General features: G+C 35.5%; 3 protein-coding genes and 1 long non-coding RNA gene across 5 annotated transcripts in view; 2 read left to right on the top strand and 2 right to left on the bottom strand.

The window, feature by feature from the left end:
• LOC120083427 (putative transcription factor KAN4) overlaps window positions 1-5,708 on the top strand; it is a 6,024-nt gene extending 316 nt beyond the window's left edge. The window contains exons 1-6 of one of the 2 annotated variants that reach the window (XM_039039187.2): window positions 1-764; window positions 1,140-1,216; window positions 1,995-2,040; window positions 2,991-3,147; window positions 4,315-4,378; window positions 5,218-5,708. The exon at window positions 1-764 is cut by the window's left edge and continues 316 nt beyond it. In XM_039039187.2, coding sequence (XP_038895115.2) covers window positions 164-764; window positions 1,140-1,216; window positions 1,995-2,040; window positions 2,991-3,147; window positions 4,315-4,378; window positions 5,218-5,319 — 1,047 coding nt within the window. In that variant the 5' untranslated portion in view covers window positions 1-163 and the 3' untranslated portion in view covers window positions 5,320-5,708. The remainder of the gene's footprint in view (window positions 765-1,139; window positions 1,217-1,994; window positions 2,041-2,990; window positions 3,148-4,314; window positions 4,379-5,217) is intronic. The other variant, XM_039039188.2, reaches the window with a different exon arrangement.
• Window positions 5,709-17,843: 12,135 nt separating this feature from the next.
• LOC120083495 (alpha/beta-Hydrolases superfamily protein) lies at window positions 17,844-21,687 on the top strand. The gene is made up of 7 exons (XM_039039271.2): window positions 17,844-18,745; window positions 18,841-18,879; window positions 18,973-19,043; window positions 20,256-20,320; window positions 20,412-20,501; window positions 20,584-20,676; window positions 20,927-21,687. The coding sequence occupies exons 1-7, from the start codon at window positions 18,261-18,263 to the stop codon at window positions 21,326-21,328; spliced, it is 1,245 nt and encodes a 414-aa protein (XP_038895199.1). The 5' UTR covers window positions 17,844-18,260; the 3' UTR covers window positions 21,329-21,687.
• Window positions 21,688-21,828: 141 nt separating this feature from the next.
• LOC150034592 (uncharacterized) lies at window positions 21,829-22,705 on the bottom strand. Its single transcript, XR_016531043.1, has 3 exons — window positions 22,363-22,705; window positions 22,061-22,234; window positions 21,829-21,974 (listed from the first exon to the last, which is right to left on the bottom strand). It is a non-coding gene; the product is annotated as an uncharacterized LOC150034592 (long non-coding RNA).
• A 2,253-nt stretch (window positions 22,706-24,958) lies between these two features.
• On the bottom strand, window positions 24,959-25,623 carry LOC150034591 (secreted RxLR effector protein 161-like). The gene is made up of 3 exons (XM_090316787.1): window positions 25,526-25,623; window positions 25,312-25,462; window positions 24,959-25,075 (listed from the first exon to the last, which is right to left on the bottom strand). Exons 1-3 carry the CDS (start codon window positions 25,621-25,623, stop codon window positions 24,959-24,961), a joined length of 366 nt encoding a protein of 121 aa, XP_090172913.1.
• Between the last annotated feature and the right edge of the window lie 46,466 nt (window positions 25,624-72,089).

Here is a 72,089-nt window from a genome sequence, read left to right as displayed (position 1 = left end):
CAAAACCCACTTCAAAAAGCCTCACCTTTTAAAGCCCCCTTCACTCCCTCTTTGCTATTTTCCAGAAATTCCACTTCTTTCATACATAAAAATTAGATCTTTTTTTGCTTCTCTTCTTGAAATATTGTAAATACCCTCCCCACCAAAAAAAAGGAAAAAAAAAATGTTGAAGAAAGACATTATTGCTCCTGATCTTTCTCTTCAAATTAGCCCTCCAAAAACAAATCAATCTCCTTCATTTGATATTTGGCAACAAACTCAAGTACAGCAAGTCGACACCGAGCTTTCTCTGTCGAATAATTCGACGTCCGCGGTTGATGTTTCGGCGGATCGGTTCCGACCCATTAGAGGGATCCCAGTTTACAACAATGGGTTGTTTTCTTCTTCAAGGTATTTTAACCGAAACCAACTGACATCGTTATCGTCGTCGCCACCACCGTGTTTGAGTTTTAGGGCATTTCAACAAGAAGAAGAGGAGGCAGTGGGGAGGTATAATGGGATAAGAGTGGAGGGTTTGAGACACCAACAGCAAAATATTATTACTCATCAAAATCAGAATCATCAGTTTGTTTTTCAAAATCAACAAAGCCTTCATTTTGGGTTTTCAGATTTCTCTTGTAATTATAATAATAATAATAATAGATCGAGATTGTTGATGCCAAGGATTCAAAGTCGAAGAAATGCTAGGGCTCCAAGGATGCGTTGGACTTCTTCTCTTCATGCTCGTTTCATTCGTGCTGTTGAACTTCTTGGTGGCCATGACAGTACTTTCTCTATCTCTTAATCTCTTTTACTTCTCTCTCCGGCCTACCCTCTCGGTTTCCGTCGATAATTAAATCACCACTAAACTCAAAAGTTTGAAGTTATATTTGATGGCGAGTCAAAACCCAATAATTTAGGTTAGTGTGTGTTTGAAAAGTAGTTCTAAGGAGTGATTACTTATATTAATTGAAGAGTAAATAGCTTTTGATATTAAACAGAGATTCCTGTTATTATTATTTTTTTTCTGGTTGAGTTTAACAATCCACAATAGCAGAGCGAGGAATCAAACATTAATGTCTTATTTACTTGACTATGTTCGAATTGACAGGTTGAATTAGAAATCGAAGAAATTGATTTATTATTTTTTATATGATTAGGGGCGACTCCAAAATCCGTGCTGGAGCTAATGGATGTCAAAGATCTCACTCTAGCTCATGTGAAGAGTCATTTACAGGTAATCATAAAGAAAACCCATGATTTATTTTTGAATTTTAATGGAAACCCATTTGATATCTCTTCTTCATCCCTGCAAAAAGCTTCTATTTTTATGGTTTTTTTAATTTTTTTTTTAAAAAAAAAGAAAGAAAAGAAACTCTCCTCTCTCTCTCTCTCTTTAGAAGGAAAAAGAGTTTCAAGTAGAGAGGAATCCCTGTGGCACAGTTACCAAAGAAGAGAGAAATGAATGAAAATGAAAATGAATGTATGAATGATTCAGAAGGTGAAGAAAGTCTGAATGTAGTTACAAAACAGGACAATTTTTCTCCTTTTAGAGTGAAGAGAGAAAAGAAGAGAGAGAAATAATTGGGCATCATTTCACAATAATAGAGAACCATTTCCCCCAAATTTTTTTTACTTTCCAAACCAAACAAAAAACAATATTATTCATTAACCCTCTTTCCTTTTTCTTCTTTTTTCATACTAACAAAATCCTCATTTTTCAAAATCTCTAATTTTATCATTTTACAACTCCATAATTACCAAATCATTTCATTTCAGTTTTATTTCCAAATGGGTCACTCAAAGTTTTGATCTTTTTTATGTATTTGTTTTGTTAATAGTAAAAATGTTCTTAAAGTCCATTTTATTAGGACACAAAACTGTACATGTTTTTCTTTTTTTGTTCTAACTTTCATGTCAGCTGTATTATCAATGTCATTTTTCAAAAAAAAAAAAAAAAACTATGTATATATCTTTTAATCTGTGGGAAAAAATTTTTTGGTCTTCTTTTTCAGATGTATCGTACTGTTAAAAACACCGACAAACAAACAGCTTCTTCAGGTATGAAATTCGAATTCCTTAAAATCTCAAAAGAAAAAAAAAATCACCCGTTTTAATAAGAAGAATAAAGAAGAAATTGTTCATGTGTGTTTTTTTATTAAAAATTCTTCACCCACTTTAAATTTAATTTATGCCTTGTGTCTTGCATGGAAATTTATTTGATTTCACATGCATACATGATAAATATAGTACATACCAACATCATCAAACAACATAATGCAAAACATCTTCCTAGCCTTCAAAAACCTAGGAGAAATGTTTTTGGTTTGAAAGGCAATTACACTTTCTTTGCTCGAGTCAACCATCAATCGTTCATGCGACACCTGTCTTCATTTTTATCTCGACAAAAGTCAACTCGAAAAAGAAAAGAAAAATCAAACGTTATAGACAATATCAAGTCTCACCTCTAATGAATCACATTTTCATGAAAACATTTACAAGAAATTGTTCTAACAAAGAAAATTAGGGTTTCAAAAGTATAACGACGGCAAGATCGAAAATCGAGCCTCCAACTTCGAGGGAGAGAGAACATACCAATTACTATTGATTGATAATTAGAATGTTCCTATTTAAATTTGATGGGTATTTTTGTAAGGACTTCAAAAGAGAGGGAAATTATCTTTGTATCGGTGGAAATTAAGATTGTCCAACACCTTTTTGTGATAATACATCTACTTTTGACTCGGGACGACCTAGTTAAGATATCCTGATCTACCTTCGATTCTTCTATCCTCTAGTATCTTTGTTTCGAAATCAATAAATTAAGATAAACAGAAAAAAAAAATACACAGTAAAGAATCAATACACAAACTTACATAGTTCATTAATAGATTCAAGACATTTCCAACAATCTTGTCGAAAAAAGAAAAGGGAAAACTGTGACTTTTTTTAGGGCCTCAATTTTTTGTTTAGTATTTGAATTTATGTGAATATAATGTAATATGAATCAGAAGGGTCTGGGGAAGAAGATTTCTTGCCTGCTACACCAACCCCACATCATGAAGCAAACTGTTTGCTCAATCATAGAAGAGGGTTTAGTAATGCATCTTTGGAGCTTGATGTTAATGGATCAACACCTTCCATTAATAACCACTGTAACTCTTCAAGGTAATTAATTATTTTTTCTTCTCTCTCTCCACATTAATTTCTTGGTCTCTTATGTCTCTTGGTTTGGTACTACATGTTTTTTTCTTCTTCTTCTTCTTTTAATTAGACTGGTAAAAAAAAAAAAAAAAAAAAAAAAGAAGAAAAAATAGAAATATCAAATTTTGGATATAAATCTTTTCAAAGAACTAAGCTAAGCTTTGTTGTGACAGCTTTACTTTCCCTCCCATTTCCTTTTTTCTTACCACTTTTCTTTTGAATAACCCCCTCTATTTATATTGACTCAATATTGATGTTCATTATGTTTGTGATTTCTAAAGAGTTGTTTTATATCCCCATTTGTGTTTGATTGGTGTATAAGTTAGTGGGTAGCATGAAGTAGTAGGTTTCTTAGCTTGATATTGTATTATATAGGTTTAATTGTAGTCTTAACTCAACCTTATAGTTCAGTAGATAATGCACCAATAATTACCATTTCAAAAATCGATAGTTTCAAGTCACTCTAACTGATTCAATAAAATTTATCAGTCCTTTCAATATTTCTTGTTTTGGGGTTTATTTGTGTTTAAGATACAAATCTCTAGATTTTTTTTTTTTTTGATAATATGTGGAGTGGAGTGGAGAATCGAACATTTGATTCAAAGTCGATAGTATAAGTTTATACCAGTTAAAATTTCACTTATGTACTAGAAAACTCAGAAGAAAAACATTTCCTTACCATGTTTTTTTTTTTAAAAAAAAAAAATTGTTATAACCAAAGAAAAGAAAAGATAAGGGAAAAAAAACTAAGAATTACCAGCTTTACACAATGATGGTAATGTAAGTGGCATGCAAGAACTGCAGTCTTTTGCTAGGCCATTTTTCTTTTAAAATTAGTGATATAATCAGCTTTTGTATATAGTCTCACATGCTAGCATTACCCAAAAAGAAAAGTATATGTTATGAAATTTGGATTTAATTTACTGCATACTTATGTTCAATAGTTTATAATTATTGTATTCAAATGTTTCAGTATCATTGTTTATTATAAAATATATAATATTTAATCTTTTTTGTTTTGTTCTCTCTCTGTTTATTAATTACCTAATTATTTCTAATAGAGAAAATTGTAACATAAAAAAAAATGATTATGATTATGATTATGATTATATGTTAATTTGTGTGTTTCAGAAGAGCATGGGAGCAAGGCTCTCCAAGAAGTGCAAATATGTTTGGATCAGAAAATCAATCAGAGGTAAGAAGCCTTTTCACTAATTTAATTTGCTATATATAAAATATAGTATGTTCTTTTAATAACTAAGCAATTTTAGAAACTCAATGTAAATTTTCATTATCAATAAGAAGATTTCAACCTACCCCAATTACTAAAAAAAACCTTTTTTTTTTTTTTTCATAAAATCAAAGTTTTTATTTACTTACTTTGCATTTAGAGCATATATTTTTGGTAAAATATAATTATTATTAGCAAAAATTTCAAAATTAAAAGTGGTATTCTTTTCTTTTCTTCTATTATTATTTGTAGTTATGATTATTAGAATTTGATATTTTTTTTTCTAAACTTGGTAAATCAATTATAATCATTTTTTAAAACTAAAAAAAAACCATGAAAATGATTTAATTTTTAATTTTATGTTTTTAAATATAAGCTTTTTTTTTTATTGAAATATCATTCGTATAACACTTTTATTTTTTAAAAAAGAAAATTTGAAAATATTTGTATATTTTAAAAAGATAAATTCTTGAAAACTACCATTAATTAACGTTGACAATATAATATATATATTTTTAAGTAATTTACTACCCCTAAACATGAACAAATTTTCAAAATATACATAAAATAAGAAACAAAACCATAATCAGAACAAACCCTGAATAAAAAATTTTAAAGTTGACTAACAAAACATATATCACATCTTTTAATTGTTCTTTTTAAAATTTACTCATGTTACAAGACATATTGTAATATCATACTAAAATATCATATATCACAAACTAAAACGAACTCACAACTCGAACAATTCACAATACAAAAGATATAACCCATCTTTTATTATTATTATTTTTTTTTTTCAGGAATGCTATGAGTTAGGTCATCCAAATAGTTTGATGGGGTTGAATCTAAACTTGAACAATCCAAGCAAGGAGTTATCTATGAAACAAAATTGGCACAACTAAATTCAACCTAAAAAAAACTCATTTAATTTCTTTCAATATATAGAACTTAGCTAATGGAAATATATATAAAAAAATATATATATAAGTTAAATATAAAATGATGTCAATTAATATATATTATGTATAGTTGTTGAAGATGCATATTAATCTATATTTCTTTCCTTACACCTTTTTTTTCCCTTTTCTAAAGTTGTTTCTCTTGTGATTGATGTTTAGTCACTGCATCAAGGTGTTTGAAAAAGGGAAAAAGAGGTAGAATAATTTTGGTAGTGGATTATGTGGAATATAAGGAATTGGATTCTCTTATTTGTATTTACATAAACTTTTTGTTTGTTCTTGGTGATTTTATTTTATTTTTATTGAATCAAAGGCTACTATTTTTCTTTTTATTTATTTGATGTTTGATATTAAATTGTATAGAAGTTATTCATATTGGATTCTGATTTATAGGGAAAGATTTATTTTTGAGAGATGGTCGGGTATAAATTTAACTTTATTTAGTCCCCTTTTGAATAAAAGGAGGTGAAATTACTTTTATCAAACTTTTTTTTTGTTTTTATTAAAGTAAAGTAGAAGCAATGGGGTTTAGGAATTAGGTCCTAATTTAATTGAATTGTACTACACTATTAGAAGATTCATATTAATAATTTAAAATAGTTTCTAAATCTCCAATCTTTTACCTTAAATCATCATTTTATTGCATTTAATTTTTGTCCATTTCTTTTGATTTTATTGCATTTTTATAATTTTAATGGTTACATATTGATAATAATTCATTAAAGCTAATCATTGGATTTGTGCTAAAAGAATTACAACGGGGGATTGATTTTTTTTATTGATATTTATTATCTTAAAGTCTTGGGTTGGGTGAAAAATAATATATTAATTTCTGTGTAATTAATTTTTACAAATAAATTCAAAGAAATTTTCAAAAATAGAAAAATAAGGGAAACTATTTATCTAAAATAGAAAAATTTTAATCTTCTTTGATAGAAGTCTATCAACGTTAATAGAAATTAGTAGAAATCTAATAGTATCTATCACTATTCTTTTTTGTTATTTCTGTAAAGAGTTTGATATTTATAATTCAACATACAATTATTAAAAAAAAAAAAAGACAGCAACAATTAAGATATGTAACTACGAAAAAACATATTTAGAGTTAAACAAAATTTCTTTTAAATATAATCCAACTAAAATAAATTGGTATTTATAATACTTTAAAGAAATGGTAAAATGCAAAATACAAAAAATTTATTTTAAATAGGAGCTTACACTCAAAAGTATTCCAAACACAGTCGGACATATGAGTGTTTATTATAAGTATTAATGAAACATGATTCTGTTTAGAAAAAGAAAATTTAAACATCCCTAACTTTTTGTTTTTTAAGAGACAAATAAAAAAATAAATAAATAAAATAATGTGAATTGTTACATTTGGCGTTGCATTAGCTGTGTTAGAAAGTCATTTGAAAAATATATTTAAATTCGCTAAAATCTTAATTTCATGTTGATCTATCCTTTTTAGATTATCCTAAAATTTGATAAAATTTTTAATTAATATTTAGTTTTAAATTTTATATTTTAAAAAGAAGATTTATTTTATACATCTATCTATTTCCAAATCAAATCTATTTTCTATTTTTCATGAGTTAAATGCATCATTTATAAAATAAAGTATATTATATTCATTTTTCTTAAAATAGAGCTATTTTCCTTAATATTTAAAAATTAATCTATAATAAACCAAATTTAACGTACTAAACAATTATTTGAAATTTTAAATTACAAAAAATATTTTTTTAAAAAAGTTGATTATAAGTCTATTTTAGTTATTATATCTAAAATGAAATATTTTTGTATTTATTTACCAAAGACTCTAACCTACTTTTTCAAGTTTAAGCTGAAATTTATCAAACATTATTTTACTTATTTTCACAGTTGATTTTTCTAAAAGCACAACTGTCAATAATTATTTTAAAAACTACAACAATTCCAAGAAAGCTTTTGATTCCTATCCCTTTAAATTCTAAACTAACAATGGTATATATTGATGTTTTTTTTAGTACCCCATCTTAAAGCCATCAATGCATAATTTACATATGAGAAATGCTAAAATCAATTAAATAACAATTATGATTGTACCTTCCAAAATTTCTATCACATTTATGGGGATATATCATTTTCCTAGTTGTTTCTTGGTATACTATCTCCCTAAACGGTAAGGTTTTATCAACCGAATCTGATTGAAGGATGATGAAGGTATTACAGATATATCAACCTAATTAAGATATACTAATGCATCTACTGACATTTTTGCTCTCTATTTATTATTAAAAAAGAAATCCAATAAATAATAATGATTTTTTTATTAATACAAGTAATTTTTCAATCAAAGAAGCATACGTTGAGATCAAATAAAAATTAACGATTTTTTCTACTTATACGAGCGATTAATCGTGTTCATTTATATTAGGAGACCCCAAAGGATTGCAATAAAAGGAATGAAATATTGTTCGTCACGTGGTTGAGTAGGTTAGCCAATGTTGTAGGTGTGTTGTCTCTTTTCACAAGTATCTATCAGTTTTTTCTGAATGCTTTTCAACAAAATCTACTTTTTATGTGAAACTATTCTAATGTGAAACCATGACTTTAGTTCTTCATTTTTTGTTCTCACTTCTTTATTTGTAAATTCCATATCTTGTTTAGATTTTGCACTCTGAAAAAGGCTTCAACCATTTTTCAACATTCACAAAATAAAGTTGTAAGACAATTTTATACATTTCGTATCAATGCATCACTATATCTTTTCTTTTTGAAAATTTGAACAGTATTCCAAATACATGAATTGTTGACGTTTGGAAAATATTATTCATATTTGAAAATTGTTGACGTTTGGAAAATATTATTCATATCTTAACTTCTTTCATATATATAAGTATAATATATAAAAAGTTGTAAATATAGCCATTAGATCTAAAGTATTAACAAATACAATAACGTTTATATCTAAATTCTCTAAGTCTATTAGTGATAGATCATATCGTTAAAAGAAGTCTATTAGTGATATACCATATCGCTAATAAGAGTCTATCACCGATAGATTTTGCTATATTTACAATTTTTTAAAAATGTTACTATAATGAAATAGATTAAACCTTTTTAAATATGTTTAAAGTAATGCTCAAGTTTTTAACTACTTGATTAAATTGGCAAGTGGAATATGAATGTAAACATTTTTTTTAAAACATATAGTAGAACTAGGAAGGGCCCTTTTTTTTTAGTAGGTTGATTATTAATATATTTAGTTTTTTATTTTCCAAAAAGAAAATTCTTGTGATGTAATGTTACACCACATATATGCATTTATTTTCCTTTTAATATTAAAGGGGAATTTTTTTCAAAAAAAAAAAAAAAAAAAAAAAGAATTAAAGAAGTGGGGGCAATAAAAGAGAAAATAACCTGCACTAGGCATTGGCGAGAACAACTTCATTTATTTTTCTGACAGCCTTTATTAAATGTTATAGAATAAAACCTCAAGTTTAATTACTCATTTGCCCTTCCCTTTATTAAATGTCACAAACCGAGTATTACAAACCAGATAAATATATATCATGACCACATGAAGTTACGGTATTGTCCTTCATTTTTTGCTAAGCATGCGTGACTTTTGAGTTCTTATGATTGAGTCACCGAAAAGGAAGATGCACATTTTTTTGTATAGGTAGTAACTTTCAATTCTTTTAAGCATTTTTTAACCATACTTTCATGTTCTTAGTATCCCTCTCATTTGGATGTGATATCGGTTCATTCATGTACCTCTCCTGAACTTGGGTCATTACATGTCCACCAGCTTTCACTTGGTTCGTTCCCGGACCACATCTTACTGGGAGAGGTTCCGCTCTGATACCATCTATTTGTAGGTAAAAAATTGTACTAAAATCCAATCGAGTACCCAATGTTGGCTGGAGGCTCTTCTAAAAACTAGATGTAAAGCGAGGGTCTCTGTCTGAAAAAATGGACACAGATACTCCATGCAACCTAATTACCTCTTTCATGTATATCTGCACCCACTTACTCACCGAAAAGTAGACTTCCCTAGAAGAAAATGTGCTAGCTTAGTGAGTCTATCTACTACAATCCAAATCACTATAAAACCTTTCGTTGTTCGTGGCAACCCCACAATGAAGTCCATAGACACATTCTCCCACTTCCATTCTGGTACGCTCAAAGGTTGCAACAAGCCTATTGGCTTCTGTCTCGAGGCCTTCATTTGCTGACAAACTCTGCTATCTCCCTTTTCATGTCATTCCACCAGTAACAACGCTTCAAGTCCTAATACATCTTGGTACTCCAGGATGTATCCAAAATGGGGAACTGTGAGCTTCTAACAATAACTCATTCTTAAAGTCATTGTCCACTGGTACGCATAAGCACCCCTGAAAAAGAAGACCATTATCTGCGGATACTGAGAACTCACCACCCTATCCTGACTCCACTTTGTGAACTTTTTCAACCAGGTGAGGATCACTTCGTTGAGCATCAATAATTATCTACCTCAAGGTTGGTTGTACTGACAACTATGCCAACTATGCAGTTGAAGGAATCTCGACATGAGGAAATCCTTGAGCGAAAGTGGATCGTCCAAATTCCATTAATTATTGAATACAAAATTTACAATAAACATACAAATAGATATGCATTCAAGGTTAAATTACAACATGCTTTTACAAAAAAAAAAAAAAAAAAAAAAAAAAAAAAAAGATTTCAAGATATCTCACCTTTGAAGAACCTTTCTTCAAGTAATCTCTCGTACTAGCCACGAACAGAACTCCTTCTTCGTGGATTTTCTTCTTCACACATGGCACTATTAGTCGAGAACCCTCTATATTCTTTTTTGGGATTAAATGATTCAAGTAGAAGTTGTGGGCTTTGCTTGAATCTTTGGAAGAGGGAAAGAGAAGGAGAGGATGAGAGGTTTTTTTTTTTTTTTTTTTTTTTTTTTTTTTTTTTTTTTTTTTTGTTCTGTTCTGTTCTGAGAACCTTTTTTCTTTTGGATTGTGAATCCTTAGAAGAAGATGATTCTCCCAACTTTCTTTATTACATGTTAGTTATTAAGAGAATAAAAACTCTTTTTTTTTTTTTTGTAATTTCAATAAATTAATAAAATAGAATATATAATAACTACTTTATTATATATACACTATATGTTATATCAATATAACATATAGCCTATAGTTTTATATTGTATCAAATACAACATAAACTATAAATTTTATTTTGTCTTAACTATACATGGCATTTAATATAAATCACATTTATATTAAATCCATTTATATGAATCTCATCCATATAAATGATATTTGGATCGTATCCAAATATTTTAATTCCTCTCAATATAAATTTTATTTATATTTAATTGCATGAATCTCATTCATATAATTAGTATTTGAATCATATTCAAATTACTCTCATATATAATGTATCAAATACATTATAATTAATTCCCTCAATTATTTTGAACACTTCAAATTAATCCAAAAATTAAATCCCTATTGAGCTACAATGGGGACCTTATGGACCTGTAGATGGAAGCTCCAACGGTATTCGGATAACTAGTTAAACTCTTTAATTAAATTAATTAACATCCATTAACTGGCAATCACTCAATTAAAGACCGACAACTGCACTTTTCATACTATAGATAAATTTTTGTGTCCATTGGATATAACCAATCAACAGTGCGATGACCTTTCACAAATTGCTCGTAAGTACAGCTGGACCAAAATACCATTTTGCCCCTGTAGTTACATCTAACTCCTTAAGTACCACTATTTCTCTAATGAACAATAAGTCATAGTCCCACTATGACTAAGTCCTTTTAGCCTAGGAGAGGGTGTGGCCACTATCTTCAAGACGTGGAATCAGCCCTTAAGGGAGCAATTTATCTACTTGCCCCTACATCGGGGAAGTAGTGAATTCCGTCTTGTGTAGCTGAGTTCTCAGCTTCCTAGTCAGACGAATCCTCAAAATGGTAGACTTGTTGAGTTGACAATCTGGCCACTCTTACCCATACAAATCAAATGACTGCCTTCATGAGTAGGAGTTCACAACTCACTCAGGATTCAGTTCATGTCACCTATGGTCATCCTAGTGAAATGTAAGTCTCTATCATTAACGACGTTATATAAAGAGACTAATCATTTCGTGGTCCGGTCTTATACAAACTCTTTGTATAGGATACCTCCGCTCGCATGTCTCCACATGAATGATTAAGATAAGATCATTTGTAGTACTTTACAACACTTGTAATGTCTACAAAGCGGGTCGTATCCATAGTGTCACTATGATAAGGTACCCAGCCTTATCCATCTACTACAAATTGTTTATGTTATTATTTAAACAAGATCCACTTGTATGTCTCTACATACTTGTTTAAATTACATAAAATAACCATGGATTTTAGTTTATTAGATTGAGTATATGCTTATAAAATAACACTTATTTTATTAACAATATGTTTATACAGAGTTTACAAACTACGAGATTACAAGGAGATTTAGGACACCATTCCCAACAGTAGTGACTTCCCCCACTACCACCGCAATCTCAGCCCATTCAAGGTCTTTGCATAGGTGGTTCTGTCTGGTAATCAGTGCTGCTGAATGGGCTGCCTTCCTACTTAGAGCATCTGCCACTACATTTGCCTTTGCTAGGTGGAACATAATTTCACAATCATAATCTTTCACCAACTCTAACCACCTACGTGAAGGAACTCTTATACAAGAGTATCTCTAAGCGGAAGCGAATCTTTCCAAAGACATTGTAACAGAACTACCACATTTACATTCAAACAAACAGATATACATCATACTGTAAATTACCGGCATGCTTTAAGATTAAAAAACAAGAGAACAAGAAAACTTACCAGTCGAAGAACCTTTCTTCACAGAAAATCTCGCTCTCTCTGAGGAACGGGTGCTCTCGCTCTTGCTGGAACGTCAATCTATCGTTCACCAACACAACCGATCATCTACCACGAACGACCTCCACACAAACAGAAGGAATATGGGGACGACACCACCACTTGGAACCCTCGATATTCTCGGTGTAAGAATCCAAAGAGTGAGCTCTGTTCAGATTTGGTAGAGGGGAGGAGGATATGCAGATCGTATACAACGATCAAACAAGTAGGAGAATACTTAGTCTATCGTATAGAAAAAATGCTTGATCGTTTAGATGAAGTACATGATCGTGTAGGAAATAGGAAGCGATGATCTATATGATTGTTTAGTAAATGCTCTGTGCTAGACGATCGTTTAGTAAAATGTAGGCGATTGTTTAGAAGATGCGTGTGTATATGTGATCGTGTAGTAAAATTCAAGCTATCATATAGTCTCCCAATTTACTAAGCGATAAGCAGCACACTACTTTTGAGCGAATTTCGTGATCCTTTGCAAAATGAAAAAGATTTTCATTTTATTCTTCAGTTACAAAAACTGAATCAAACCTCCCATTAACACACGGTTACAGAGAAAATGGCGACCAATTATCCTATAATTGTCCAATTAATAATAATGAATATAATCATATTATATTCGTTAACCTATAGTTTAATGTCACATATAAACCATTTTCTCCTCCACTAGATATAAATCATATTTATATCTATTTTCCTCCAATTAATGTGTCTCATACATGAAGTCAATCATATCATATACAATTAACTAGTTCAATCATATCATATATAATCGAACTCCATCTTGTCAATTTGAACATTTCAAACTGACCCAAAAACTGATTCTCAACTTGAATCCATTGAGTTACCAAGGGGATCTGATGGACCTATGGCTCGAAGCTTCAATGGTACATGAATAACTGACTAAACTCTTTAGCCACGAGATCCACCATCCATTAACTACTAGGTATTCCACTAAAGACCGACAGCTGAACTCTCCTTACCATAGATATATTTTTGTGTCCATTGGATATAACCAATCATTAGTACGATAACCCTTCACAGATGCTCGTAAGTACAGCTGGGCCAATTTACTGTTTTGCTTCTGTAGTTCCATCTAACTCCTTAAGTACCACTGATCCCTCTAATGAACAATACAACATAGTTCTACTATGTGTGGACACCTCTTGGGCCATGAGAAGGTGTGTGCCACATCGTTCAAGCCCCGGGATCATCCCTTAAGGGAGTAATCTATCTACTTACCCCTACTTCGGGGAAGAAGTGAATTCCATCTTGTGTAGCTGAATTCCCAGCTCCCAAATCAGACGAATCACCAAAGTGGTAGGTTTGAGTCGACGACTTGGCCACTCGCACCCATGCAAATCAAAGGACCGCCCTCAAAGGCAGGTGTTCCCAACTCACTCAGGATTAAAGTCATGTTATCTATGGTCATCCTAGTGAAGTGAAGTCTTTGTAATGAACGGCGTTATATAACGAGACGTTAACACTTTGTGGTCAAGTCTTATAAAACTCTTTGTATAGGACACCCCCGCTCGCACATCCCCACACGAATGATTAGGATCAAACGATCTGTAATAAGTCACATCACTTGTAACTATTCCACAAAGTGGGCTGCATTCGTAGCATTACCAGGATAAGGTTTCTCTTCTATATCCATATACTACAGACCGTTTTGGTTGTCACTTAAGACATGATCCACTTGTATGTCACCACATACATGCTTAAGTTACATAATGACAACCAAGGATTTTAGTTTATTGGTTTTTGGTAAAACAAATAAAACATCCAATTTCAAAGACATGTAATAAAGAAAATATCATATATTATACATCACAAGCGTTCGTACAAAAGTGTGTTTACAAACTACAGGACACGAGAGTTTAGGGCATCATCCCAAACACTATGTTGTCTCATGTTTAACTCCTTCTGAGTGAAGAAGTATTTTACACTCTTGTGGTCGGTGAAAATCTGTATCTTCTCTCCATATAAATAATGCCTCTAGATCTTTAAGGTAAAAACCACTACTATCAATTCCAAATCATGTGTGGGATGGTTCTATTCATGGTTCTTTAACTAACGAGAGGTATAAGTAACTACCTTCCTTTGATACCACTGTGGTGGGGCAAGGCTAACCCGTAACTGCCTTAATCTTTGCGGGGTCAACAGATACTCCTTCCTTTGATACCACATGTCCTCGAAAGGATACCTGCCTTAACCACAACTTGTATTTGGAAAACATAGCATATAACTTATTCGCCCTCAAAGTCTCCAAAACCTTACGTAAATGCTCCTCGTGTTCTATCTCTGTCTTGGAATAAACCAAAATATCATCTATGAAAGCTATCACAAAATGTCAAGGAATTCCTTGAAGACCCTACTCATCAGGTTCATAAATACTACAGGAGCATTCGTCAAACCAAACGACATCACGGTGATCTCATAAGGCCCATACCTCGAACGAAAAGTTGTCTTGGGTATATCACTGTCCTTTATCCTCAATCAATGATAACCTGATCGAAGATCAATCTTGGAAAATACTGTAGCTCCCTGCAACTGGTCGAACAAATCATCAATCTTGAGGAATGGATACTTATTTTTTATAGTCACCTTATTCACCTCTCTGTAGTCAATGCAAAGACGCAAAGATCCATCTTTCTTTTTCACAAAAAGTATTGGTGCACCCCACAGTGACACACTAGGCGGATGAAACCCTTATCTAGCATCTCTTGCAGTTGAACCATAAGCTCCTTCAATTTTGCTGGAGCCATTCTGTATGGAGCTTTCGAGATAGAAGTTGTGTCTGGCTCCAATTCGATAGCAAAATCTATCTCTCGATGTGGTAGTAAACTTGAGAGATTCTCTGGAAAAACATCTGGGTAATCTCTTACTACTAGCTCTAAAGTCAATGAGACCTAAGTCTCTCTAGTGTCAACATGAATGAACCGATCCGAGTTCAAGAAGGATACATGAGTGAACCGATATCACATCCGAATGAGAGGGATCCTGTGGACATGAAAATATGATTAAGAAAGCCTTAAAAGAATTGAAAGTTACTACCTACACCAACAAGGTGCACCTTCCTTTTCAGTTGCTCAATCATAAGAACTTCAAAGTTAAATATGCTTTTTTGGAGCAATCCTAAGTTGGGTGACCTCTTGGGAATTTTCCTAGATGCATGTGAGTGAGGACAAAGCATGCTGAAAGGACACCTGTTGGTTGGTTTGTGGGGACAACTTTCACTTTTAGAAGCATTTAAGACACATAAGAAAGACATGTCTACATTTAAGACACATAAGGACGACATGGTACGTCATAGGGGATGCAGGGGAATGCCGGGGCCATTAGGTTCTGAATCCTGGGCTTGGGGTATTACACTCCCTCTTTTTTTTCCCCTTTGCGCATCGTCTTCTTCTTTTATGACTTCTTTTCCTCTACATGTCTTCTTTTTCTTTTGCAACACGACAACTTCACACGACTAACTCCGATGAGTAAGAGCGAGAGAGAGAAGTGATTTTGTGAGTGAGGAAAGGAAGAGAGAGACTAAGATTGAGAGAGAGCGAAAGACATAGAGAGAGTAGTGATCTGTGAGTGAGAAATAGAAGAGAGAGAGCGAGAGCGAGATGCTTTTCAATGTGCGCGTGAGTATATTTTGGTAATTTTGCCTAAATTTGACGTTAGCAAGAGATCATTCAATTTTTTTTTTCAAAAACTAGACTATTTGATATTTTTAGTCATTTTTAGGTCATTTGTACAAATTTCCTTACATTTTTCACACAAATCATGGTTTTTATTTATCATAAAAATAATAAATAAATACATCTTCATGATCATCGTAATCATTATTTATTTCTCTATAAATTTATGACTTGACTTCATAATTGAGAGTTTTTTTTCTTTTGACAATATATGAGGAGGAAAAATCGAACTTCTAACTTTGAAATTGATATATGAGTAATATGTCAATTAAGCTATGCTCATCCTCACTAATTGAGAGTATTTATACATTAATCGATTGTATGTTAATTGGATTATTTTTAATAATGACTTACTGTGTACAAAACAATGCCTTGTACTAACGATCTATGTCCCCCTATTTAATATTTCAATAGTTAGATCATTATTTTTTTTAATGAACATTCTAAATAAAATAAAAATCAGACTAGAACAAAGTATTTAAAATATCCAAAATTACATTGGATGTGAGGTTTTTTTTTCTCGGGAAAATAACCTTAACTTTTAATTTTATCAATTTTTCATAATAAACTTACATTAGTTTTGCAAATTTTACCCTTTGGTCTTCATAAACTTATTAATCTAAAAAAAGCTGTTACACAAAAAAATAACTTGTCAATGCACAAATTAACTATCAAATAAGAATCTCAAAATTCATAATTTCAAAAAATAAAATAAAATAAAGGTTGTTTTACTCTTAAAACAATTATCAATTTCATACATGTTTTATAATTCATCAAACATATAAGAGAACTTTTTTTATCGATACTTAGAGTTAGAATTTATTAGAGGATTAAAATTACAATATTTTAAAGTCTCATTTGATAATTTTTGTTTTTGACTTTTGAAAATCAAGGCTGTTTCCTTCTAATTTCTTCTATGATTTGCATCTACAATAGTTGAATTCTGAGTCAAATTTTTTTAAAAAAAACAAAATGTAAAATCTACTTTTTTTAATTTTCAAATTTTGACTTGATTTTTTAAACCATTAGTAAAATAAATAAATAAATAAAGAAATTTGGAGATGAAAGTAGTGTCTATAGACTTAATTTTCAAAAACAAAAAACCAAATAGTTACTAAACGAGACATTTATTTAATTTTTTTGAAGATAAAAGAAAAGCAAATAGTTGACTCAAATCTTGGAGAAAGGAGTATATTCCTTGTATTTCAACCACTAACCAAGATGCTTATTTGCAACGTTTGTTTAAGTTTAAGATTAAAATCAATAAAATTAAAAGTTTAGAATCTAAATTCATATCACCACACAAATTCTCTAGGTCGGATTGGGCAATGGTTGTGTGGCTAGAAACTCAGAAAGATGGTAGTTGGGCTCTCCGTTTTGGGTCAGGCCCATCATTAGCAATCAACGGCAGAATCCGACCAAAATCTACTTAATTCGATTTGATATATTTGCCACGCCTTTCAATAACGTTTTTTTGATATGTCCACGTCGCTGAAGACCCCCAAATCCCCACCGTCCACCGGACTGCCATTATCTTATCCAAACCAAATTATTAAAAAACAAGTGGCTTAAAAACGACGTGTCTCTTTACAATACTCCACACTCTCCCACTATTCACTAACAGTCCGACACGTGTCCCAAAAGATAAACCTTACCCCCACAACTGAACTTACACGTGGCATTTAAAATATACCGAATTTTCGGGAACCCTGCTGAACCATGTCTGACCGGTTCAACCCCAAACAAAACGCCATCCAACGCCGCATATTTTACACGTGTCGTCTTTAAGAAAACGACATGTGGTCCACAAAGTTCCGTCGTTCTGAAAGCTTCAATTATAATAACAATTATATAATTTCTTTCTGGAACTTTCTTGTGTTCTCTAAGTTTCTTCTTCCTTCTACGATTTTGGTTGTGTAAGAAAAAAGGAAATTCTTTTGCAGTATTCTGTTGTGTTGTTGTAATTGAAATCCTCAGAGCAGAGGATTGTTGAGATTAAGCTTGTTTTTAGATTTTTGTTCTAAAATTGGGGAAGGGACTAAAATTAGGGACACTCCCAAATTGTGCGATCTTTTAGGGCAATAATTGGTTTCGGTTTTTTGGTCGTCATCATCGTTGTCGGTTCTGTTTCTGAATCTCTCGTTTTCTCTGTTTTAAGATTGTGAATGAGAAGAAGAACAGGATTATTGGAACGAGAAAAATATTTTTTCTTCAGGGGGGAGATAGAGATAGAAACGTGAGGATTTTCCGAATATAGAATCGGAAAAATGCCTATGGAGCCGATTGTGAAGGGGAATCCCACGGTGTTGTCGTCCTCGTCCTCGTCGTCGCTCATTCTAACCTCCGGTGCAAGCAGTCGCATCAACGCATTGTTGTCGATGCGAGCATTGAAGAGTCTGATCATGTTGGTTAATGCCTTCATTTTGTTGTTGCTACTGCCTTTCCGTGGCCAGAAGCGAGCTCAAGATGAAAAGCAAGAAAGGAAATGCCCCACGGTGCGGGTTCCAACGACGATCGTCTCTTGGAAGAGCAGCAGCAGTAATAATAATAATAACAATGCCAACTCTTCGTCATCGACCGTGGCGAAAGCGGTGGATCAGGAGGTGGCAGTGAGACGAGCTCTGGCGATACAGAGGGTGGTTGAGGATAAGGATAAAAGTGAGGCTTCAGTACGAGATTTTCTTCTCTTTCAATCCCCAAGAGGAAATACGATCTTTACCCAATCGTGGTCGCCTGTATCTCATAAGCTAAGGTTAGGCATTTAATTTCTCCATTAATTAAGGACATATTAATTTATATTTTTAAATAGTATTAATAACCTGTTGCAGTATTATGTTCTTTTTATAGGGGACTGGTGGTTCTCTTGCATGGATTAAATGAACACAGGTTTGTACCTTGTAATTTCTAATTATTTATTGCTTTCTTTGGACTTTTAATGCATGTAAATTAGAGTAAATTCTCTTTAATTTGTTGTCACAGTGGTAGATACAGTGACTTTGCCAACCAATTAAATGCAAATGGCTACAAGGTTTTCGGCATGGATTGGATTGGTAAGTGTGCTAACTTTGTTATTATTTTATCTTCTTTACTCCAATCTTTACTCTTTTTTTTTTCATTTCTCTGTGACTTATATGCCAACGTGAATATAACTTAATTAGGAGGTCTAAAGTTCGATATCTTTTTACAAAATTAAACTTCAAAATTTGATGACCGAGGTCATTTTTATTAGTTTATAGGAAGTTTAGGGGTGTACAAGGGGAGGATGAAAAGGAGCAACAAGGTCGACGACGACATTGATGAACACATTTCATGGGAAGCGATTAGTGGCATATCACGTACAAATATTTTTATATACCAAACTATTCAATGTTGGAACAGACAATTGTTTGCTTTTGAATTTAGAATATACCGAACTTCCAAGCAGAAAAAAACCGTTATTTAGGAAAATGGCTGCTTTTGTAGCATTTTATGTGGCCTTCCTTCGGGTTAGAGGAAGGATAGAGTTTTTAGATAGGTTGAATATTCTGCTAGTGATCTTTTATCATTTATTAGATATAATACTTCGTTGTAAACAATGCTGTGAAGTCTTTTTGTAATTATCCATTATTGTGCTAGATTGGAGACTCCCTTTGTATTATTACTTTCTCCCCCCAATGAAAAATTGGTTATTCATAGTTCAATAAAATTAAAGTAAAAGCTTTCAAGTGGGGAGAGGCTTGTATTTGATGATACAACCTTAAATCCTTCAAAATACAGACATCTTGCTGTTTTCATTTATAATTACTGTTACCTTGGTCTAGAGATTTCAATTCTTCAACAATGCATCTATATTTGGATGTTGCAGGATAAGGCATTTGGGATGCCGGTGCCATAAAGTAAGATGTGAAGCTTCCCTTTTATAGAGTAAGATTGTTTTCTGAGTCTGTGTGATAATATGTGTAATTTTACTAGAAAGGAGGATAAGCTTTGGAAGGTCGGCCAGGACCCATTGATAACTTTTCCGCTTTTACACACGAAATCGAGCAATGCATGACTACCTTGAAATTTTTCACTTAAGAAAGAAAGCATCTTGACATGAACTCATACTCCTAGAATCTTTTTCTCTTTAACTACTTCATGGCTTCTAATGCTGCGCTTGCATTGCTAAGGAAAGCGTATAAAGTTGGGTCTTGGGGATCTTAAATCTGCTTTTGTCCATTGCATTTTCAGATCTTCAGGTGTCATGCTTGACGTTTATTGAAAATTCTTCACCTCTTTTACAGGTCATGGTGGGAGCGACGGATTGCACGCTTATGTTCATTCTCTTGATGATGCGGTTTCTGATTTGGTATGTTTTTTTGATTGCCATCGTTTTTACGTTTACTAGCGTGTATTTTCCAAGCGTATGTGATGATAATTTCTATTCAAAAACATTGCAGAAATCGTATCTTCAGAAGGTTTTGGCCGATAACCCGGGCTTGCCTTGTTTCTTATTTGGACATTCCACAGGAGGAGCCATTGTACTTAAGGTATGACCTATGGCTGAATGATAAAGTGCTTATGGTTGTCATATGTTCTTCTGTTTCTAAATTGGTTAATTTATTCATTTAGGCGGTGCTCGACCCTAGTATCCGTTCTTGCATATCAGGAGTCGTGCTTACATCACCTGCAGTTGGAGTTCAACCATCTCACCCCATCTATGCAGTGAGTGGAACTCTTTCTTTTATTAAACCCATCCTCCTTGGAGAGTTTCCTTTAGGGAATTCTTGTTAGTATTGTGTTTTGAGGTAAAAGTTGGGTGGAAGGAGATTGAATCCAAGATGGAGCTTTAAGTTGATGGAACTTTTGTTAGTTTGGTTGGCTTTGGGGAGCTTCCTTCATTGAACTTAGACATTTGCTAGCTATCTTAAAGAGAATCTGATGCATCATTTTTCTATATTCTATCTGGTTGCAGGTCCTTGCCCCCATAGTCTCATTGTTGTTTCCAAGGCTCCAAGTTGGTTCTGCGAACAAGACGTCCCTGCCAGTGACTCGAGACCCAGATGCATTGGTAGCTAAATATTCCGATCCTCTAGTCTACACAGGAGCCATCCGGGTGAGAACTGGTTACGAGATTCTCAAGATCTCTTCATATTTGCAGCAGAATTTGAGGAAAATAAGTGTCCCATTCCTAGTTCTCCACGGCACTGCCGATGAAGTGACTGACCCAACAGCCTCCCAAAAACTTTATGACGAAGCCTCGTCGACTGACAAATCCATCAGATTGCTTCAAGGTCTACTACATGATCTGCTATTTGAACCAGAAAGACAGAGTATCATGAAAGACATAATTGATTGGATGAATGGTAGACTGTAAAATGGAAAGGTTTTTGAATTGGGATAGAGATGGGGCTGGGCAGTGGCAAGAGCAGGAGAATTGTTAGCCAGCTATTATGGCTGAATAAAGCCCCAGCATTATTGGTTGTTTGATGTCAATAGTCTTAAAAAGTTCATCAACTTGATGAATTTCTTGTTTATAAGGGAACTTTTCTGGGCTATTTTTGCCAGTTTGGCTCCTTCGTTGTTTATCAGTAAGGAGGGTTTGCCTTCGAATTTTGTTACATCAATGTTCTAAGACTATGGCACTTAGTCCACCTTATTTTTTCTTTCCGTTTTCTTGTATCAAACCAGTCTGGTGGAATATTATCATCTAAATGAACAATAGCTTTCTTTTTCTTTCTTGTCCGTACCTCCATGCTTTAACCGAGTGGCCAAAACTTGAGTTCAGAACCCATGTAAATGATGAAGTTAAGGAGAAAAGGCATATAAACCAGATGAATTTGACTTCAAATTATATTGTAGATACCTGTTAATGGTGCCAATTCCCATTGATTTGAATCTCCATTTCTCATAAAGTATTGGAGGCTTGGGCTCTGTTGGCGCTCAAATTTTGCACGCATTTATCGTCTTCATGCTCCTAGTGACTTGGATTTCGACCCGTTTCTCCTAATTTAGTCTCACAGCTGCTGACGTGAAAAACAAGTGTGGTACCAAGCCAACCACAATTTAATGAACAAAAATAAAGTCAGGGAAGACTATTTATAATGACCTTGTCGCTAGTGGTAGTTTATGATGCTGCGATCGAGACAGCAGAACGCCAGATCGATCACAGCTCAGTTGTTATCTCTCCAGTTAAGCAGCTTCTCGACTGATCAGCACAGAACCCAAAGCTTTTCATGCTGCGTCAGTTTTTGCAAAGCTGTTCTTGGGACTTGGACCTTACCTTTTGGACAATCGTAAATAGGTTCAAAATTGTACAAGTGGAAGATTTTCAATGGGGCGATGGACTCGAAAACAACAAATGGAATTGGAGGATCAAAGTACATCAGAGAGAGAGGAAGAATTGATTACCTCCACTTTCTCCGGCCGATTGTGAAAGTGTTTAGGTTTTGAGGTAAAAGCTTGAATAACAATGGCCGACAATTGGGCGGTGGCTCTGTTCATCTTTCTCACGGTCGTCCGCTATTCGGATCATCGATGGCTTGCGACTGCGAGGGGTTTCATTGTTTCATAATCGCTGCTCTGTATCTTCTGCCTTCTGTCTTGATCTTCTTCGTTTTTCAGCCCTTTCCCTTTCTTTGATTTGTGTCGCAGAACCATTAAATACGACGATTTCAAGTTATTATAACTAGGGTTTACGTTTATCTGTTTTCTATGCATGATGCCATTGAAGGAACCTGAACAAAAAAATTTTAAAAATCAAAAAATCAAAAAATCAAAAATAAAAAGTCCCCCGGAAGCATATTCTCTATGTTGTCACGTTTATTTTAATTTTTATATTTTCCAAAAAATATATTTTCACGAGGAACTAACCATTCCATCAAGGATTACATGAGGAGTCATGGTGGAAAACAAAGACTTTATTTATTTATTATTATTTTAATTATATATATATATTTTTTTATTTATAGATGAATCTTTCATAGGATCTTTATAATTAATGACTTATCTGTATAAAATATAACTTCTGCTTACGTCATTAGCATTAGTCCTAATGCGATGATCGTCTCCATTCTATGAGAAAAAAGGAAATACAACAAATATTTTATTAGAGTTAGGGATGACCATGTAACCTTAACATGATGGTCATCTCTATCGGAAAAACATAAAAAAAAAAAAATAATAATAATAAAAATTGCCATAAAGATGGTCATCATGTTAGGTTATGATACAAATGGTCATCTCTAATATGATACGTTAAAAAATGTGGTAGTGTGCTACGATGTAAGCATAAGGTTAGTTTTCATACATTTGTGGGGGCGGGTCATTAATCATAAAAGGGTTTGTCAAAGGGTCATATGGGGAAAAAACTTTGCGGGAATTTACACAAATTTCTTGTAGAGAATCTCATCTCGATTCCTAAATGAAATGGGGGAGAAACCACACCTCCACCCGACTTGTGGGCATCTAATTGTAACGGCAACCATTTTTTTAATGTAGAAAGAAATATCAATAAAACATTGATATCGATGAATATTCTAAGAGAGTTATAAAACAAAATTTCAAAAAGTACTTTTAAATAATAAAAAAATTTAAAATTACTATCACAATTGTGATTTTTTTTTGCTTACAATTTTATTCTTTTAATGAAATTTTTACGAAATAATAGAAATGTCGATCCATCTCTCGGGTCAAACATATAAAAATCTGTAAAGTCTACGAAATTGTTGACATGTCGATGAAAATATAATAATAAGATTATTACACATAAAGCATAGCCCTTTTGGTTACTCATTCCTATCATTTTGGTCTACATAAAAACACATTTAGAAGTGTAAAATCGAGCATTAAGTTAATTTTTGAATAATTATAGACATATTTCAAAATAATTTTGAACATATTTCAAAATCACTCTCTTATATGTTTGGTGTACTCTTCTATAACTCGTGTTTTTAGTGGATTTTCAATCAACTGAAGCATCATTTTTCTCCCATGATCAGATTTATTCCACTATTAGCATTTATAATATTTGACCTGTCTTCTGGACTCCTATTCATTCGCTGTTTCTTCAAGCCTGATTTATTATTATTATTTTTTTGTTTTTGTTTTGATAATGTAACAAAACTCTTTGTTTAGTTCGACATTGACCCATCAATTTTTTATAGTAATTAGTACCTTCTGTAACGCTTTTCACATGTTAGAGTTTTTTAGCATCACCTTTGTATCTCTTCATATAAATAAAGTGTTTTCAGGTATTTGAACCCTCTCCTCTTGAGATATCTCTCAACTTTTAATTCACTAATCAAAATAATGTGTAATTAATTGAAGACGCTAAATCAATGGCTCAGGTAATAGGGTAGTCTCCTTTACTCATGCCTTCCATCGTCACAAGTTCTTGGCATATTCACTCGTGCATAAGCCTTTGTAAGAACAAATGTCTGCTCTTTTCAAACACTGTACTCTGTATAGTTCTCCGTTATTCGTATCTTGTGATATAATCTTGTAGACTGTCTTGCTTCACACTACATTGATTGTAATGTATGTTCTTTTTTCTGTAGACCACTTTTTGTGAAATTGTTCTTCCTCAATCAATACTACAAATTTTGTGAAACAAACACCTCCTCGGCCCATTTTTGTTACAATTACATAAGTGAATCTTGTGTTGCGAAATCGACAATTAAAGAACACAAAAAAGGGAGCGTAAAGTAGGGAAGATCGATACACAGATAACGTGGTTCACTAACAGTGTGTTAGCAACGTCCACGGATAGAGGGAGAATAATATTATTTAGAGAGAATGTTTTCAGAATTATATAAAAAACGGCGCCTCTAGGTTAGAGAGTTTATATATCGCACTGCTCTAACAGATTCAAGGCATTTCAATAAATCTCCATCTTGACTTGAATTCTCTCCCAAATAACAGATGTACCAAATGCAACATAAATCAATATCGTCAGACGTACCCAAACTTCCCCCTCATACCTCAAAGTGTCCCACAAAGGGGACCACTAACAATTCAAAACATTCAGCAAGTCCAAACAATGTTGGAACTTGCCTTGTGGAAGCGGTTTGGTGAACATATCAGCAGGGTTATCAGCAGTACCAATTTTCATCACTTTAACTCTCTGCTCACATCTTAAGAAGTGATATCTTACATCTATGTGCTTAGTTCTCTCATGATGAACTTGATTCTTGGCTAGGCATATTGCACTCAAACTATCACAATATACAATAACTTGGTCATGATGCAAACCAAGATCACCAACTAACCCCTTCAACCATATTCCCTCTTTAGCAGCTTTGTCAAGGCCATGTACTTTGCTTCAGTAGTAGACAAAGTAACTGTAGGTTGTAAGGTTGCCTTCCAACTAACAACAGAACCACCCAAAGTGAACACATAACCAGTCATATACCTCATACTGTCAACATTTCCAACATAGTCAGAATCAGAATAACCAGTCACCAAACACTCTGTGCAATTCCCATAAACAAGACCAACATCAGATGTACCTCTAAGGTAACGAAAAATCCTCTTAACGGCTTGCTAATGCTCATTCCAAGGTTGACCCATGAACCTGTTGACAACACTAACAACATGGGTAAGATCAGGTCTAGTACAGACCATAGCATACATCAAACTTCCCACTGCACTAGCATAAGAAACTCGAGACATGTACTCCTTTAAGCTTCAGACTGTGGTGAAAACTCAGATGAAAAATGAGCATTTACAGCACTAGGAGTATCTATAGGTGCTGATGACATACCAAACCTGGACAATATTTTCTGAATATATCCTTTCTGTGACAAGAAGTGCTTATTCTTACCTCTGTCCCTATAAATCTCCATACCCAGAATTTTCTGAGCAGCACCCAAATCCTTCATATCAAACTCAGCACTGAGAAGATTCTTCAATTTCAGAATATCAGACTTGGACTTTGCAGCTATGAGCATATCATCTACATATAAAAGTAGATAAATCATCGAACCATTATCATCTTTGTTGTGATATACACAACAATCATATGGACTCCTGTTATACCAAGTCCAATCATATAGCTATCAAATCGTTTGTACCACTGCCTTGGAGACTGCTTTAACCCATACAAAGATTTCTTCAACTTGCAAACATAATCTTCTTTACCTGGATACTAGAACCCATCTGGTTGGGTCATATAAATCTCTTCCTCCAACTCTCCATGTAAGAAAGCTGTCTTCACATCTAGTTGTTCAAGTTCCAAATTCTGATATGCTACTATAGCTAGTAACACCCTGATAGAAGTATGTTTGACTACTGGTGAAAAGATCTCATTATAATCAACTCCTTCCCTTTGTGTGAACCCTCTAGTAACAACTCGAGCTTTATATTTAATGCCCTTTGAAGGTGATATTCCCTCCTTTTTCTTGAAGACCCATTTACAAGTGACAATTTTTCTCTCATTTGGTCGTTTAACTAATTCCCAAGTCAGATTTTTGTCAAGAGATTCCATCTCATCCCCCATAGCAGCAAGCCATTTAGCAGACTCACCACATGACACAACTTCTTTATAGGTGGATTGCTCATGAGGATCCACCTCTTCAGCAACTTGCAATGCAAAAGTAACCATATCTTCAAAACCACACCTCCCAGGAGGTCCAACACTAACTCTTCTAGTTCTATCATGAGCTATACTCGGTTGATCTACTCGTGATCTAGAATTCTCAGGCAAATCAACTTCTAACGTTCTAGGCACATTAATTTCTGGTTGCACATCAGTTTCTGTAGTAACGTATTGATCTTCTCCACCTTGATGCTGTAATTCATTCATAGCTAAAGTGAATTGCATCTCCACCTGTTTATCAACACTACTACTTTCTCCCACATCAGTAGACGTCACAAAAGGCTTTACAGTTGAGTTAAGCATGGAATTTTCATCAAATATCACAGTCCTACTAAATATGACTCTATTCTCAAAAGGTGACCAGACTCTATATCCTTTAACTCCATCCCCAAAACCCACAAATATACCCTTTTTAGCTCTTGATTCTAATTTACCCTCATTAACATAATAGTAGACAGTACAACCAAAAACTTTTAATAAAGAATAATCTGCAGGCTTACCAGACCACATCTCGTAAGGTGTTTTACAATATATAGCTGTATGAGGTCCACGATTGATCAGATAACATGATGTATTCACTACTTCTGCCCAAAACTTTCTAGCCAACCCTGCATTAGAGAGCATGCATCTTGCTCTCTCCAACAACATCTGATTCATACGTTCTGCAACCCCATTTTGATGTGGAGTATTCCTAACAGTATGATGGCGAACAATCCCCTTAGCTTTATAGAACTCATTAAATTCAGATCCACAGAATTCCAGACCATTATCAGTTCGCAGCCTTTTGATCTTCTTCCCAGTTTGATTTTCAATCAATATCTTCCACTGCTTGAAATTCTTGAATGCTTCACTTTTATGTTTCATCATAAAACCCAATTCATTCTTGAGTAATCATCAATTATAGACAAAAAATACCTATTGCCTCCAATAGATTCAACTTTGGAAGGTCCCCAATAGTCTGAATGAATATAATCAAGTGTCCCTTTTGTACAATGAACACCTCTTGGAAACTTGCTGTGATGAAGCTTACCAAATATACAATGTTCACAAAATTCAAAATCCTGCACCTTATGCCCACAAAGAAGATCTTTTTTTGACAGAATTTGCATCCATTTTTCACTCATATGACCAAGTCTCATATGCCATAACTTAGTCATATCATCCTTGTGAACGACCGACGATGCAACAACAGCATAATCTGTTATTGTGGAACTTAATAGAAAATACAGTGTTCCACGTTTTATGCCTTTCAGAACTACCTTAGAACCCTTATAGACATACATTGCTCCACATTTACCTTCAAAACTGTAACCCTCGCTATCGAGTACACTAAAGGATATCAAACTTTTCTTCATTAGTGGAACATGCCTAACCTCTTTTAAAGTGTAAAAGGCACCATTATGTGTTCGTATCTTGACTGAGCCGATTCCAACTATTTTGCACACAACATCGTTAGCCATGCTAACATTCCCTCCATCTATTTGTTGATAGGTTAAGAATCACTCTCTATTTGGGCACATATGATAAGATGTCCCAGAATCAAGAACCCACACATCATCAGAATGTGACTGTTCATTCACAACTAAAGCTAGATCTCCTTCAAAATCGATCTCGACTTCTTCAGAATCAATCTCAACTTGTGCAACAGAGGCGGATGCTTCTCTTTTGTCACTCTTTTCCTTCTTTTCCTGATTCCTTTTTATCTTAGGACATTCGATTTTTCAATACCCCTTTTTTTTTACAGTAGTTACAAATATCATCTGATCTAGAACCCTTTGACTTCGAAGACCTTTTATTCTGGTTTGACTTCTGCTTACCAGAATTCCTATGTCCCTTGCTTCATGTAGCAGCTAACCCAAATGCCTAATTTTCTGTAACTAAACTTCCTGCATTCTGACGGTCCTCTCTCATAAGCAACGTGGACTTTGTATCTTCTAAGGTTAGAGTTTCTTTCCCTCCAATATACGAGTCAACGAAAGTCTCATAAGACGATGAAAAATATGTCAATAGAATTAGGGCAGCATCCTCATCATCAACCTTATCCTCTACATTACGCATATCTAATAAAATTTTATTTAATTGATCAAGATGGTCTCGTAGAGACGTACCTTCCTGCATACTTAGATGATACAAACGTTTCTTCAGAAACAACTTCTTTGTTAAAGATTTCGTCATGTAAAGACTCTTCAACTTCAACCAAAGACCAGCGGCAGTTTCTTCATCTGCGACCTCGATGATGATGTCATCAGCCAAACATAGCATGATTGTCGAATGATCCTTCTCCTCAAGAGTCATCCATTCTTCGTCATCCACGACAGCCTTCTTTGACTTACCCGTCAACGGCGCCCACAGCCCCTGCTGCTTTAGCAGGGATCGCATCTTGATCTAGCATAAACCAAAACTATTCCTCCCGATAAATTTTTCGATCTTTACGTTCACGCTAGACATCTTCAATTGTCGAACAAATGTGGAATTTTGAAAAAACCCTAACAAGGCTATGATACCATTTTATTGTGAAATTGACAATTAAAGAACACAAAAAAGGGAACGTAGAGTCTCATCAGCCTAAGAAGAATCGACCGACACACAGATATACGTGGTTCACTAACAGTGTGTTAGCTACGTCCACGGACAGAGGGAGAACAATATTATTTCGAGAGAATGTTTTCAGAATTACATAAAAAATGGTGCCTCTAGGTTAGAGAGTATATATCGCACTGCTTTAACAGATTTAAGGCATTTCAACATCTTGTCTGTGATGTCACTCTGCAAATTTTCATGCATATTACAAATTAAGGTCATATTTGGAACGATGTTTTAAGTGGAAAAAAGAAAACACTTTTTATGCACTTAGCAAGTCATTCCAAATTCAAATCGACCCATAGAATAGTGGTTGCCGATGATGGTCGGGACATTCTACTATCGAATGCTTTCTTTCTGTATTCAGCTGTATTTCTATCTTTTGATTACTAATCAATATGTAGTTATCTTATTTGTTGCTTTAATTATTCATCTGTGAGTTGTTGCTTTTATTGTTGCATCTTTAATGCCTTACAATTTGCTACTGAGGACCATGCACATTTATCTATTGTGGAGGCAAACACATGCATTTGTTCATGGCCCCATTTTTACTCTGCCTAAAGTGTAAGCTTGTAATGAATGGAGATTTAAACATCAAGAATCATAATAAAAAAGAATTAAAGTGGGAAGTCCTTGCAAAATGGAATATTGCATATTTTATAGTTATGAGAAACTGTTAGAGTTTTAACTCTACAGTTGATCAGAGACATATTCAAAGTCAAACATTGTTCTCGAACGGTTCGATAGAATAAGAGAAGGCTCCACTAGGAGCAAGTAAGAAAGATTGAGAAATAAATTTCATAACTTGACCATGTTGTGGATATCCAACCTAGTTATTGCACAAGCAATATTTTATTTTAAAATTGTGTTTTGTGATCCCAACTGGGGTTAATTGTTTAGATTGGTCTGTCTTGAAAGCCCTAGGTTTTCTTTTATGTGATATGGGATGACCTAAGGAAAGGAGAGCAAAAAAGAGGCAAAAAATCGGAGAGAAAGATAGCAGTTCGGTTTTTCAATGGCAGCTTTCACAAATTTGTCGATTGCCAAAGTTTGAACCATTGGATCGTGCTGAAATTTGGTTAGCCAAGCATACATAGGTTCTCGTATTGAACGATTGGATCGTTATTTGAAACTCTGGTTTATCCGTAATCACTGTCGAACAGAATTTGTAATACTGGGTGATTTTCATTTTTTTTTATCAGTGTTCATCTTTTATGTATGAAAGTCCTAGTGTGTAGTGAATTTTTTATGACTGATTTGGATTTTTTTCCTCAATTTTATCATAATAAGAGAAGTTGAAAAAGGGTGGACTCATCACAAGTCCCGTAGTTTTTACTCTTCAAATCGAAGGGGTTTTTCACGTATAATTCATGTGTGCTCTTTGTTTTTAGTCTTCCAAAATTTTATGGGTTATTGATATGCGTTGTTTGTTGTTTGTTGGTGATTATTTGGTGATTTATTTGTAGTATTTTGGAGAACAAATATTTGGTTTATTGTTTTGGAGGATATCCTAGTAGGTTGTTGTTATATTGTTTGGGTCCTATCAGTTGGTATAAGAGCGTGTTTTAATTTAATCATTGTTAGAGAGTTTACTCAAAATGGTGGAGGTAGTTCAATGATAAAATTGACATCAACCAATTATTCCCTCTGGAGACCGATGATGGAGGATTTTTTATATTGCAAAGATTTATTTGATCCAATTAAAACAATCACAAAAGCAGATGGCACAATTTCTAAACCTGCAAAATCAGAGAAAATGGAAGAAAAGGAATGAGGAAAGTTAAAGAGAAAAACTTTGTCGACTATTAGGTAGTGGGTTGATATTATCATTTTCAACCATGTGTCTAAGGAATCCGACCCATATGAGTTTTGAAAGAAAGTAGAAGGTCTTTATGAAAGGAAGACCGCACATTACAAAGCTTCTTTAATCAAGCAACTGTTGCGTTTTATGTCCTAAAACTTGTAGGTAGTAAATGTAAATAATTGACTGTCATCAATAAAGAGTTATCGATGTTATTTCAATAAGTGTTATTGATTATGTTGTATTCTATTTTGTCTTAATAACCCTAAATCCAATACACTAATATCCTAGGTTGTCTGATGAGTCTTGAGCAGTATGTGGAGACATACAGAGATCGATGCTCAAGATATAGCCTAAAGAGTCTATAGTATAAGGATAAAGTTATCTTGGTGACACTATGGATACAACTCACTTTTGTATTTGATACAAATGCAATGATCCAATGTGTTCGTGTAGGTGACATGTGAGTGGGGTTATCCTATGTAATGAGTTTACATAAGACCGGACTGTGAAATAGTGACCATTAGATGTAACACCGTTGACTATTTCAATAATATAATGTATAATGATACATTATAATATAAATTTTATACTTTATTTAAACTTTATAATATAAATTTAATTTTGGACATGATTCAAAATTAATTTATGGGAGAATTAAATATTTGAAGAAATTCAAATATTAATTAAATGTGAATTGGGTTCATACTAAAACTATAGATTAAAAATTAATGTGTATTTGATATGAGAGAAATGCAATTGAATATGATTCAAAATTAAATATTTTATATTTAATTTAATTTAATTAATTGAATTAAAACTATAGATTATGTGAAAGATGTTTCATTTAAATATGATTTAAATTAAATAATTAATTAAATAAAATTTAATTAATTATTAAATTAATTAAATAAAATTTAATTAATTATTTTATTAATTAACAGTTAACCCCCATGTAGGGAGTTAACAAGAACATGAGATGAATCCCATGTTCCACTATCTCTCTCCTTTGATAAAACTTATGCAAATCGTTTGTAGGAGTGTTGGTTGCAATGAGATTTTAATCTGAGGACATAGAATAATTCTGTATTCCTTTTACCTCTCTAAAAATTTCTCCAATTTTTCTCAATTTTGATATTTGGTTCCCACAAACTTTACCTGAAGTTTCTCAGAGGATAGGGAGGTAACCTTCATGGTGATATTGATTTGGCCATTTCATCTAAGTTGTCAATGTAAGTAAGGCTTTCCATCGTCTCTGTATTCTCTAATTACATGCTTAACCTAGGTTATCTTTTATAGTAGGCAATTTTTTAATTGGTCTCTGTCATTTTCTGGAATTGCCCAATGTATGGGTATTTCAGAAAACCCAAATTAATAATGAGTTTGGTTCTGTGTTTTCTGCTATGATTAGGGTTTTCATCCCTACAATTGGTATTAGAGCCATCTTGTTATATTAATTTAGGTTTCAAAAATTTGCACTGGGTTTTGGTGGAATTAAACTGCATTGTGAATATTAATTTTTTGTGAAAGAACGTTTACAATAATTTTATGGCCATAGATTTCATATTGTGATTTAATCAAATATTGTAAAAGCCCTTGCATTTTTGGGCATTTATCATGAAATTTGTTGTATTATGTAGGTTTTTGTCTAGAATTAGGACTATGTATGATGAAAATCGAGACCATTTTTTGCCAAAACAAAAAACAGTAGTAGTTTCTGCCCAGAAACGCAACCTGAAGTCGTAGTATTGTAATGCTACTCATGGCGCTGCAACGTTATCACAATGCAACACTAGGGTTTCGTTACGTGCGGTTCAATGGCAATCCAGGGTGGTTCAATTCAGTTCGGTCGGTTCAAAGTGATTTTGTCCGGTTTAACACTGGGTTGGCTTGGTTCGTGGTTTTAGGGTCGGGTTCGAAGCGGTTTGAGTTGGTCTAGTCCGATTTTGGAGCGACATAAGCTTATTTTAAGATAAAATTAGCATAATTATTGTAATTTATTACTTTATTTTATCCTAGGGGCTCAAATTACTGGTTCATTTGCTATTTAAATGCTTTATGGAGGTCATTTAGATAAATCCCACCATTGGTTAAGCATGATCATGCATTTTTAATATGTTATAAGTGTTATAATGTATGGTTTTAAAGCATGATGTGAAATTGATTTCATGGGTTATTTAATATATTATGATATGTTAAATATATAAATTGGAAAAGCATGATGCATGACATTACTTAGATAAATAAAAAGAGTTATATTTATTAATATCTTGTATATGTTGTTCATGTTGATGTCTTGAATCTCGTAGAGTCCCATAGTTTGTAATTGTAATGTACAAACATTTTATTTATGTAATAAAATATTTGATATTTTATTTCAAAATTAGTTGCATTAACCACAAATCAATCAGCTAACATCCAAGGGTATCTTGTAGCTTAAACATGTATGTAGAGACATACAGATGGATCATGTTTAAGTGATAACCTAAATGGTCTAGACGGATAAGATTGGATACCTTATCCTGATGACAATACGAGTATGACCCGCTTTATAGATGTTACAAATTTTGTAAAGTGCTACAAATGATTTAATCCTTATCATTCATGTGGAGACATGTGAGCGAAGATATTCTATACAAAGGAGTTTGTATAAGACTGGACCACGAAATGTTTAGTCTCATTATATAACGCCATTCATAATAGAGACTTCCATTTCACTAGGATGACCATAGTTAATATGACCTGAATCCTGAGTGAGTTGTTAACTCCTGCCTATAAGGATGGTCCTTTGATTTGTATGGGTGAAAGTGACCAAATTGCCGACTCAACAAGCCTACCATTTTGGGGATTCGTCTGATTGGGGAGCTAAGAACACAGCTACACAAGAAGGAATTCACTCATTACCCAATGTCGGGGAAAGTAGATAAATTACTCTTTTAAGGGTTGATTCCGTGGCTTGAACAATGTGGCACCACACCTTCTCCTGGCCCGAGAGGGGTTTGATCATCGTTGGACTATGATTTATTGTTTATTAGAGGGATTAGTGGTACTCAAGGAGTTAGATGTAACTACAGGGGCAAACCGATATTTTTGGCCCAATTGTCGGTCTTTAGTGGGGTGCCCGACAGTTAACGGATGATGAATAATTTAATTAAAGAATTTAATTAATTATTCATGTACTGTTAGAGCTTAAAGCTACAAGTTCATGAGATCCCCACGATAGCTCAATAGGATTTAATGAGAATCAATTTTTGGATTAATTTGAATTGTTCAAATTAATCGAGGGAATTAATTATATATCATATAATTAATTTAATATAATTATATATGATGTAATTACTATAATATATTTGATACATTATATTATGTACTTATGAGAGGTGCTTCAAATATTAATTACATGAATTGGATTCATTTAATTAAATTTAATGTAAATGTGATTTATATTAAAAGCTATTGGTGAGAGAAAATTGAAACTATAGGCTATATTATATTTGATACAATATAAAAACTATAGGTTATATGTTATATGTGATATAACATATAGTTACGTATATATATACAATAAATTAGTTATTATATATATATACACACACACACACACACACACACATATATATATATATATTATATTATATTAATTAATTAAAATTAAATTATTATATTTTTTAAATTAATTATTATTATTTTTATATAATTGAATTATTGGGAGGGAATTAACTTCACTCTCCACTATTCTCTCCACCCACGTATTATGTGGGTGGTTGACAGAGGGAGATGAGAGATCCTATTCTTTTCCCTTTTGGCCAATGATTTGAGAATACATAATAGTTTTGTATTTTTCTCAGGCTTTTTCCTTCATTTCTTCTTTCAATCAATCCCTCTCTTTCAATCCAAAATCACCAGAGCACCACACCTCCTGAATTCTCATCCAGAGAATATCGAGATCACCAATTGGTTATGCCTTTTTAGATTGTTCATGTTTTTTCATAGAGAAGAGAATCGTAAAGAGATTTGGAGTCTTCAAGGGTAAGCTTTCTATTCCCTTTTCTCTTCTATGTATATATTTATTTTTTTTATGCATGTTGTACTATTTGAATTAAATGCATGTTTATGTATATTCTTCAATAAATTTTTATTCTATAAGATTTTGGAATTTTGGGACGATCCCGCTTCCGCTCAAGGACCCTTAATTGGGAACCTTCATATGCTCGGTAGATTTTCATGAGTGTTTTAATATAAGTGTTATTAAATAAAGTTGAAAATCAATTTACATTAAGCATGACACATCCATAGTTTGATATAATTGTTATATTAAAGTAATGAAATGCATGTAATATGGTTTTCTTGTTAATTAGAATTTGATTGTTACTCAAGTAAACCATAGAAAATATGTTTATAGGGCTAATAATTAATTTCATAATAGTTATAAAATTAATATTAGTAACCGTCAACCTATAATAAAGAATTGCATGTAAACTTAAGATCTTAGGGAATTGGATTTGTTTTTAAAATGTTTAAAATTAATCTAAACCTTATATCGCATTAATTCTAATAAGATTAGAATTACGTCCTATTTGTTTTAATAGATTTAAAATATGACCAATAGGACAAACAAGATTTTAGATTATAAGAAAACTCTACCGGTGAAGTTCTGTCTAGGTTGGGGGTTCTTAAGATGACAGTTTATGGAACATCTCCTACTTGGGAACTGACCTGGAACTTGAGTTGAATTAACTTTAATCCTGTTAGCATGCAATGTCACTAGGTTAATTAAATGGTTTAACTCACCTAGAACATTAGAGTAAAGACCTTATTATAAGAGTTATAATAGACATAGACTTAGATAGATTCATTAGCTGAAATTCAACTAAGTATAATAAAACCCTAAAATAGTAGAATACTTTAGTGGGAGAAAATTGGTATATGGGATATATCAATTTTTTAGCTCTCATGTCTCTAAGAATTCACACGTGAGATCCATGCTTGGCTCGGTGTCACCCTGAATGCGGCCTCCCTTTGGAAAGTGTTTGCATGGATCAATACCAAGGTGAATAGGGAAAGTAGTCATAGTAAGTGGGAGAAGGACGCATGTCAATGTATTCTATAGTTTCCTCCATTAGGTTGCACCGTAAGATTCTTATGGTCCGCTTGCTTGTCATCCTTGAGTGACCATCTCTTCGGAGGGCCTGGTCATAGGATTCAGAACAACGCAAACTCTAGTAATAGGTATGGTTACTTAGGTTAATCTTCAACAGTTGTCGTTCCTTATGGTAACCTGTTAAAGCATACCTCTGGGATCCAAAAAATGGGAGGGTCACATGTACATGATGAATTAAGCTAGTTAATGAATGCTTAACCGAAAAACGGTAGCTAAAAACAATAGGAATAAGAGTTATTCTAGTATTAGTAATTAGCTGAGATTGTCTCAATTAAAAGGAGGAATAGCTGATCACCCTTCGGTAGCTATTGCTCTAAACCTCTGAAGTATCGTTACAAAAACTAAATCACCACCATAATTTCTTTGCTTAAGAATGAAAAACTAACTGAAGAAAATTATTCAACATAGAAATCTAACTTGAATATAATTCTAGTTATAGATGATCTATGATTCGTCTTAATGGAGGAATGTCCTCCAATCCCCGCTCGTAATGCATCCCAAGCGGTAAGGGATGCTTATGACCACTGGACGAAGGCCAATGACAAGGTCCGAGTCTATATCTTGGCAAATCTATTTGAAGTTCTTACCAAGAAATACGAGGCCATGATTATTGCACGTTAGATCAAGAAGTCCCTCTGGGAGATGTTTGGACAACTGTTCTCTCAGATCCTGCACGAAGCCCTCAAGTACGTTTATAACGTGCGCATGAAGGAACATCAATCAGTTAGAGAACATGTTCTCGATCTCATGGTTCACTTCAATGTCGTTGAGATGAACAGCACAGTCATCGACGAGTAAAGTCAGGTGTCCAAGTGTTTTCTTCAAGTCCACAGCAATGTGGTTATGAATAAAATAGAGTACACCGTGATTACCCTCCTAAATGAGTTACAGACTTATCAATCTTTTATGTAATGTAAGGGACCTATAGAAGGAGAGGCAAATGTTGCTCATTCATAGAATTTCCATAAGGGTTCATCCTCTAGAACTAAGTATATACCTTTATGTTCTAAGAAGATCTAGAAAAAGAAAGAAGGGAAAAGGAAGGCTCCCATTGCTGGGAAAGGCAAGGAAAAGGCCAAGGTGGCCGACAAGGACAAGTGCTTCCAAGATTTTGAAAATGGAACTGAAATCATAAGAATACATCATGTAAAAACCGTGAAATAACTCTTTAGCATCTTTTTGAAGATTCCACTACTCCGTTGCCTGAACATGTGGGAGAGTCGTCTTGCTCAATTCCTAATAACCTTAGTTGAGAGAGAGCCCTTTTGCTCGATCTCATCAACGTCGATAACATAGTCATACGTGCACATACAACTAAATTGAGTCCTAGCAACCTTATCATACCTTCCGTGTCAAAGATCCCTACCATACATTCGATACAAATATTGGAGTAAGGTTTGTACAAGGCACAAACATTTAAACATTTAAGAACATATATAGAATATGCATATTTGAAATAATCATACCTCATGGTTTCATATCAACACATAATGACTTGTAAAACATGGAGTATACTTGATCAATTTCATCATGCGATAAAACATGGCATATGCTATTGGAAAACGCATGTTAAAATCTTAAATAATTTAATCATTTAAAAACATAGATCATGCGATCAACATTCATTTTAAGGCATGCATTAGAGAAAATTTTAACATAATAACTTCATATGAAATGCCTATGCATTTGAAATCATTCATAAAACTTGCGTTAGAAAAAATTTATTAAAACTTGTTACTCACTGTCTTAAGCTACTTATCCAAGGGGTTGCATGCCTCTCCTATTTGCGTTTTCCTTGAAAAGGAAAGGTCCCTTGGTCAGTTTACTTAACTCTCTTTTGAGCTTAACGCATAGCTTAACTTTATTGCATACTAATGGTTATCGCATCATTGCTAAGTTCGACGCATCAAAACCATCCTTAACGCATCGACTATTCCTTAGCCATCTTACCTTATAACTTAAATAAAAATTGAGAATCCATTCTCAAGATGCTTGGGTAAGTATTGAAACACTTCTCAGTCTATGCGACGCACATCCACTAGGCGATGTACTCAGATTGTCTTCATTGTGGATTTTCTATGTTGTATGTGTTAAGGCATAACCTCACTAAGCCAACTGCTCGCTTATTCTTCGTATGCAGCTACCTACTTATTCATCCACAATATCATATCAAAATCAAACCTCCAGATTTCATAACTTTAATTCCAGCATTCGTTTAACTAAACTTCCTTCAAAGAAATGCTCATAAACATCTTAACTTTTGCTTACCTTAGAATTTGAGCATCATTTCTTCCAAAAACCGATTAGAAATTCCTCAAAATTTTCTTTGGTTGGCTGAAAATTCTTTAACTTTCAAATTCTTCAGATGACAACAACTCTCCCTTACTTAGGCATTAGGAAAATTTAGGCATAACAGTCTCCTTCTTGGTTAAGCCAATTTATATTTGGGCTTGCATGAAGAGTTAGCTTAATTAATTGCCACTTGTGAAGCTTATCCCTTTATTGACGTCTGCAAGGCTGCCACCTGGCTTACTTATTCGTTAATTAGGTTGAATCCCTCAGCTTAAACTTGATCGCATAGCCTTACGTCCATCTAAGCTTAAACTTTTCAGCTTAGCCTTCATCAATGGCATACAAGGTTGGTCACATAAATCCTTCATACCATTTGTTGTACTTATCCATCATGTCCCCCCTTCTTTGACATCTGGCCGCATCATTCAACTAAGCTGGCCGCATGGTGCCTTATAGTTCCAATGCATGGAACCCTCTCCTCTCTAGGTGTTAACTTGTTCCCACTTCACCTGAGAACTAAATGTTCCATACTTAACATATTTTCTTTCCCTTTTCCGACTTACTATTAATAGGTTTCTCCAACTCTCTACACGTCAATCATGTAACAACCTGAATGCATATAGTCATAACAATTAGAAAAATTTCCCTTTTTTTTTTTTTTTTTAACATTTCAAGCACATCATTCATTATACATACTTAACTACCTTTTTCCATTGACATTAATACACAACTTAACATTAAGTGGATTTAAACTTAATTAACTAGTAAAGCAAGTTTAGAGGTTTACAATTTACCTTCCCCTTTAAGAAATTTCGTCCTCCAAATTTGTCTGGACTACTCATGTGAACAAGTGTAGATATCAGTTTTTCATTTGATCTTCAACGTCCCATGTAGCTTCCTCAACTTCATTGTTTCTCCACAAGACTTTTATTAATGGAATAGTCTTATTTCTTAACATTTGATTTTTCTGTCTAAAATCTGAATTGGTTCCTCTTCATAAGACAAATTCTCTTTCAGTTGTATTGGTTGTTCTTCGAGAATATGAGTAGGGTCGGGTAAATACTTCCTTAATATAGATACATGGAAGACATCATGTATTTTGGATAATTCAATAGGTAAAGCTAACCTGTAAGCTACTGGCCCTACACATTCAATTATCTCGTAGGGTTCTATATATCTGGGGCTTAGTTTACCTTTCCTACCAAATCTGAGTATTCCTTTCCATAGAGATAACTTCAAGCATACTCGATCCCCAATTCTAAATTTCTAAATTCTAACTCTTCTTCTCTTATCTATATAGCTCTTCTGTCTGTCACGAGCTATCTTTAGATTTTTTTTTATTACCTTAATATTTTCTGATGTTGCTTGGACTAACTTTGGTTCTATCAATTATCTTTCTCCAACCTCATTTCAAAAAATTGGAGTTTTGCAAGGTCTTCCATATAAAGCCTCGTACAGTGCCATATCGATATTGGAATGATAACTGTTATTATAAGCAAACTCTACCAATGAAAATTGTCTATCCCAACTACCCTTAAACTGCAATACACATGCTCTCAACATATCTCTCTGAGTCTTAATTATTCGTTCTAACCGTCCATCTGTCAGTGGATGAAAGGTTGTACTGAAAGGCAACTTAGTACCAAGTGCCTTTTGCAAACTGGGCCAGAACTTTGAAGTAAATCGTGTATCTCTGTCTGATATAATAGATATTAGAGCTCTAAATTGGCTACAATTCGATCAACATATAACTTAGCTAGCTGGTCAAGAGTAGACGTAGCTTTGAGCGGCAAACTTTGTCGTCTTCGTCATCCTATCTACTATTACCTAAATACCTCATAACCATTAGGGGTTTTGGGTAGCCTAAATAGAAAATCCATGGTCACATGCTCCCATTTTTATTAAGGTACTAGAAGTGGGTTCAACAATCCTGTAGGTCTTTAATGCATTGGTTTAACCTACTCACAGATCAAACATCTGTCTACATAACTGGCTATGTCTTTCTTCATCCCTAGCCACCAATACGACTTCTTCAATGTCCTATACATCTTGGTGCTACCTGGGTGCATAACATATGTTGAATCATGAGCCTCTTCTAACACGAAATTTTTCAACAGCTCATCGTTAGGAACACATAATCTATCATCTTTCATCAAAGCTCCATTTGGTATCAAAATAAAATCTGATCTCTGCTGTTGTTTAACTTCTTTAATTAACTTACTAAGATTATCATCTGTCATTTGAGCCTTGACGATATCATATACTAGTGTAGGTCTTACCTGGAAATGAGCTATCATTTCTCCCAAATGACCTACTAACAAAGCTACATTAGCCCTATGAATTCTTGTAATGACCTTCCCCTTAAAGAATACAACATGTCTCTAGAATAGCTAGATTTCCTGCTCAAAGCATCAGCTACCACATTAGCTTTACTAGATGGTAATCAATAGTACAATCATAATCTTTTATCAGCTCCATCCATCGTCTCTGTCTCAGATTCAACTCCTTTTTATCAAATATATATTTCAAACGCATAATGCCCATATCTGGTTCAAAACACTGTCTTAGGGATATCTGACCCCCTAACCTTCAACTGGTGGTAACCTGATCTTAGATCAATCTTTGAAAATACTGATGCTCCATTAAGCTAATCTAACAATTCATCAATATGAGGCAACAAATAGTTATGATATTGTAAACTAACATGCAACAGAAAAAAATAGAATCAATAAGTACTCTAATTACACTTAAATTGAGTTTAAAACATGCATTGAAACACAATTTCAGAAGAGGGTTTTAAGAATACAATACCTTTGAAGAAAACTCTTTAATTCCAGCTGAATCCCACGAATTGATGCTTCAATACTTTAGTATAGTACCATAGAGACCTTCTCTACTATTCTCTAGCTTGGATTACGTGGTGGAAACACTGAATTGAGTTAAATTTGAGTGAGATTGAAGAGGGTTGTTTAGGGTTCTTAATTTCTGCAGATTTTCTAATTTAAATCTGATTGCATGAAGAGGTAACTGTAGTTCAAAACTTCAATTAATAGATGAAGACCATGCAAATTAGTTAGCATGGCTGATGCCACTTCAATTTCCATTGAAATTAAATTGGCATGAGGTGTTAAATTGAGTGGGAAAAATTCAAGATTGAATTTTCCCACTTTTAATTTTAAGTTCAATTAATTTGTAAATCAAATCAAATCAAATCTAATTTTTCAAAAAAAAAAAACAAATTTTAGTTTAATTTTATAATTTTGAATTTTTAAAAAATCCAAAATTCTAATTAATCAAATTATCAATTTTGAACAAATTTCAAAATTAAATAAAATTGAATAATTAATTAAACTAAATTAGTTAATTTAATTTAATATCAAATATCAAATATTATAGCTTACGTCATCAAATATTTAAATTATTATTTAACTATTTTGATCTCTCGAATTTCATTTAATTTCTACAAAATTAAACGTTTTAATTGTATCAAATACAATTAATAGAAACCCTAATTGAATTTGAACAATTCAAATTCAAAACCCTAATTTCTAATCTCAATTTCAAATTCACTCAATTCACTAATCTAAGATAATTTTATGAGCTAGTAGATGGACCTTATGAACCTACATATCATGAACTCTTAACGATCTGAGATTAATTGGCTAAACTCTTTAAACCGAATTAATCAATATTCGTTAACTATCAAGACACACCACTAGAGCTCGATAGATGCACTCTCCTCACTGTAGATATATTTTTGTCCACTATAACCATAATTTGTAAGTCGATACTTTACAGGTCATTCTTATTTATAGCTAGGTCGAATTTACCGTTTTACCCCTGTAAATACATCTTGCTCCTTAAGCTCCCACTAATCCTCCATTGAACAATTGATTTATAGTCTGACTCATAAACCATGATCCTCTTGATCAAGAGAGGGTGGGGCCCATTTATTCAGGACCAGGATTCAGCGTTTAAAAGAACAACCTATCTGCTAACCCTAAGTCGGATAGGAGTGAATTCCATCTTGCAGAGCTATGTCCTCAGCTATCTATCATGTCTTATCCCCAAAAAATGGGAGGTTTATTGAGTAGTGTTGTTGGGCTACTCTCACCTATGTAGATCAAATGATAATCCCGAATAAACAGGAGTCCATAGTTAGCTCAAGATTAAGATCGAGTTTCCCTAGGTCATTTGAATTTGAAATAGTCAGTTTTAACAGTAAACAGTAGTTATAAAGAAAAGTGACTATTTTGTGGTCCGGTCTTATGTAAACTCATTGCATAGAATGCCCCCACTCACATGTCTCTACATGAATGATTTTATGATCATATCATTTGTATTAGTATACAAAATGGGTCACATCCAATAGTATCAACAGGATGAAGTACCCAACCTCATCCATATACTTATAGACCTTTTTGGCTATATACTACAACTAGATCTTCTTTTATATTGCCACATAAAGTTAAAGTATTCATATTATGGGAATGGATTTGTTTATTGGATTTATAATAAGATACTCAATTACACATTTATTGATATATAGAATATGTTAACAATATTTACGAACTGCGAGTTTAGGACATTCCCAACAATTCTGTATAGTTACCTTGTTCAATTGCTTGTAGTCAATACATAATCTGAGTGTGTCATCCTTCTTCTTCACAAATAAAGCTGGTGCTTCCCAAGGTGACACACTAGGCCTGATATAACCCTTTTTTACTAATTCCTGCAATTGAGCTTTCAATTCCTTCAGCTTAGCTATAGCCATCTTGTATAGTGCCTGTGAGATAGATGTTGTTCCTGATATCAAATCTATGGTAAACTCTACTCTCTATCAAGTGGTAACCCTGATAGCTCTTTAGGGAATACATCAAGGAACTCCTGGACTATAGGAACATCTTCTAGTCTTAACTTCTTTGGTGAAGAAATTGTTATATGAGCCAAGTATGCTGTACAACCTTTACTCAGTAGCTTCCTGGCCTTAACTTCTGAAATCAGAAAGTAGGGAACACTTTATTTTCCCTTACAAACACTACTTCTGCCTGATCTGGTAATCTGAATATTACTTCTTTCTTATGAAAATCCACAAATGCATGATATTTAAATAGGAAATCCATCCTGAGAATAACATCGAACTTTAATAGTTCTAGGGGAAATAAATCAATCTCCATGTTTTTTCCTTCTATGTGAATTACACAGTTTCTATAATAATTATTAACTAGCAGCATATCACCTACAGAGGTTGAAATAACTAACTCCATAGGCATAATTTATAGCACCCTATCAATATTCAATGCAAACATACTAGAAATAAATGAATGAGTCGCTTCTGGATCAAATAAAACATGTGCAGGTCTATTATGAATAAAGATCGTACCAGTAACTGAAGGAACCCTTATCGAAGAGAACCCATGAGTGGAAGTATGATCTATTCAAATTTATTGTGATAGAATTACAAGCATTCACAAACATACAAACTAATTATGCATTTTTTAACAAATTACAACATGCTTTAGTAACTAATAACAAAAGGGATGAGAGACATACCTTTGAAGAACTTTTCTTCCACATATCTCTCGCTCTTGTGAAGAATTGATACAGCAACCTCTCGCTGTCGCTTAGAACACAAACAACCTCTCGTACATCACCACTCGACAACCTCAGTATTCTCGGAGTGAGCATCCAGGAGGTGTGGGCTCTGTTGTATTTGGTAGAGGGATGGAGGAAACAACGATCGAACTATATGACCAAGCAAGAGGGAGAATGAACTATCTATCGTATAGACTTTGTGTGCTTGATTGTTTAGTAAAAATCAGCAGGTACACGATCGTTTAGAAAAAAAAATAGGCTTGATCGTTTACACGATCGTTTAGTGAATCTCGCTTGCCACACGATTGTTTAATAAAATGCTACACGTTTGTTTAGTCAAAGGTGCTAGTACATGACCATTTAGGCTCTCGATTAGAAGGCTGTCATACAGTCTCTTGTGAGCTAACGATTAGTTCTGTACTTAATGAAGTGATTCCTTTACAAAATAAAAACATTTTTCATTTTACCTTCAGTTATGAAAATTGGACATAACCTCCCACTTTCATGCACAGTTAAAGGAAAAACCACCTACAATTATCACATAATTGTTTTAATTATAAATAAATATAATAACTAACTTATCATATTATATTTATAACCTATAGTTTTAATATCACATCATATGTAACATTTAAACCATAGTCCTTTTCTCCTTTACTTGATATAAATCATATTTATATCAAATTCCTCCAATTAATGTATCTTATACATCATATCAATTATATCAAATATAACTGAACCAGTTTAATCATATCATATATAATCACACTCCCTCTTGTCAATTTGAACACTTCAAACTGACCTAAAAATTGATTCTCAACTTGAATCCATTGAGCTACCAAGGGGACTTTATGGACCTGTAGCTTGAAGCTCCAATGGTATGTGAATAGTTGACTAAACTATTTAATCACGAGATCTACCATCCGTTAACTATCGGGCACTCCACTAAAGACCGAAAACTGCACTCTTCTCACTACTGATATATTTCTGTGTCCATTAGATATAATCAGTCAACCGTACGATAACCCTTCAGAGATCGCTCGTAAGTACAATTGAGCCAGTTTACCGTTTTGCCCCTGTAGTCACATCTAACTTCTTAAGTACCATTGATCTCTCTAATGAACAATACATCATAGTTCTACTATGAGTGGTCACCTCTGGCGATAAAAATTTGGAAGCATATATGATGCATGTCTTAGGCTATGCGTTTGTTCTCATGCGTCAGTGGTCATGCGTTGGAATGGAAAATATGCGTTAATTTCGTATTCAATGACCATGTGTTCCTATCACAAGTTTTCTTGCTCTCTCGCCAAGTGTAACGAGATCGCAAGTTTCTCGGGTGATCCGAGTCGAACTCAGGGACTTGTAGCTAAATGTCATGAAGTAATGTGTTTGCGGCGAAGAATAAAAGAATGTTGAGGGTTATGGGTTATGCACTACTTCTACTCCTAATTAACATATTAAGTAGTGGAAGTATGACTGTGAGAGATGGAGACACGGCAACTGTTAACGCGTAGTAAAATTCATGTAAAAATAGATAAAATGTCAAATATGTCTTCACTGCAACACTAAGCTTGGCCGCAGGGGTAACCCTAGCCAAGGCAAGCTATGCGATCATGCTATACACATTTGACGAAGACGCATGTGATGTATATGCGGTAGTGTCGAGAGGCTTTATTTCTAAGTCTCTATGACCGCATACCACCATATCCTACTTAAAGGGTGCATACATCGTGTAGTAGCAAACAAAGCTTATTCCTAAGTCCTCATTCTTGGCGAACCAATCTACTCTCCTGAGTCTATATTTGGTTTTTAGACTACTCTCCCAAGTATGCCTAAATGATGAATGAAGCGCTCATAAGACAAGGTAATCACATAAAACATGGTTGATGTAAGATTATTCCTATCTCTAGTGAACACTCGCTTACGTTGCTTAATGCGATCAACTACTTACCCTCCTGGGTAGTTGGTCGCTGCTGATTCTACTCATAGACAAGCATTGCGTCTACTTATAGACATGCGTTGCTACAACTTTACACTAAGCAAATAGGATTTTCTCACAACACTCGTGCAACGCAAACCCCTCGGGGGTTTGCTACATGCTTCATATGTCTATGCCATATGATTAAATATGCGATACTCTAGCAGTCTTACTTAGTGATGCAATGAAAGTAAAGGATGCTAAGTAAATGAAGATGAAGATGGAATCGAAGAAAAATATAGAAATGCATTGATAATAAAATGTATTAATCTCTTAAGCCACAATGTAATACAATACAAAGATAGAAGAGAAATGGAGGGCCAAATGGAAGCAATATCTTGCTTCCATCTGATGTGTGTCAAGGCTACCGATGGTGCCATGGATGAACAGTGGAGTAGTCTCTCTCGAGATCTAGCTCCGGCGGAGGCTTCGGTTGTCACTCGGAATGGTTGAGGAGATGAAGAACTCTCAAGACTATCTTCTCACGCTTTGGTTCGGATCACAAGAATCTTCCCTAAGGCAGAAACCTAGACAATTTGAAGTTGTGCTCTAAGGCTTCTATTTATAGATCTTGATCACTGACAACATTTATGGACCTACTCTGAATCTGACACTCGCGGCGCGATGGTCCTTTTTCAGAATCTCTACCACTCGTGGCGTGGTAGGTGAAATGTCAACATAATCTTATTGATAATCCCAATGTATGCGTTCATGCCTGCATTCCACCAACCTTGTGATCGCCCTTCTATTATGGTTATTACTCTGTAGCCGCAATCTTCCTGCGATGACCGCATTCACTCGATAGCCGCAACACCCATACGACTGATGTATGCGATCACTGCATGCGATCGTCTTTGCGATAACCTGGCTTCCATGCATGCGATTGATTTTCTGCGTTTGCTGAAAAATAAACAATTGAACGCATAATAACACATAAAAGTGGGTTAGCCGAGATTCTTAATGTCGATCGATGCAAGATCGTTTTCTCATGAATTCTAAGTATAATCACCGCGTATTCTATTTAACAGCCCTCATAATTCTAAATAAAAGGCCTATAATAATGTATATTTCTGCCCGTCATCAACCTCTCGGGCCATAAGAAGGTGTGTGGCACCACATCGTTCAATCCCCAGAATCAGCCCTTAAGGGAGCAATCTATCTACTTACCCCTACTTCGGGGAATGATTGAATTTCATCTTGTGTAGCTGAGTTTCCAACTCCCTAATCAGAGGAATTCCTAAAGTGTAGGTTTGAGTCAGCAATCTGGCCACTCACACCCATGAAAATCAAAGGAACACCCTCAAAGGCAGGAGTTCCCAACTCACTCAGGATTAATATCATGTTTTCTATGGTCATCCTACCGAAATGAAAGTCTCTGTTATGAACGGCGTTATATAAAGAGACTAAACATTTCATGGTTTGATCTTATACAAACTCATTTGTATAGGACACCTCCGCTCGCATGTCTCCACATGAATGATCAGGATCAAACCATCTGTAGTATGTCATAACACTTGTAACTATCTACAAAGTGGGTCGTATCCATAGTGCCACTAGGATAAGGTCTCCATCATATATTCATATACTACAGACCATTTAGGTTATCACTTAAGGCATGATCCACTTGTATGTCTCCACATACATGCTTAAGTTACAACGACAACTAAGGATCTTAGTTTATTGGTTTGTGGTAAATGCAAATAAAATATCTCATATTTCATAGTCAACAGTGAAGAAAATATCTCATATTATTACATCACAAGCATTTTTTCATACAGATGTTTACAAAATACAGTACCCTACGAGAGTTTAGGGCACCAACCCCAACAATCTCCCACTTGCCTAAAGCGAGTGGGTGTATAAGATAACAACAAGTACAAAACAATAAACTAGGGCACTAAGGCCTAGTACAAAAATCTCCCACTTGCCTTAGTCCAGCCGCGGCCGGTCTCGTAGATCTATGCTTTGAAGGTGACCCTAAAAAACTGTAGCTATGAGAGCTTTCGTAAACGGATTAGGAACGTTGTGCTTCGAAGCGATCTTCGTGACTATCACGTCCCCTCGATGCACTATCTCGCAGATGAGATAATATTTCCGCTCATATGTTTGCCGCGCTTGTGACTCTTAGGCTCCCTGGAGTTCTCCACAACACCACTATTATCACAATAAAGGGTGATAGGCCAGACATGTCTGGAATAACTTCCAAATTAGTCAGGAACTTCTTAAGCCAAACAACCTCTTTAGCAATTTTACAAGCCTCTACATACTCGGCCTCTATCGTGGAGTCAGCGATGCACCCCTGCTTAGTGCTTCGCCATACTACAACTCCTCCGTTGGAACACTGAGCCTAAAGTGAATTTTTTAGAATCCTTATCAGTCTGAAAGTCAGAGTCCATGTATCTAGTATGGATCAAATCCTTGGATCCATACATGAGCATGTAGTCCCTCGTTCTCTGAAGATACTTGAGGATGTTCTTGACGACGGTCTAGTGACCCTATCCTAGATTAGATTGATATCTACTGACTATCCCCATAGCGTAGTAGATGTTCGATCTAGTACCCAACATCGTATACATCAAACTGCCGACGAAAGATGCCTAAGGGACCTGTCTCATTTCACAACCTCTTGAGGTGTCTTAGGACACATTTCCTCAGACAATGTAACTCCATGCCAAAAAGGCAGTAGGTCTCTTTTGAAGTTCTGCATCGAGTACTTGAGCAACATCTTGTCAATGTACGATGCTTGAGACAGCGCTAGCACTTTGTTCTTTCAATCTCAAAAGATCTGAATACCAAGAACAAATTGAGCCTTTCCCAAATCTTTCATTTGGAATTGGGTTGATAGCCAATTCTTAACTGAAGTCAGTAAACCTACATCATTTTCAATGAGTAGGATATCGTCTACATACAACACTAGAAAAACTATTGAACTGTTGATCATTTCTTGTAGACACAAGGCTCATCAATGTTTTTGTCAAAGTCGTACGATTTGATCGCAGTATCAAACCGAATGTTCCAAGATCGAGATGCCTGTTCAACACATAAATGGACCGATTCATTTTGCAAACCTTTTGTTCTTGACCTTGGGCTACGAGGCAATGGACAGGAGGATGCAGATAGACTTCAACATGGCAACAGGTGAAAAAGTCTCCTCATAGTCAACTCCCTGCATCTGGGTATAACCCTTTGCCACAAGTCTAGCTTTGAAGGTTTGTACCTTCCTATCAGCACCTCGTTTCCTATTGTATATCCATTTGCAACCTATATGTTTTACCCCATCAGGTTGATCTACAAGATTCCATACTGAATTGAAGTATATAGATCCATGGCTTTGACCCATTCATCCTGGTCAACATCCTCCGTTGCCTTTTGATAAGACAATGGATCCTCAACCTCGCATTGGCTACCATAGCCAAGATTTCAATGAAACCCATATAGAGAATAGGTGGGTTCGCAACCTTCCCACTACGTTGAGGTTCCCTCAACTCTTGAGGTGGATCAGACCTACCAGATGAACATCAATCAACAACTCTTGTTGATGGAGCAGACCCTTCAACAACTCTTGTTGAAGCTTCAGTAGTTTCGTTGGAAAGTTCACATAACATGATCTTACTACGTGAACTATGCTCCCTCATATGATCCTCCTCCAAGAAGGATTGCATCTGTCGACACAAACACTCTATTTTCCTTAGGATAATGAAAGTAACCCCCTCGTGTACCTTTGGGTAGCCTACAAATAGGCACAGCCTCGAACGTGGTTCTAGTTTCTTTGGATTGGCCTCAAGCACATGTGCTGGGAAACCCCATATGTGGAAGTGACGCAAAATAGCTTTACGCCCATTCCACAACTCCAAAGGTGTTCTGGAAACACTCTTAGAAGGAACACAGTTGAGGATATAAGCTGCAATCTCCACTGCAAAACCTCAAAACGAGTTCGGTAAGGAAGCGTAACTCATCATCAACTGAATCATGTCCAACAAGGTTCTATTTCTCCTCTTTGATACACCACTCTTCTGAGGTGTACCTAGCGCTAAGAGTTAGGAAACGGTTCGATGTTCTATCATATAGTTCTGGAACTTAGAATCCAAAAACTCTCCACCCCAATCTGATCGAAGTGTTTTAATCCATCTATCCAATGCGTTTTTCAACTTTAGCCTTAAACTCTCTGAATTTTTCAAAGTATTCAGACTTCCATTGCATCAAATAAACATACTCATACCGAAAGTAATCATCAGTAAAAGTGATGAAATACTCATAGCCTTCTTTGGCTCGTACATTCATCGAACCACAAAGGTCTGAATGCACTAACTCTAGAGGCTCTTTGGCTCGATAACTTTTTACATTCAATTAGACACATTACATAAATTAAGTTATGCTTTAACTCGGGAACAACATAAACATCATTCAAAATGATAAATTTCTTCTGTAAAGTCAACTAGAGTCCTCCCACTACCACAGTTGAGATGACATGCCTGGTACCTACTTGCATCTCCATCTCACCAGCCTCAAGTTGTCGCCAGGATCTAATCCTCTGAAAAGAAGAACAAACATGATTAGTAGCCCTAGAGTCAATAATCCAGGCAGAATGATCATTCTCCATTAAACAGGTTTCCAAAACTAGTAAATTATATTTACCTTGTTTTACCTTGGCCTTAGCCTTCTTCTTCTCCTTTATCTAGCGAGGACAGTTCCGCTTCCAGTGCTCATCCTGGTTGCAATGGAAACACTTTTCTTTGTCAACCGGCAATGGTAGCTGATGCGTTATTTTATGATGTGGAATTATGGATGAATTGTGTTGATGAAAATGCGTTGAGCACTCAAGTTTTCTCAGTGGAATCCAAGTGTAAACCCCACTGAGTTCCTGGTAAGTCTAGGGTTGAACTTAGGGACTTGTGAAAACAGGTTGCGATGGTAATTTTTATGAAAACTTTGTGGTAACCAAATAAATCAATAGTTGTTAAGATTATTGTTTGCGATAATAAAAAAAATAACAAATGCGGTGAATTTAAGAAAAGTCTGATTGTGTAATAGATGCACTGAGTATGCGGATGAATGGGTTGAGAAGGTCTTTAGCTAGCATTACTTGGGAATCCGTCAAACTATACGATCATGCTACAACCATGCACAGTAAGTCATTTTCCAATGCAAATGCGATGCTCCTAAGTCTAGGACGCATGTGTTGAACGCAAAAGTGTCCATAGAGCTTATTCCTAAGTCTCTACACTTTTCCTATGTGATGATGCAAGATGCATAAAGGCAAGGTGACCGAACACAATCTTATCCTATCTCGAGGATGCATGGGATGCATTAATAGCAAACAGTGCTTATTCTTAAGCTCATATCTCTTGATTATGCGTTCTAATCTGACCTTCCCAAGCCTAGATCCTGTCCTTAGACTACCCTTCTTAGTATCTCTAATGGACGAATGAATTATACAAATACAAGATAATCACATAGAATGAAGATCCTCAATTAAGCTAGCTAAGTGTTTCTCAACCCATTCAACAGATTTAGCTACTCATGCGTAAATAATAGAGAGTGAACAGATATAGAGAAGTAAATTCCATTTTTATAAATGAGTCTGAATACAAAATAACAATGGAAGTTAAAAGTAGAAAGCCTGGTAGCAATCCTTTGCTGCCCAAGGCTTTTAAACTAGCAATCTTTATTCGGTTCAAAAGATATTCATGCTTCCGCAGGAGTCGGCCCTCTCTCTGATCTTGAAGCTTCCGACGCTCTCTCAAGCTTACTGGAACGATCTATCGGCACAATCTCTTTCTCTCGCATCCGCTTTAAGATAAAAAAAAATCTAAGAGCAAGGCTAAACTATGAACAGAACTTGTGAACTCGTGAGATGGTGAACTCGTGAACCGGTGGAACCCTTTTTCTGAAGGATGTCTCTGGTATTTATAGAGCTTCGGGGTAAAGGCGGCTTCTCTCTTATGATTGCACAGATGGGATGGCTTTAATTCTTTGACGATGCGCCAAATTTTGTCACTAAAAAGCTGAATGTACTTGTTATTGTTAGCGGCTGTCAGCTTAATTCGGATTCGATCGTCATCAGCTTTCTGTCCCATCGTGATTAATTATGCCTTCAACCAGATGCGCCCACCATTGCGGCAATCCTTCTTGAGTAAATGATCGCGAACACAATCACTGCAAAGCCTTGCGGTAATGCTGCGCTCGACCAATGATTTCCTATGATCATAATTTTCGCCTTACGTCAACGTATATTCTGCATAAAAATACAAAAATCAACTGTTCCTATGCGATGAACGCATGCAACCACAATATTATGAATTTGATGCTTTTTGGACGCAATCTAACATATTTTATCAACGCAATCCAACATTGTTTAAGAACTTAGCACTATGATAACGAGCATTTCTGCCCATTATCAGTCGTCTTCCCCACTGAGCGATAGGTTGCATATTAGTAGGTGCCTTCCCTTTCCCCTTACCACCCTTCTTCTTCTTCCACTTGGAAGTGTTAGAAGTAGAAGGTGCAGACATAGTTCCTGAGGTCGAACCTCGATGGAACTTCTTTGAAGATGAAGCAACATTTGCCTCACCTACCTTCTTCTCCTTACTTTTCAGCAAAGATTGGAATGTCTGCAACTTGTTGAGGAGAATTGTAAGGGTATAGTCTACTTTGTTCAATATAGCATTACTAACAAAGTGCAGGAAGTTATCTAGCAAAGAGTGCCAAATGGGCTGCCCTCATTGATGCACAACCCATTCATCTCCGCCGCATTGAAGTGCACCATCATGTTTAGAACATGTTCACGAACATATGTACCCTCCTCCATTTTGGAGTTGAAGATTCATTTCAGAGCTTTGTGCTTGAGCTGTCTAGACAGTTGTCCGAACATTCCCCGCAAGGACTCCATGATATCACATGTCGAGACCATAGGCTCATGCTTCTTGGCCAAAATTTCATTTAGACTGGCCAAAATGTAAGCTCGGGTCTTCTCGTTCTCCCGTGTCCATCTATCATAAGCCTCCCAAACATTTCGAATGGTGTTCTGAGTCGGAATAGGAGGATACTCCTCCGTAAGGATGAACCTCAGGTCATCGATGATTAAAAATGTAGTTATCGCGTGTTTCCAACTAGCGTAATTCTCTTCAGTCAACTTACAGCACTTAAAAGAGCTAATGTGGCTATAGCCATTTTTATGTTGTTGAAAACAAGAACAAACTTAAGTAAGTCTATGCATTACAACTTTTAACACCAATTGTAGTTTTAGCAAAATAGTTTCCATGTACCCTAAGTGAAAAGTCATCTATTTCACAATGATGCCCTAGCGAGGCAGGACAAAAGTCACCAGTGGGGTGATCAAATGCCCCTTCACTGGGATGAGACATTCTCAACCATTAGGTAGAAACATCTCTTGTAACTGATACTAACAGTCACTATTTTTCGGTCCAGGACTGTTAACCTTTAACAATTCCGCATAAGTGTAACCCCTCATTTTCGGCCCTAGAGCCCCACCCTAATGTGCCTACCATAGGGAAAAAACATATTAAGACAAGAGACTAAAACGACCTTACCAATACAGAAGATCAGATAAAGAGTTGTGCAAAACTTCCATCCTATAGGAGGACTCTCTTAGAGTGCCTCGAGGTGATGGATAGAAACGTTATCCAACCTAATGACAGAGACCATGGGATATGTTCTCACACGCCCCACTCCCACTTACTATGAACATTCTCTCCATTCCCCTCAATATTGACCTAGCTAAATACCATCCTTTAGGGGGACACTTCTAGGGTGCCTCGAGGCCGAGGATAGATCTAACGATGTGAACATAAAGGGAGAAACGTGAAGAGGTTTAAATGAAGTATCCTATACCTCAAGTACCTCCCACTGAATGTTCTACCTAGGGGTTCATTAACTTAGATCATCCGGCTACTGATTTTATCTAAGTGCATTTAATTTGTTAAAAAAACAACTCTTGTCTCTTATATTAAACAATTTCAAGTCAAGTCCTATTAAACTCTTTAACGGACTATCCTCAAATTTGCATGCATGCATTAAATCTATCTAATTCACTTTTCCATGTTGGTTCCCAGGTAAGGGTATTCCGTTTCTGTTAGTTTAAGTACCCCAGCCTAGACTGAACCCGTTTTAGATGAAAGGTCCCTTATAGATAGATTTGCTACATATTTAATATTTTATTAGTCAATTTAATTCTATTAAACTGATTAAAAGATTAAACCTTAGGTTGCTAATCTCATTAGAACCGTGATCTTAGGTCTATCTCCATCAAATTTTAAAACATTTTTAAAACATGATTCAAGCCTAAGTTCGCATGCATGTCTTTCTTATTGATTTTAGTTCTAATTTGCCTTATAACTCTTATAAAAGAAACAACCAAAACCATTCCCATTGCAAAGCAAAACTAGGTATTTATAACTCTTATAAATTTAACTTATGTGTCATGCTTTATACAATGTCCATTCATTACTATATATAACGCTTATATACTTGGTAATGAACTAAGCATACATGCTTCCATACACCTTAGGCTTTAGGAACCGATCCTTTTCATTTTTTAAGGCTTCCAACGCATGACACCTTCTTCTTTAGAAACTTTTGGAGTGTCTACACTATGCTTTGCCACTACCTACTTCCTTGTCATTCACCTTTTTTCCTGCTACCCACCTACTTGCATGAAGTTTGAGTTGTCTTCCTCATGCATAAATCTTCCTTGCATGAAACTCTATTTGTCCACCTTCTACTAACTCAAGCCCAACCTCTTCTCGGTATAGCCACTTGTCCGGGTGAATCCATCAGCCTTGTGTACCACAAGCCTCAGCAACGCATAAACACTTGGCCCATCATCTAGTTCATCGTGTAGCTCTTGCACTCATTGTATAGCTTATCACCTAGTAATCTCTCGCTGTCGCTTATCATCCAACCCTCTCGTTGTCACTCATCGTCTAGTGCCTGCGCCCATCGCATAGCACTTACGCCCCATCGCATAGCTCCATCATCTAGTGATCTCTCACTATCTCTTATCACCTAACGATTTCGCTGCCGCTCATCACATATCTCTCGTTGTCGCTCATCATGTAGTGCTGACCCCATCGTCTAACGCATCACACCCATCGTCTAATGCATCCTCTTATCATGTAGCGCCTTCATTTATTGCCTAGCACTCCCGCTTAACGCATTGTCTAGCGCCTACGCTTATCATATAGTGCCCAAGCTCATTGTTTAGCGCTATCGTCTAGTGCTATCATTTAACACTTATGCTTATTATGTAGTGCCATCGTCTATCGTGCAGTGCTATCATCTAGCTCATCGTTTAGTGCCACATGTAGCTACACAATCATCCATGCATACAACACTCCAATGCCTAGCGCCTACGCTCGCGCACACCTGATTCTGCCGCATGCATGCTAACCTCCAAAACTTGGTTGTCGCATGCCTTGTCCAACGCATGGCTTTTCTTCACTCGGCCACACTTGGCTTCAAGGCTTAATCTCTTATAACCTCAACAAACTAAGCCTCATTAGAACCTAATGCGTTAATGTTTCCTAACACCACACGCATGGTTTACTTAGCCACATTTTTACTAGTTAAGGCTCAACTTAAAGCTACTCAAAGAAAATCTATTCAAATACTTAGAATTTTCCTTCTCTTCAACATATGATTTAACTTATACTTATTTAATTTCCTTAATTACCTGCTTAAGTAGAGAAATTAAAATCCGGGTTTCACAGACTGACTGGGAGAACAGCTAGGCCTCGGGACGTCGACTGCTACTTGGAGAGGAAAACATTTTTAAAGAGTGAGCTGAAAAATTTAGTGAGTGACTATCTTAAGAAAAACATACTTTAAATCATAATTAACATAAACATGCTTATCAAGGAAACATTTATAAAATCATAATCAGGGTTTTGAAAATGGAACTGAAATCATAAGAATACATCATATAAAAATCCTGAAATAACTCTTTAACATTTTCTAAAGACTCCACTACTCTGATGCCTAAACATGTGGGAGAGCTGTTTTGCTCAATCCCTAATAACCTTCGTTGAGAGAAAGCCCTTTTTCTCGATCTCATCAACATCGATAACATAGTCATACGCATACGTACAGCTAAATTGGGTCCTGACCACCTTATCATACCCTCGATGTCAAGGATCCCTAACATCATTAAAATCTGGGTACCTTACCATACCTTCGATACCAACATTGGAGTAGGGTTTGTACAAGGCACAAACATTTAAACATTTAAAAACATATATAGAATATGCATATTTGAAATAACCATACCTCGTGGTTTCATATCAATGCATAGTGCCTTGTAAAACATGGAGTATACTTGATCAATTTCATCATGCGATAAAATATGGCATAGGCTACTGGGAAACACATGCTAAACTCTTAAATAATTTCATCATTTAAAAACATAGATCATGCAATCAACATTCATTTTAAGGCATGCGTTGGAGAAAATCGTAATATAATGACTTCATATGAAATACCTATGCATTGGGAATCATTCATAAAACTTGCATTAGAAAACATTTATTAAAACTTGTCACTCACTATCTTAAGCTACGTATTCAAGAGGTTGTACGCCTCTCTTATTTGTGTTTGCCCTGAAAAGGAAAGGTCCCTTGGTCAGTATACCTAACTCCTTTTTCAGCTTAATGCATAGCTTAACTTTATCACATACTAATGGTTATCGCATCATAGCTAAGTTCGATGCATCAAAACCATCCTTAACACATCGACTATTCCTTAGCCATCATACCGTATAACTAAAATGTTGGTTGCATGATCATTTTTAAATGATGAAATTATTTAAGAATTTAGCATGTGTTTTCCAATAGCCTATGCCATGTTTTATCGCATGATGAAATTGATCAAGTATACTCCATGTTTTACAAGACACTATGCATTGATATAAAACCATGAGGTATGGTTATTTCAAATATGCATATTCTATATATGTTCTTAAATGTTAAAATGTTTGTGCCTTGTACAAACCCTACTCCAATGTTAGTATTGAATGTATGGTAAGGTACCCAGATTTCAATGATGTTAGGGATCCTTGACATCGAAGGTATGATAAGGTGGTCAGGACCCAATTTAGCTGTACGTGTACGTATGACTATGTTATCGATGTTGATGAGATCGAGAAAAAGGGTTCTCTCTCAACGAAGGTTATTAGGGATTGAGCAAAACGGCTCTCCCACATGTTCAGGCATCTGGGAAATTGATCAAGTATACTCCATGTTTTACAAGGCACTATGCCTCATTCCAAGACTATATGATAGAATATGGAATCCAATCCCAACCTTCAACAGCTGATAGAATGGTATATCAGAAAGGAAAAATAGAACGTTGTTAGACATGGATCGTTCTATGACGAGCCATGCTCAATTGCCTAGCTTGTTTTGGAGGTATGCAGTATAGACTGTAGTTCATATCTTGAATAATGTTCCCTCAAAGAGTGTTTCTGAAACACCTTTCGAGTTTTAGAGGGGGTGTAAACCTAGTTTACGTTACTTCAGAATTTGGGTTTGTTCTGCACATGTGCTAGTGACAAATTCTAAGAAGTTGGAACCTTGTTCAAGGTTATGCCAATTTATTGGTTACCCTAAGGAAACGAGAGGTGGTCTATTCTATGACCCTCAAGAAAAAAAGTGTTTGTATCTAAAAATGCAACATTCTTGAAGGAAGACCACAATGAGAGATTATAAACCACAGAGTAAATTATTATTAAACAAAGCTACTGAAGAATCAACAAATGTTGTTGATGTAGCTGGTCCTTCATGCCAAATGATGGCGTTGAGGATCCATTGTCCTATAAAAAGGCAATGAATGATGTCGACAAGGACCAATGGGTCGAAGCCATAGACCTTAATGATGGAAAAAGAGGCATGCGCAGCGGAGAATCGATTTTACTCTAATTGCACAAATTAAACATGCAACCCGAAATAAATTAATTAGGGTTATTTTGAAATATTAACTGTGAAGCTCCCGAAACTTGTCTATCTCTGCTCAAACACGAATCGGACAACCAATAGAGCTAACCTACTATCCTCTGGACTCAGAACCGGGTTGTGGGACCCGATGGATGAAGAACCCGAGAGAGAGAAAGAGATGGAAATAGTAGAGTGAAATTTGGCTTGGGTTTGGATTTTTTCAGCCCAATTTTTAAAAACTAATTTTTGCAAAATGTTCAAAAGTTTATAATCCAAAATGACAAGCCCATATTTATAGAAAAGGGCTATGCAAAATTGCATGAAATAACTTCATAAAAACCTAACACCTAGAATCCACTATCTAAGTGGGCTTAATGTCTCCACTATAAGCCAACACCTAGCCCACTATTTTGTTAGTGGAATTATCCAATAAAAGTTGGGATTTTTCCACTAACTTTAGTCAAAGGGCTAAATAGTCATTTGGTCAAAGTTCGAAAAGTCAAAATTTTGACTTTTTATAATTTTTTCCGTGTTGACTAATTTTGACCTCCCGAGCATGAATCTTTTCTCGAAATTCAAATCACATTGAATATAAGGTCGGTCAAAGTTTGACTTTTCAAAGTCAAAAGTCAACTCCTTGACTTTTTACATTTTTTACTATTTCCATTGTTTCCGAGCTTCCGAATATGAACGTATTCATATTCTTGATATATAAATCACATTTAAATATTAAAGCTATATCTCTAAACTAAAAAATCGACCACTATATCACATATACTTGTCAGTTTCTCTCTCTTCACCTAATTCGAACAATTCGAATTATTCTATCATACTGTTCTAAGTTTATTCCATATGAGCTTGTAGAGGAACCTAATGAACCTATAGATCATGGGCTCTAACGATCCGAGATTAGCTGGCTAAACTCTTTAGATGGAGGAAATCAACATTCGTTAACTCACGGGTCATTCCATTATAGTCCCGTAGTTGCACTCCTCTCACTATAGATATATTTGTGTCCATATGATATAACCATGATTAGTAAGCTAATCCTTCATAGGTTGTTCATAATCTCGCCTGAGTCATAAAAATCGTTTTACCCTCAAGACTACATCTTATTCCTTAAGTTCCACTGATCCTCTAATGATTAATTGATTTAAGGTCCAACCTATAAACCGAACCCCTCTCTGGCCAATGAGAGGGTGGGGCCCCTTGTTCAAGATTTGGATTCAGTACTAAAGGGAACAACCTATCTACTATCCCTATCACGGGTAGGAGTGAATTTCGTCTTGCACCCTATGTTCCCAGCTATCCACTTGATCTTACCTCTGAAATGGGAGGCTTATTGGGCCAGAGATAATGAACTGTCCTCACCTATGCAGATCTTCAAAGCTAGGCTTGTAGCAAAGGGTTATACCTAGAGGGAAGAGGTTGACTATGAAGAAACTTTTTTCGTTGTTGCTATGCTTAAGTCTATAAGAATTCTCTTATCCATAGCCACATATTATGACTATGAGATATGAAAAATGGATGTCTAAACTGCCTTTCTGAATGGTAATCTTGAAGAGAATATCTTTATGTCTCAGCTCGAGGGGTTCATAACCCAAGGTTAGAAGTAAATATGTTGCAGGTTGAGTCGATCCATTTATGGGTTGAAACTGGTGTCCAGATCTTGGAACATTAGATTTGATACTGCGATCAAATCATTTGGTTTTGATCAAAATGTTGATAAGCCTTATGTTTACAAGAAAATCATTAATGGTAAAGTAGCTGAGTTAATACTTTATGTGGACGATATCCTACTTATTAAGAATGATGTAGAGTACCTTACTGATATTAAGAAATGGCTGGTAGCTCAATTCTAATTAAAGATTTGGGAGAGGCGCAATATGCACTTGGAATCCAAATTATTAGGGATCGCAAGAACAGAATGTTGGCTCTGTCTCAAGAAACTTTTATTGACAAAATATTGACTTGATATTCGATGTAGAGCTCTAAGAAGGGATTATTACCTTTCAGGCATGAGGTTCACTTGTCTAAGGAGCAGTGTTTTAAGACACCTCAAGAAGTTGAGAATATGAGACATAGTGGGAATAGTCAGCAGGTATCAGTCGAATCCAGGATATGATCATTGGACTGTCGTTAAAAATATGCTCAAGTATCTTATAAGAATGAGGGACTATGTGCTCGTGTATGATACAACGGATCTGATCCTCATAGGATACACTACCTCTGATTTTCAGACCGGTAAAGATTCAAAATCTACAGCGTGATTAATATTCACTCTAAATAAAGGAACAATAGTTTGGAGGAGTATAAAACAAGGTTGTATTATTGACTTTACCATGGAACTGAGTATGTAACTGCATGGGAAGTGGCAAAGGTGTTGGATCGACACCATCACGTAGCGGAAAAAATCAGGATCCATAAGCATTTTAATTCATTAATTTTGGTTGAAAAGAAACGTGCTAAAAATAGAGTATAATGGGTTTCATGAACATACCTTGGCCGAACCAACAGAATCTCCATTTTCAGCTGCAAAATCCTCCGAATCCTTGTGTAGACCACCACAAGATCTTTCTTACTATCCTCTTGGTGCTCTAGATTGAGTTCTGGGACTCAAAATAAGCTGGAATCTAAGGGAATATGAAGAAACCTCACTAAACAGAACCCATTGAAGAACACCTTCTTCATCCGCATTTTTTAGCAAAAATTCAATCGGTTCTCATGCTTTTCTTCACTCCAATCTCTTCAATATATTGCAAACTATCATGCAAAGAGATGTGTTGCATGGGATGCATCTCATGCTTGGAGTAAACCAAAGGAAAAGTGGTGGGTTCTTTGTAAGCTCTTGAAGTTGACTTGAAAAAACCCATTTTTTTTCAAGTTTGTGTGATTTTTCAATTTCCAAAAATCTATTTTTTATTTTAAAATCATATTTTATTCTAAAATCAAAATTTATTAATTTTAAAAATTAATTTTCTAATAAAATTAATAAATAATTATTTAAACAATTTAAATAATTCTAATTAATTTAATATCTAATATTAAATTAATTTTTACAAAAATTCATCTTCATATATTTAAATCAGACTCAAATAAATTTTCTCCAATTCTATTTGATTCTAATTTGAACATTTCAAATTAACTTATCACACTACTCTAGAGCTAATCCATTTCCGAGCTAGTAGGAGGACTTCATGAACCTACAGATCATGGGCTCCAACGATCCGAGATTAATCGACTAAACTCATTAGACTGATCTAACCCCTATTCGTTAACTAATAGGTCACTCCACTAAAGCTCATAGTTGAACTCCCATCACTGTAGATATATTATATCCACTCGATATAACCATGATTAGTAAGTTAACCCTTTACAGTTTGTTCGCAATAATGACTGGGTCAAATCTCTGTTTTACCCCCGAAAATACCTCTTGTTCCTTAATTTCTCACTGATCTCCTAATGAACAATTGTTTTGTGATCCAATCACAAAATCAAGTCCCTCTCATGCCAAATGAGAAGGCGGGATCCCTTGTTCAAGCCTCATAATCAACACTTAAGGGAACAACCTCTCTACTATCCCTAAAGCGGGTAGGAGTGAATTCCCTCTTGCACCCTATGTCTCCAGCTATCTATCAAGTCTTACCCCTGAAATGGTAGTCATATTGGGCCAACGCTGATGAGCTAACCCTCACCTATGCAAATCTAAGGGCAATCCCAGATAAACAGAAGTTCATAGTTAGCTCAGGATTAAGGTCAAGTTACCTAGGTCATCGCTTTGAAATAGTCAGTCTTAAACAGTAAACAACATTATAAAGTAAGAGTGACTCATTTCGTGGTCCGATCTTGTACAAACTCTTTTGCACAAGGACACCCCCACTCCTCATATCCAACATGAACGAATTAGGATCACTTCGTTTGTAACACTTTACAATTCCTTGTAACAACTACAGAGCAGGCTGTATCCTATAGTGTTACCAGAATAAGGTACCCAACCTTATCCATGTACTCTAGATCATTTTAACTATTTACTCGAACCTGATCCACCTTTATGTCTCCACATAAAGTTCAAGTACTCATCCAATAGTTAAGGAACTTTTAGGTTTATTGGATTTCTATTCAAGGAATAGATCTATTCAATAACACCTTTATTGAATTTTCAGAATAAGCTCCATTGTTTACATACCACGAGTTTTAGGACATAAAACCCAACAAAAGGAAGATGTATGACTTAAGAAGTTCTTGACAGATTTGGAAGTGGTTCCAAATATGCATATGCCCATCACCCTTTATTGTGTTAATAGTGGCGCAATTGCAAATGCTAAAGAGCCTAGAAGCCATAAGTGCAAGAAGCACGTTGAGCATAAATATCATCTCATCACAGAGATTGTGCAATGACGAGACATGATCGTCAAACAGATAACTTCAAAAGTCCTCACAGCTAAAGTGTTTGAAGGTCACCTAGTGAGTTTAGAATTATAAGTTATGTAAATTTAGTGCAATTGGGAGAAGTCATAGGTATGTGAAATCCTAGTTTATTGTATTTATGTTTTTCTTTCACACTCAAAATGATATGTGAATGTCCTAAAATTCATCGTTTGTAAATAATGAACATATTCTATTTTACAATAAAGCTGTTATTGATGTTTATTCAGTAAAGATGTTATTGAATATATGAATTTCACTTAAAAACCCTAAATTTAATAAACTAAGAACCCTTGGCTATTACTGAGTACATTAACTATATGTAGAGACATAAAAGTAGATCAAGTTCGAGTACATAGCCAAAACGGTCTATAGTATAAGGATAAGGCTGGGGACACTATCGGATGTGACCCACTTTGTATGTGATACAAATGATCTTCCCTACTATAAGGAGTTCATAATGCACATGCTCTTGTTGCTGAGAATCGTGGAAAAAACAAGAGTAAAGGACCTAAAGACTGTGGTATCTCAAAAGGGATGTCCAAGTCTAGAAACAAAGAGACTAGGACATGTCATTGTTGTAACAAGCTTGGCCATATAAAAAAGTTTTGCTATCGTTAGAAGAAAGAACAAAGTAAGAAGTAAGACTCACAAAAAGAGGAAGATGATAAAAATAATGCAACAATTATTTCTCAGAGTGATAATGTTGTCACCTTGATTTATGCAATCGGTGAGTGTCATCATGTAAAGAGTTCAAACACAGAGTGGGTGGCAGATTTAGGTGTTTCATACCATTGTGTTCCCAAAAGAGAGTATTTCATGAACTATCAATCTTGTGATTTTAGTAATGAGAAGATTGGAAATGAGAGCTCAGCTAACATGGTTGGGTTAGGTGATATTCATGTGAAGACAAATGTTAGGTGCACGCTTACATTAAAGAATGTGTGCCATATTCCTGATTTACGCTTTAACTTGTTGTCTGCAAATGTCCTTGATTAAGAAGGATTTCGACATACCTTTTGTGATGGTAAGTGGAAATTCTCTAATTGTTCAATAATAGTTGCTCGAGGTGAGTCGTGTTGCTCTTTGTATAAAACAAACTTGAGCGTATGTTCTTCTATGTTGAATGCAATAAAAGAAAAGAATTCTCCAAATTTGTGGCATCGAATGCTAGGGCATATGAGTGATAAGGGGATTAAATTGTTGGTAGGTAAATCTCTTATCCCTATTGATAAAATAATTTCTCTTGACCATTGTGATCATTGTTTGGTAGGTAAACTATATAGAATTTTCTTTTCTAGGAAGTCCACCATAAGGCAAGGAAAATTGGAGTTAATACATTCTGATATTTGTGGGCCTATTGAGATGGAGTCACTTGATGGCAATAAATATTTTGTCACTTTTATTGATGATGCTACTCGAGGAACTTGGGTGTATATGTTGAAAACAAAAAGCCAAGTGTTCGAGATTTTTAAAATGTTTCATGTCATGGTAGAAAGGGAGACCGAAAGAAAATAGTTTTTGATTTGACAATGGCGGTGAGCATACTTTGAATGAGTTCAAGTATTTCACAACATGGTATTAGACATGAGAAGATAGAGCCTGGCAGCCCACAACACCATGGAGTTGCTGAGAGGATGAACAAAACCATTGTGGAGAAGGTGAAATGTATACTTAAAATGTCTGATTTTCCTCATTTTGGGGTGAAGTAGTGCAATGTGCCATGTGTTTGATTAATCAATCTCCATCAATTCCTCTTGGTCTAAACATTCCAGAGAGAGCATGAAAGCGACATGATCCCACTTATTTGCATCTCAGAGTCTTTGGCAGCAAGGGATACATGTATGTGCCTAAAGAACAGAGGTTAAAGCTTGATTTGAAGACCAATACATGTGTTTTTGTTGGATATGGGGATGAAGAATATGGTTATAGGCTCTACAATCCAAAAAATAAAAGGTAGTGAGAAGCAGAGATATAGTATTCTTTGAGCACGAGAAGGGTGTCGATCTTCTGAGTACAAGGTACACTTCTACTTCATAAATTTTTTTTTATACTACTAATTCTTCTACTTCTACTCCTTTTATTGTTCAACTGACAAATGAGAATGTTGATGATGTACATGATGATGTTGGTGACATTCAACCTGATGGTATTTTTTAAGACCATGTCAAGGATGAGGATCTTGATGAGTCTTCATCTGATAAGAAATTCATATGGAAGACACAGATGAGGAAGTAAGTCATGAAGAAGTTTATGAGCAGTGGGCGTAACATATTCCCCAAGTGGAGGATACTCAAGCTCGAAAATCCATCAAGGAGCGTAAACCTTCAACAAGGTATCCAAGCTCAAAGTTCATTCCAGTTAGTGAAGATGGAAAGGAAGAGAACTATTAAGAGGTCTTGTCTCATGATGAAAAAGACCAGTGGATTGATGCAATGGAGGAAGAGATAAATTCCTTGCAAAAAAATGGAACCTATGAGCTAGTGAAGCCTCAAAAGGGCAAGAAAGTATTGAAAACATATGGGTTTTCAAGTAGAAGAACGATGGTGAGAAGATAGTGAGGTATAAAGCCAAATTAGTGGTTAAGGGATGCAACTAACAAAAGGCATTGACTTCAATGAGATCTTCTCTCCAATTGTCAAAATGACATCTATCAGAACAGTGTTGGGATTAGCAGCAAGTCTTGATCTTGAGATAGAGCAAATTGATGTAAAAACCTCTTTTTTACATGGTGACTTGCATGAAGAGATCTACATGGAGCAACCAGAAGGATTTAAAAAAAAAAAGGAAAGATAAACTTGTTCGCAAGTTGAAAAAGAGTCTTTATGGGCTTAGATAAGCACCAAGGCAATGGTACAAGAAATTTTATTCATTTATGATAAGCAATGATTATAAACGAACTATAGTTGTTTCTTGTGTGTACTTTAGAACGTCTTCTGCAAGCAACTTCATTATTCTTCTTTTCTATGTAGATGATATGTTGATAGTTGGACAAGATATCAATATGATTCAAAATTTGAAGAAAGTTTTTCCAAGTCATTTAACATGAAAGATTTAGGTCTTGCAAAGCAAATCTTAGGTACGAAGATTGTTCGTGATAGAAGAGTTGAGAAATTGTCTTTATTCTAGGAGAAGTATATTGAACAGATGCTGAAAAGGTTCGATATGAAGCACGCTAAACCTGTTAGTACACCGTTAGCAACTCACTTTAAGCTAAGTAAGAGAACTTGCTCTACAATAGAGAAGGAAAAAGATGTTATGTCATTCATTCCTTACTCTTTTATTGCTGGTTCTTTAATGTATGCTATGATGTGCACTAGACTTGATATTGGACATGCAATTAGTCCAGTGAGTTGTTTTCTATCCAATCTAGGTAAAACTCACTGGGAAACAATGAAGTGGATCTTCAGATACATGTGGGGCATCTCTAAATTGATTTTTTGTTACAGAGATGGTAAATCTATGCTTGAAGGCTATACTGATGCAGACATGACAGGTGATCTTGATAATAGAAAGTCTACCTTAGGTTATGTGTTTACATTTTCAAAGAGAACCATCTCATGGAAATCCAAGCTACAAAAATGTGAAGCGTTGTCCACAACTAAGGCAGAGTACATTTCAACAATGGAAGCAAACAAGGAGATGTTATGGTTTAAAAGGTTCCTTCAAGAGTTGGGGTTGAAGCAAGGTGAGTATGTAATATTTTGCGATAGTTAGAGTGCTATGGATTTGAGCAAGAATTCAATGTATCATGCTCGTACTAAACACATTGACATTAGATATCATTGGCTATGAGATGTGATTAAAGAGAAGGGATTGAATATGAAGAAAGTCGATACCAACAAGAATAGTGCAGATATTTAACTAATGTAGTTTTCGGAAGCAAGATTGAGCTTTGTAGTAAGCTTGCATGGATAAGGTTCAAGTAATCATGAATGTGGTTAAGTTTTCCCTGTGTTGAGCTAGGGGGAAATTGTTGTAGGTGTCCAACCAAGTTATTACACAAGTAAGACTTTATTTTAAAGTCGTGTTTTGTGAGCCCAATTGGGGCTAATTTTTTGGGTTAGCCCGTCTTGAAAGTCCTAGGTTTTCTTTTATATGATGTGAAGATGACCTAACGAAAAGAGAGTGAAAAAGTGATAGAAAATCAAAGAGAAAGACAATGGTTCTATTTTTTAACGAAAACTTTCACAAAATTGTTGATCGCCAAATTTTGAACCATTGGATCGTGTTGAAATTTGACCAGTCTGTTCGCAACACATAGAGTTTTGTTTTGAAGGGTTGGATCGTTGTTTGGAGCTCTAGTTCTGTAATTGCTGCCAAACAGAATCTGTAAAACTGGGTGATTTTCAATTTTTTTTATCTTTCAATTGTTCATCTTTTATGTATGAAAGTATTGGTAGGTAGTAAAATTTTTATGACTTTTTTGGATTCATTTTTCCTCAATTTTATCATAATAAGAGAAGTTAACAAGTGTGGACTCCTCACAAGTTTCATGGCTTTTACTCTTCACATCGATGGGGTTTTCAACGTATAATTCGTGTTTTCTCTTTTCTTTTAGTCTTCGAAAATTTTATAGTTTATTATTGTCCATTTTTGGTTGATTGTCTTGGAGAAGATCCTAGTGGGCTGTTGATATATTGTTTGGATCCTATCATTTGGTATCAGAGCGGGTTTTAATTTAATCATTGTTATGGAGTCTACTAGTAATGGTGGAGTAGTTCAATGATTGAATTGAAATCAACCAATTATTCCATATGGAGACCGATGATGGAGAATTTTTTATATTGCAAAGATTTGTTTGGTCCAATTGAAACAACCATAAAAATTTATGGCATAATTTCTAAACCGGTAAAACCAGAGAAAATTGATGAAAAGGATTGGGGAAGTTAAAGAGAAAAACTTTGGGGACTATTAGTCAATGGATTGAAATTAGCTTTTTCTAAGGAGTCCGATCCATATGAGTTGTGGAAAAAATTGGAAGGTCTTTATGAAAGGAATACTGCACATAATAAAGCTTCATTAATCAGGCGACTTGTTCATTTGAAATTGAAGGGTGGAAAGTTTGTTTCTGAGCATTTGAATGATTTTCAGGATATTATTAATAAGTTGACTACTATGAAGATTGATGATAACTTGTAGAAATACAAGTTATTTAGACCACCTTATCTAGATATTGCAGCCAAAAGTTAGTAAATATGCGCCAATTGTATGAAGATTAGCTTAGAATTACAATAATTATAAATAATCGCAATTACACCCACTAACGCCATAAAGATGGAAGACAAGACGAGTTTTACTCTGTTTTGCAGGAAACCAAGTCACCGCTTGCGCTCAAGGCTCTCGAGAAACTGATCAACGCATCTCTGTCACATTGTGCTCGTCAATCAACAATGAAGAGACGATCACCGCAATGACGGCGCAATGCGACAGTCGATCCAGAGTTAACTTTCAACCGCATGCGGTAATAAAAACAACACCGCATGCAAATCCACGATCGAAAGATGCAGCTGAGCAACGCAAAAGCAGAGGATTGAGACACGTGTACAACTAACGGTTGTGCAGAATTGACGGGCTGATTGCATAACAGAAGGAATAAAATCCCTCCATCTTCGGAATTACCATAACCATCAGTGGGGACCACAAGGCCGGAGTCAAAGACCTGCACCTATAAATACCTCATAGATTTCAGAGAAAACTTATGCTACTTGATATGGGGTTAAGTGCTGCTAAACTGTTGAGAGAAAAGGCTGAGCTAAGTGCTTAAGTGAAGAAATCCAGGAAGAAGACGAGATAAGGCTGAGAGGTGAATCTCAAATTTAATCTGCCAAATACCCGATCGGAAGCTCTGTGCATAGATCTCTGCTACCGGTGGAGAAAGCCTGAGAGAGAACCTCTCCCTACCATCAAATCCATCCTATCCGGCAAGCAGATCTCTATCGAATCAGTGCCAAGACATTGGCACTTGTTTGTATCCGTTCTATCTCTTTCATCGTTGTATTTCACTTTCTCTTTATCTTTTCATTCACACACCATGTATCAAATGCTTAATAGATATATTAAATGTTTCGATAGCTTTCATATACCATTCTCTATCTATTTCTATTCCTCCATTAATCATTTTCTCCATGATGTCTTTTCAATCTCCTGATAGTTAATATGAATCAAACAAGTACTTAATCTATGTTAAAGGTACAAAATGCGTTTAGCTAAGGCATGCTAGACGGCATCTTCACCTGTGAGAGCAGAAGTTAAGATGCCATTCTGATCTATCGAGAGAGGGTTAGAAGAATGCGTTAACTAAAGCGAGTAATACTTCCAGACATGGAAGCAACCTTGCATTCATATGTTATTCTCTGTTTCACCACAGACATGTGAGAGCATGGCCGATCACTGAAAGGTGTACGTCAAGAGAAGAACAGAACAGTATTTCTAGCTTCAACGCAATTGAGAACTTGCGCTGTTTATATTATTTTATCACAATTTATATACCTGTATAAACACATTTTTAAAGATTGAAAACCTGGTCGCATATATCATGAACATATCACAATAACCTAAAACAGTACCTGAGTTCGACCTTAGATCACACCGAGAAACTTGCGGTGGAATTACACTTGGTTCCATCATAAGGAAACTTGTGACAACGCATGGCATACTACGTGAACATCCATAATTAATGCATATCTAGCAGTAGTATCGCATCATTTCGAGCATAGAACATCATCAATCATACGTATCAGCGATTAGTCAACAGGTTTATTGCGCTTTGCCGGGGACTGGTTAATGGTTTATTGTTTGAGTGTGTTTTTGGTATTTTGCAGGACAGATCTCATTGTACTGGCTGTTCAACGTGGAGAGCAGCCTGACGATTTATGACTCCTGGTGTTGAACCGAAATTCGAAGTTGACCCTGAGATCGAGTATACTTTCCGCGTAAGGGCACGTCAGAACTGAATTAGGCGAAAGAAGGCAGCCAGCATGGCGGACAACAATGATAATGTGGTACCGGTTTGCAAACCAAGGGGATGTTCGACAGACTCAAGATCCTATTTTCCTAGCGGCTGATCGTAACATCCCAATGCGTAATTATGCAGCACCCAATTTGTATGATTTTTTCCTAGAATCTCAAGGCCGACTGTGGAAGAGAATGCGCGTTTCGTGATTAAGTCGGTCATGCTACAGATGATTCAAAATGCCTGGCAGTTTGGGGGTCTGTCAGGTGAAGACCTACACGCCCATCTGACCAGCTTTGTCGAGATGTGCGGCAATTTTTCCTTACCTGGCGTGACCCCGGAGAATATAAGACTGTATCTGTTCCCTTACACCTTGAGGGATGAGGCTAAGAGGTGGGCTTACTCACTTAAGCCAAATGAAATCACTTCATGGGATCAACTCGTAGAGCAGTTCATGAAGAAGTTCTTCCCACCTGCCGTTAACACAAGGTGACGAAAGGATGTGTTAAACTTCGAGCAGATGGAGAATGAGACCCTAAGCACCGCCTGGGTGCGATTTAGTAGACTGGTGAAAAACTGCCCGCATATCGGGATCCCCGATTGCGTCTTGATAGAAACGTTTTATAATGGCTTGAATAGAACAACGCAGGCTGTTGTTGATGCCTCTGTGATAGGAGGTTTTATGGATAAGACATACACAGAGGCTAAAGTCATCCTCGACCGCATCTCGCAGAATATGGATGATTGGATCAACGATGGATATGGAGGCCGAGGCACCGAGAGAAGGAAAAGTGAAACAGCCATTGTCCCTGCGGAGACAATGACCAGGTTGGCCGCACAAATGGCCGTGGTGACCTCGATCCTCCAGTCAATGGCAATCAACCAAGGAGCCATTGCTCCACAATCAGTGCAACTGCTGCACCTGCTTAAGTGGCCGCAATCAGTTGCGTCAATTGTGGAAGGGCTCATGGAGCTGACATGTGCCCATTGAACCTTCAGCAAGTGTGTGCTATCCAGAACAACCCCTTCAGCAATACCTATAATCCGGGCTGGAGGAGCCATCCTAACTTCGGTTGGGGAGACAATCCCAACCAAGGGGGGCCAGTTAATCATCAAGGGGGTAGTAGAGGGAATTCGCCTTTTCACCACAATCAAGGGCAATCAAGACTGTACAACTAGCAACCATCATCATCTAACACCTCGAGAAGCTCGTTAGAGACGCTGCTGAAGCAATATATGGATAAAAATGATGCAGTGATGCAAGCACAAGCGTCTTCAATAAGGAATCTGGAGATCCAGGTGGGCCAACTGGCCTCTGAGCTAAGAAGTCGAGCACCGGGAACATTGCCCAGCAAATCAAAAGCCTCAAGATTTATAGGAAAGAAGCAATGTCCTTAAGACATTGAGCAGGCAAGCCTGATCACCTGCGGAGATGTGGATTGCGATCACTCATGACAACGCAATTTTTGGTCCATATCTCAATACTATGTTTAATGCTTTATTGAATTTCTGTCTCTTGGAATTTTGAATTTTGTCTTCAATTCTTCATTTAAGTTTGACTTTATGAATTTATTTCCTCATTTATTTCTTTGCATTTAATTTTGTCTCGTCTTTAATTCCTTGACTTTTTCTGTAATTAATGCGTTGAGCTTTAATGGTGAATGATTGAGCAATAAAGAGAAAATTTATTGCCACAAGTCACAGCACTTGCGTTGATGGAAAAAATATATAATAAAAATAAGTGAACAATTAACAACAAGAAAGTAAGGCGATAATGGATGCATCTCAAACCAATAAGAGTCGCTTTGCGTTCATCTAACTCAACTGTATTAAGTTGAGGGGCATGTTGCGCTCGTGTATGTTCTTTGCCCGTCCTTAACTAAATGCACTATGTTGAGGTATCTTCTAGAAATTCGTTGGTTAAAGGGTGTGTTGCGGGGATATATGCGTTGTTGCCCGCCCTCTGCGAAAATGCAGTTGCGTTGGTGAGCACAATGCGGTAAACTTTATCTTGCGTCCATTCAAATAAAATATTAAAGAAAAATTCTTTTGGCAATTTAAGGGGGGGAGTCCAATCGATTCGTATCCTCAAGCAATTATGACTTCGCAAATGAAAGGACAACTTTATCTGAAATTCCATAACTAAGGGAGGTGGAACGATGTGCCTGTTGAGCTGCTCGAGGCCTATCGCTACAAAAATCGTGTTGGGCCCTACCACGGCCCAACCTATAAATACGGCCTCCTCCTTCATTGAAAATTCTTTACCTCACTTTGGCAAACCAAAAACCCTAAGCGTCCTACACCCAGACCTTTCTTTCTCTTCAACAGCTCAAGTTTTTTCCAGGCCGTTCCAAGCTCGTATCCATGGCTGACAAAATTCCCACACAATCTGCTTCACTTCCACACCTGACCAAGTAGCCATGCGAGAGGTAACATTCCTGGCTGCCAGTCGCAGGCTTGCCGCTCAAGCCCTCACTATCCTCAGACTTGCCAGGAGAGCCCGGAGAAACCCTCTGGACGTTAGGCCTTCTTTGTTCAAGTGAGAAAGAAGCACCAAGAGCATGCCTACTCCAACACCTGCCATCTCAATTGAAAGTGAAAGGAAGAGACGCGATGATACGGAGGTGTTTGGCAATATCTTGAGTACTTTGGAGCAAGGAGGTGGACTGCCCGAGGCAGGGGTTGTAAACCAACCACTATCTATGGAGGAGGAGGCAGTGGTAGGGGCAGATGGAGCAGTGAATGGTGGAGTAGTGGTGGTGGTTGAAGAAGAAGAAACGGGGAATGATGTTCTGGTCCTAGAAAC

Source organism: Benincasa hispida, chromosome 8, assembly GCF_027475165.1.
Source record: "Benincasa hispida cultivar pf3 chromosome 8, pf3_genome.v1.1, whole genome shotgun sequence".
NCBI lineage: Eukaryota > Viridiplantae > Streptophyta > Magnoliopsida > Cucurbitales > Cucurbitaceae > Benincasa > Benincasa hispida.
Note: the sequence above shows the minus strand (reverse complement) of the source record. Positions and strands in the feature narration are given on the sequence as shown.

Bases quoted from the DNA above. Each gene is read 5' to 3' on its own strand.
- LOC120083495 (XM_039039271.2), top strand. From the start codon at position 18,261: ATGCCTATGGAGCCGATTGTGAAGGGGAATCCCACGGTGTTGTCGTCC. The intron at 18,746-18,840 runs GTTAGGCATTTA...TTCTTTTTATAG, and splicing joins CCTGTATCTCATAAGCTAAG to GGGACTGGTGGTTCTCTTGC. The intron at 20,677-20,926 runs GTGAGTGGAACT...ATCTGGTTGCAG, and splicing joins CATCTCACCCCATCTATGCA to GTCCTTGCCCCCATAGTCTC.
- LOC150034591 (XM_090316787.1), bottom strand. From the start codon at position 25,623: ATGTCTCGAGTTTCTTATGCTAGTGCAGTGGGAAGTTTGATGTATGCT. The intron at 25,463-25,525 runs GTTCATGGGTCA...TCGTTACCTTAG, and splicing joins GTTGTTAGTGTTGTCAACAG to AGGTACATCTGATGTTGGTC. The intron at 25,076-25,311 runs GCAACCTTACAA...AGATGTGAGCAG, and splicing joins GTTCTGTTGTTAGTTGGAAG to AGAGTTAAAGTGATGAAAAT.